The 70,136-nt window shown below is 37.5% G+C and overlaps 7 protein-coding genes across 10 annotated transcripts in view; 3 read left to right on the forward strand and 4 right to left on the reverse strand.

Annotated features, from left to right (window-relative positions):
- Positions 1–23,136: 23,136 nt before the first annotated feature.
- LOC110697976 (serine/threonine-protein phosphatase 7 long form homolog) lies at positions 23,137–24,471 on the reverse strand. The gene is made up of 3 exons (XM_021875372.1): positions 24,304–24,471; positions 23,785–24,219; positions 23,137–23,700 (listed from the first exon to the last, which is right to left on the reverse strand). Exons 1-3 carry the CDS (start codon positions 24,385–24,387, stop codon positions 23,566–23,568), a joined length of 654 nt encoding a protein of 217 aa, XP_021731064.1. The 5' UTR covers positions 24,388–24,471; the 3' UTR covers positions 23,137–23,565.
- A 146-nt stretch (positions 24,472–24,617) lies between these two features.
- On the reverse strand, positions 24,618–27,373 carry LOC110697978 (serine/threonine-protein phosphatase 7 long form homolog). Of its 2 annotated transcripts, XM_021875374.1 has the most exons (3): positions 26,824–27,373; positions 25,413–25,510; positions 24,618–25,334 (listed from the first exon to the last, which is right to left on the reverse strand). In XM_021875374.1, the coding sequence occupies exons 2-3, from the start codon at positions 25,503–25,505 to the stop codon at positions 24,651–24,653; spliced, it is 777 nt and encodes a 258-aa protein (XP_021731066.1). In that variant the 5' UTR covers positions 25,506–25,510; positions 26,824–27,373; the 3' UTR covers positions 24,618–24,650. The 2 variants fall into 2 exon arrangements, with proteins under 2 accessions (XP_021731066.1, XP_021731065.1); XM_021875373.1 differs by lacking the exon at positions 26,824–27,373 and having other exon boundaries at positions 25,413–25,736.
- A 45-nt stretch (positions 27,374–27,418) lies between these two features.
- On the forward strand, positions 27,419–49,373 carry LOC110697979 (serine/threonine-protein kinase STY8-like). Its single transcript, XM_021875375.1, has 17 exons — positions 27,419–27,769; positions 27,887–27,998; positions 37,231–37,331; positions 37,439–37,564; positions 37,681–37,735; positions 37,949–38,059; positions 38,680–38,730; positions 39,222–39,382; positions 39,465–39,572; positions 45,436–45,509; positions 46,174–46,348; position 46,767; positions 47,377–47,472; positions 48,402–48,482; positions 48,660–48,713; positions 48,800–48,934; positions 49,033–49,373. Exons 1-17 carry the CDS (start codon positions 27,567–27,569, stop codon positions 49,060–49,062), a joined length of 1,674 nt encoding a protein of 557 aa, XP_021731067.1. The 5' UTR covers positions 27,419–27,566; the 3' UTR covers positions 49,063–49,373.
- Positions 49,374–49,796: 423 nt separating this feature from the next.
- Positions 49,797–53,814, forward strand: LOC110697980 (zinc finger BED domain-containing protein RICESLEEPER 3-like). Of its 2 annotated transcripts, none has more exons than XM_021875377.1 (5): positions 49,797–49,898; positions 49,942–50,072; positions 51,291–51,993; positions 52,184–52,365; positions 53,542–53,814. In XM_021875377.1, the coding sequence occupies exons 1-5, from the start codon at positions 49,807–49,809 to the stop codon at positions 53,649–53,651; spliced, it is 1,218 nt and encodes a 405-aa protein (XP_021731069.1). In that variant the 5' UTR covers positions 49,797–49,806; the 3' UTR covers positions 53,652–53,814. The 2 variants fall into 2 exon arrangements, with proteins under 2 accessions (XP_021731069.1, XP_021731070.1); XM_021875378.1 differs by adding an exon at positions 50,527–50,590 and having other exon boundaries at positions 49,813–50,072.
- A 1,631-nt stretch (positions 53,815–55,445) lies between these two features.
- Positions 55,446–57,679, reverse strand: LOC110698185 (protein IQ-DOMAIN 31-like). The gene is made up of 2 exons (XM_021875586.1): positions 56,228–57,679; positions 55,446–55,733 (listed from the first exon to the last, which is right to left on the reverse strand). Exons 1-2 carry the CDS (start codon positions 56,843–56,845, stop codon positions 55,554–55,556), a joined length of 798 nt encoding a protein of 265 aa, XP_021731278.1. The 5' UTR covers positions 56,846–57,679; the 3' UTR covers positions 55,446–55,553.
- A 3,722-nt stretch (positions 57,680–61,401) lies between these two features.
- LOC110697982 (thiosulfate sulfurtransferase 16, chloroplastic-like) lies at positions 61,402–65,128 on the forward strand. 2 transcript variants are annotated; one of them, XM_021875380.1, is made up of 6 exons: positions 61,412–61,889; positions 63,194–63,307; positions 63,454–63,527; positions 63,970–64,040; positions 64,166–64,219; positions 64,818–65,128. In XM_021875380.1, the coding sequence occupies exons 1-6, from the start codon at positions 61,708–61,710 to the stop codon at positions 64,902–64,904; spliced, it is 582 nt and encodes a 193-aa protein (XP_021731072.1). In that variant the 5' UTR covers positions 61,412–61,707; the 3' UTR covers positions 64,905–65,128. The 2 variants fall into 2 exon arrangements, with proteins under 2 accessions (XP_021731073.1, XP_021731072.1); XM_021875381.1 differs by lacking the exon at positions 63,194–63,307 and having other exon boundaries at positions 61,402–61,889.
- Positions 65,129–65,317: 189 nt separating this feature from the next.
- The window catches only part of LOC110697981 (bifunctional nuclease 2-like), a 7,263-nt gene continuing 2,444 nt past the window's right edge, over positions 65,318–70,136 (reverse strand). The window contains exons 4-9 of the mRNA XM_021875379.1: positions 70,091–70,136; positions 67,701–67,766; positions 67,544–67,615; positions 66,066–66,175; positions 65,856–65,947; positions 65,318–65,758 (exon numbers count right to left, since the gene is read on the reverse strand). The exon at positions 70,091–70,136 is cut by the window's right edge and continues 11 nt beyond it. Coding sequence (XP_021731071.1) covers positions 65,661–65,758; positions 65,856–65,947; positions 66,066–66,175; positions 67,544–67,615; positions 67,701–67,766; positions 70,091–70,136 — 484 coding nt within the window. The 3' untranslated portion in view covers positions 65,318–65,660. The remainder of the gene's footprint in view (positions 65,759–65,855; positions 65,948–66,065; positions 66,176–67,543; positions 67,616–67,700; positions 67,767–70,090) is intronic.

Raw genomic sequence — 70,136 nt, forward strand, 5'->3', positions numbered from 1 at the left:
AATAAGGATGACGATGAATCTTACCTTATAGTTCACGAAGAAACATTAAGATACATAGGAAATGGGCTATACACTGTATGCACACTTGTCCGGAAGGACAAGTGGGAGAATGAAAGGAATGGTGTCCTTCCAACAAGTGTATTCTTCCGATAAAGGGTTCAGAATTATTACAGAGTTAATTCTTCAGTAAGATCAAGTGATCGGAATGCCTAGGTGGTGGCCGCTTCCGATCAGTAATATCAAGGTACAATTGATATTACGGCTTAATCTTAACTGAACCCTTCGGGTCGAACCCAATCGAATCACCGATCCGAGACGACGAATTAATCCGAAAGGATTTAATGAGTCGACAGAGTTTTACGAATACAGACGTCGGATATCGAGCCTAGGGCGTCGAGACCGAGCGTCGCAAAATCACAAAGTGACAAGTATGAACATAGCCCTAGCACCACACTGGCCTAGCCATGTGGGTTTCTAGGCTAGTCGATGCCCTAGCATCATGCCTAGGCGCCATCGCAGCCCTAGCATGATGCGTAGGCGCTATCGCAGCCCTAGCATCATGCCTTGGCGCTATCGCAGCCCTAGCATCATGCCTAGGCACTATCGATAACCATCGCAAGCACTAGGCGCACCAGGGGCACAAGGCAGCCCATCGCAGCATAGCAGCGTGCTTGCCTGGATGCCTGGGTGCGCATGGCAGGGCCACACACGCACCAAGCTCAGCCATCGCAGTGCTAGGGACTGGCGCATGTGCATGTGTGTGTGTGCCTCGCACCAAGCACATCCATAGCAGTGCTAGGCACTGGTGTGTGTGCTAGTGCGAGGGTGCCTGGCAGCATCGCCCAGCACGCATGCTAGGCTCTTGCTTGCGTAGGCTCGCTGGCTGGGCTAGCAATGCATGCGAGGCTTGTGCATATGGTGCGAGGCATGTGCGTGTGCGAGAGGTGAAACGGGGATGCGTGTGGTGCGTGGGATGTGCACTGCTAGCAAGTGCGTGGGCTGTTAGGGCCAGCACCACCCTAGGCGCTAGCACAAAGCACCAGCACCAGCATCGCACAGCACTAGCACGCACTGGCTAGCTGGGATGCTAGGCAGCAGCACTACGTAATAGCTAGCCTGGTTGTGCGTGCGCATGTGTGTGTGTGTGCGATAGCCAGGCAGCAGCGCCCAGCACAAGGCGTGGCTCGCTAGCAGCACGCAAGTGCTGGGTTGGGTGATGCGTGCCAGCTGGCTGGGTGATGCGTGCCAGCTGGGCAGACTAGGCTGGCTATGCTAGCTGGCCAGCACATCATGCTTGAGGCGGTTTGAAGGAGTGGGGACCAAAGGGCTTGGAGCATGCCTTGGGGAGCAAGGCAATGGTCCCCCCCCCAAGGTTCATGGTCCTCACCTAACCCTCTCTCTCCCCTTGACACTTGTTGCATTGTGGTTGATTTAATTATTAATTTATTTTGGAAATAAATTAATTATCAAAATTATTCATTCTCCCACCATTGGTTGGGAAATGAAGTTCAAGGGTGCATTTCCCTATAGATACCAAAGGCATGGGTATTGGGAAATACACAACCTTGAGTGGAATTAAAAAGGCAACTCTTGTAATTAGAGTAAACCTTTTATTCGTAAAACTCATAGTTTTGTTTGTCCGGGTCTTGACTAACCTTCAAGACTTGGGACGCTCGGGTCTGGTCGAGGGTACGATCTGTCGGAGATCTCGTAGTTTTGGGATTTTGAAGTAAGAGCTCTTCGGGAGCGAAGCACGCAAAAAAGGTATAATTCTTGTTCTTAGTCTTGCTTAATTATGTTTATTATGCTTGTTAATTGCTTTAATTAAGGGACGGGTCTTGGGGGGTTTCCTTCCGCGTAGTGTCGGGTCACTACAAAACCCTACATGAAAATTTTGGCCTTGCCCTCTTCATGGCAGTTAGAAAGTTAAAGCCCTATTTTTTAGCGCATCCAGTCGTGGTATACACAGACCAGCCAATCAAGCGGCCCCTGACTACCATGGAGTTGTCAGGCCGAATGATAAAATGGGCGATAAAAATACAGAGCCTTGAAATTACATACGAGCCCAGAAAAGTAGTGAAGGGGCAAGCATTTGCTGACTTCATAGTAGAAATGACTAGGCCTTCTGATTACATAATTCCAAACCAAGTCTGGAAGGTCTATGTGGACGGGAGCTCCACTATGAATGGTTATGGAGTGGGTATCATATGTCAGTCGCTCGAAGGCGACAGGTATGAGTATGCTCTACGATTCAACTTCCAAGCCTCAAACAACGAGTCAGAGTATGCAGCTTTGCTGGCCAGCATCCGCATGTGCAAGGCGGCTGGGGCAAGGAAGATAGCCGCCTGCTCAGACTCGCAATTGATAGTAAGTCAATACAATGGTGATTATGAAGCCACCCATCCGGCCATGATTAAATATTTACAGGCGGTAAGACAGGCAGCCGGGTCTCTTAAAGAATTTCATTTAACTCAAGTACCCAGGTCCGAGAATAACCAAGTGGACGCCCTCTCTAAACTGGCATCCTCGGCCTTCTATGACACCCCAAGGACCGTTTTATGAGAAGTTATGGAGAAGCGAAGCATTGAGGAAGAACCTATTGGAATCCTTGATAGAAACTCAACCTGGATGGACCCTATCAGGACCTATTTAACAACCGGTACCCTGCCGAGTGATCGCTCCCAGACGGCCTTACTAAAAAAACGAGCGTCCAGTTTTGAAATGTGCAAGGGAGAACTCTTTAAGAAGGCTATCTTCAACCCCTGTTAAAATGTGTCACTCCAGAAAGAGGACGTGAGGTCCTAGAGGATCTACATTCAAGGTTCTACGCTTCTCACATAGGCGGCAGGTCGCTGGCTCAAAGAGCGAGGCGACAGGGTTACTTTTGGCCTACCTTGGAAACATACGCCATGGAGATGGTGAAAAAATGTGACAAGTGCCAAAGGTTTGGCAAGTTAATCATCGTCCGGCCACTAACCTCACGGCCATCCATAGTCCTATACCATTTGCTAAGTGGGGCATGGATATTCTAGGGCCTTACATTCTTGCAACAGGCGGTAGGAGGTACATTTTGGTAGCAGTCGACTAATTCACTAAGTGGGTGGAGGCAGAATCAGTTAAGGGTATCAAGACCAAGGACGTCATCTCCTTCATATGGAAGAATGTCATCACTCGATTTAGGGTACCCATGTCTATGGTTTTTGATAATGGTCCCCAATTTAAGACGCCTGTTCTCAAAAACTGGCTGGAAGACCAAGGTATCTCTTACTGCTTTGCATCAGTCGGTCAACCACAAGCAAACGGCCAAGTGGAAGCTTTTAATAAAATCATCTCAGATGGTATCAAAAAGAAGATTGAACGAGCAGGTGGCCTATGGGAAGACGAACTACCGCATGTTCTCTGGGCCATCAGGACGACTGAAAAAGGGGCGAGTGGAGAAACTTCAATCCTCCTAACTTATGGGGCAGATGCTGTTCTACCAATTGAACACTTCGAGCCGACTCTTCACATAATGTTGTATGACGAAGAAGCAAATTGGGAGTCCATGCGCCTGGCATTGGATTCACTCCAAGAACGTAGGGGCAATGCAGCCCTACGCCATGAAATCTACCGCCTGAGGATGACAACGGCATATAACAAAAGGGTACACAGGCGTCCACTCAAAGTGGGGGACTTTGTACTACGAAAGATGGAAGCGGTCGGTAGGGCCAATGAGTTGGGCAAATTAACTCCCAGTTGGGAGAGTCCCTACCGAATCTTTGAAGAGGTTAGGGACGGCACCTACCGCCTGGAAACACCAGACGGCCAACCCCTACCTAGAACTTGGAATGTTGATAATTTAAAGAAGTATTGTTTTCGAATAATGTAATTGCCGAGAGCAACTAATAAAACTTGAAAATTTGTTTCATTTATATTATAAATAAATAGAGAGGCATGCCGACTGGACAAACAATCGGCTACTCTCCGTTTTCTTCACTTTGTACTGTTTCAGAGGGGCATGCCGCCTGTAATTTTACAGTCGGCTACTCTCCTATACTTAGTGCCTTTGTTCACCATGAACTAAACCAGGCCTATGGCCGGATGATCAGCTCAGGCGCCCTGCCAACTGATCCTCTTAAAATTAAACTAATACGACCTATCCCAGCATCATATCAGGCGTCCGGCGACATCCCTCCGGATGAGATTCGTCGCAGAGAGCAGCTCCCTTTTGGGTGGAATAATGCTCTATAAACTAAACACACGGCCCCTAAACGACTATCCCCAAGGACAACCACGTAGCCGTTACAACTGAGACAAGAATAACTCTACCACTAACCGAGCCAGAGGTAGCAGTTAACATTCAAGTCAGATGACCGCCTGTATTACTTGGGATAAATACAGGGGGTACCACTTGAGTTAATAGCCAACAAACATTGGCAAATCAAGGGGATCAGCAAGCCTCCGCCGCCTGGTACCTCTACTTCTTAAGCTAGGGTGACGGAGACTAAGTAAACTCAAATGTTAACTCATAGTCACTCTCTCAAACTTAGTATGGAACCTAAAAGGTATGAGTAGTCTGCCTGTTTTTTAGCAAAAAGAGGTACTCAAACCACTATTCCTACTAGGTTACCAACCTTTGAGTTAGTATCCAAGCAAAACTTGGCGAATCAAGGGGACCAGCCGGCATACGCCGCCTGGTTACCCTACTACTCAAGCAAAAGTGTGGATCCAAATAGATCGATAGTCGACTGTTTTTTGGTAGACAGGGGCTCAAGAACACTATTCCTACTTAATCAAACAGGCGGCCTGACAACAAGCAGTCTATTCCCTTCAAACTTGCAAAAATTAAGAGACCTAATGTATTTGCTAAAAAAAACGTTGGGGTCCGACTGGTTTCATGGCCGACTAGTTGCCAATCTGGAACAAAGACAACAAGTCGCCCAGGGGCATATATGCAGTCGTCACCGTGAGTAGTCGGCACCTTATATACCTCGCTTACTCGCAAAGTTTTCAAAATTTTTGGCATTCCAAGAAATAGAGTACAAGCTAAAACAGTTGGTTTGGCATTCAAGCATATAAGCATAAACAAGATTCAGTGATCAAAGACGACCAAAAAGTGGTCGCCAGCTTCATAATAAAACAGCCGGCCATGAAGATCAGCAAAATATTCATAACCCCGACCCCATGGTCGGGTAAGGAAAATTCACAAACAAATGGCACACAGGCCGGAGGAAAGTTGGAAAAATAAAAAGCTTTAAACATTGGGAGGGGCTTTGGAGTTAACTGCCGCCTGATCAAGCTCAATTACGGGTGTCGGATCCTTCAAGGCATCCTCTTTGTTTGACTCGTTTTCAGGGGCAGGATCCTTAGGAGCATCCGCCTCTGTTGGCTGGTCAACCATCTCCTTATCCTCGCCTTAGCTGGAGCTGGCCGCCTCCTCCTCCTCCTCTCTTTCATCCTCGTCTGCCGCCTGTTGCATGATTCTTCTATTGTACTCTTCAGTACAGGTGGTAAACTTGGAATCCCATTCGGCATAGTTAGCTTTTGGGAAGAGGGTCGACCAGGTCATCTTCATAATATTGGCCGAGTCCTCCATCATGGCCTGAGCTAAAGCCATCTTCTCAGTCTCAGCCTTGGCCTTGAGCTCCTCAGTGATGGCCGCCTCCTAATTTTCTAGGCGCTCCTTAACCTTGTCCAAAGACTTTTGGAGACTCTCAGCCTTATGGGCAATGTTCTTAAGTGGCTGCAACTCGTCCCGGGGACTTTTGACCGTCTTTTCCAGCTGTTGGTTCTTTTTATTGGCCACCTCCAACTTGTCTTTGATCTCCGAAGTGGCAGCCGCCTGATAATAAAGAATATCAGTTGTCAAAATTTCATTTTGGGCAATCTGAAACATTGCCTTGTCAAAGTCAGAGGCGGCCATGGCTTTGGAAGCTTTTACCTCTTTGTTTTTGGCACTAATCCGCCTACGGAGGCCGTGTACACGAAGCATGGTCTGAAAAAGAGCACCAGGCGTAAGATTTGCAAAAACAGGCGGCAGGAAAAGTCATTCAACATTACAAAAATACTAAGTATACCTAGGAGAGGAGACCCATGATTCCGTCGAGGTCAAGGGTGTCGACTCCCTTGACCGCATCCCTCTCCTCTAGAGGGATGGCCTTCACCATAGACTTGGCCATTTGGACTAAGTCTGGTTCTTGATGGCCACCTGTATTCAAAAGCAATACGTTAGAACAAAGAAAAAGGAATATTAAAGAAAAATAGAACAAGGATCGAGAGAGCTGGTTATACCTCTTGGAGGCCGGCTGTTCTTTGGGACTAGTGTTTGTTTTCCCCCACTTTGTGGGGTGCGTGGCTATTTTTTAGCCGCCTGCTTCCTAGCAGAGCCAGGCGTACTCCCAGCTGTCGCTTTCCGAACCTTAGAGTCCGGCTGCTGGGAGGAAGAGGGTTTGGACGAGCCCGTCTGCAAAAGTATAGAAAGTTAATACTGGCAGAAAGAGGATTCCAGAGAAAAAATTAGAAAGATCAAAGCTCACCTTGGGCGTCTCCTTGGCAGGTGAATCAGATGATAGTCGCTTGAGGCTCATGATAGAGGACCGAAGAAGAGCGACCGCCTTCTTTGATGCAGAGATGTGGTCCATAGCTTCGGCTGAAAATAGGCAACAAAGAGTTAGTAAAACTTGAAAAAAAAACTAATCAAATGCTGCATATACAGGCATAAAAGGTCAGTTACCTCTAGAGGTCTGACTGCTCGGGCCACAGGCGGCCAAAAAATATTCATCATATAGCCATTGGAATTTGGGAATGCAGTTCAAAGGCACCTGCTCCCGTAAACCAGTAGTAGAGTTGGCCCTAATCTCTACTTTGAAGAGTCCTCGGTCAAGGATCTCTTCCCTTGCCTGACGAGGATCAGGCGGCATGCTAGGGCCGCCTGCAAGAAGAGGCGGATCCCTATTCCACCTTTTGTACCGTTTGTTCAGAAGTTTGTCGGGACTGGAGATGAGAAAGAAAGTGTTTCTCCAATCTTTCCACTTATTTTCCTTTCCCCTAGTCATCAAGTAGCCATTGTGGCTTGTTATTTGGTACCAGCCGGTACCGCTTGCTTTGGGGGTCCGGCTTAGATAGTTCATATGGGTGAACGCCTCAAAATTGGGGTCCACCCCATGCATTTCGCATCCGGCTACATAGCCAAGGATGTTGAACCAAGAGTTCGGAGCTAACTGCTAAAGCCCCACCTCGTACCACTAGTAGAAAAAATGAAAAAGGCACCCCCCTTTTCGCACTGGTTCTTAAAAACCGGTGGAAAAATAATGGGCCTGATTTTAGATAATTACTTTTCGCACCGGTTCCTTATAAATCTGTGCCAAAAGCTTAGTTTTCAAACCGGTTCAACACAAACCGGTGGGAAAGCCTTTTTAGAACCGGTTCGAACCGGTGCCCAATTAAAAATAAAAAAACCGCCTTTTATATCTTCTTCTTCCTTCTCTTCGTTTAATTATTTTGCATTCCCCTAATCCCCTGCTTTCCCAATTGCTGTTCTTCTCACCTCCTATACGACCCTAACTGCAACTTCATCAATTATTCTTCCTCTCTCGTTCTTGCCTACATACGACCCTCACCATTGCTCTCCTTCGCTGTCCTCCATTGAAGCGCATTCTGGGTTTCTCACCTCTATTGCCGCGCAACTCTTCTCTTTCTCTCCATAACTCTCCTCCATTAAAGCGCATTCTGTCGAGCTTTCTTACCTCCATTGAAGCGCATTCTGAGCTTTCCAATTGCATTGTAGCAGCTTCGAGGTATTATTTATTTCGTGGTCTGGATAATCTATTGAATAATTTCGCAATCTATGGTTAGTCGTTGATTTAGGGTTCACTGTTCTTTGTGGTTTGCTTTAATTTCAGTTCTTTAATTTCGAGTTGTGCATATTCAACAATATAGTTCATTGTTGTAGGGTTTTATGTTCTTTAAAAATTGAAGGCTTAAATGTCCTACCAACTAACAACAAAACGGAAAACAAATTTACACACAACATCAACCCAGAAAAAGATATGACATAAACATAATCAAGTAATAAAAGTAGGTCGTAACAGTTGAGAAAATGAAACCTGTTTCCATAGAAATCTGCGAGAAGTTGCAAAAGCAATGGTAACAGCAGGGTTAAAATGGGCACCAGAAATATGTCCAACTGAATAAACCATTACCATAACTACTAATCCCCATGTTATTGCAATTCCTGGTAATGTTACCACTTTTTCATCGTCTAAATTTACTGTTACCGCCGCACATCCTGCGAATATTATGAAGTATGTTCCTAACACTTCTGCTATCATCTGTAGTAATCAACACATTTTTATTACATCAGCATATATGTCAGTTATATTGCCATTTATGAAAAATAATGGATTTTATTATATGATCAAGTTAAATATGGTACGCAATTTCATTTTGACCCAAATAGTATGATAATCAAAATGGTTACTATTCAACAAAACCCAAACAAATTTGTCTCCATTCTTTATTAATCCCCTTTCCTACAATTCTTGGTATTTCTAAGGCCATGTCCAAATTACATTTTCTGCTAAGATATTTTACAAGTGAAGATGGTGCGTAAAAAATGTTACATTTTGGGTAATAAATAGCTAACAATCGGAAGAAAGGTAGCCATAAGGAAATTCTAGTGGTACCCTTCAAATTCACTTTATTTTATCTTATAATACTTGCTGACATTATTTAAGAGAATATGAAGAATAGTCCACCTTCCAGAAACAAGCAGGACTTTATCACTACTATCTGTTCTTATGATCGATTATAAGAGCATCATAGAACCCTAAGAGAACCTAGCTACACATGCTAATTTCTTTACACATATATAAATATGTACATAAAGTGATAAATCCCTATTCCCCCACTAAAAAAGGTCATGTTCTCCACCTCATTTTTTGGGTGTTGCTTGCTCTGCCAAATAATCTCAAAAGTATCTTATAATGTGGTCTTGGCTGTGATTCTCTTACTTTGCCTGCATTTGATATTGCTTTTTTCCGCTGCCTTACCCCTTGAAAAGGGAGAACGATAGTAGGGTGGAATATAGCCAAATCAGGTTTCTTGACTTGAAATGTGTTTCTTAAGGAGTCGTTGTTTTATGGACATGATATATAACTATTTAGTTCCTGCTACTTCTGCGCGTGCTGCTGTTGTTTGTGCTGCTAGTTAATGTTGTTGTCGCTAGCTGCTGCTGTTGTTTGTGCTGCTAGTTTATTTCCCTTCCATTTTCTAGAACTCACAACTCGGTTCTTTTTTTTTTTTTTGTGTTTTGTGTTTTGTGTGTGTGTGTGTGTGTGTATCTCTTAGTGGCTTCTCATTTATTATAAATCTTCATATTATTACATATATGGGGTGTTTGAACATATTCAACAGTGTCAATAGAGAAATGAGGTTCTCAAAATTTTACCTTTTAGCCATATATATTGCTAGATGAAAGCCAGAAGCACTTTTAAAAGTTGAAGCGCAAATTTGCTTTACTGTTTTTAATTTTTTTTTTTCTTTTTTAGCTCAATGTTTTTTAAATGATTCTTTTTGACATGCTTCGACATAAACAGCCCTGTTGATTATTGCCAGAATGTGTTGGGTGCTGATTAGAGACCATGAGAACATGTTTAGTATTGCTTTAGGGAAACAGAAGAATTTGTAGTGGGTTATGCCTTGTGGTCAAGTTTTTTCTTGGACATTTGTGCTTGAAATACTCTTTTAGAGTTTTAGGCCAGTAAGGCATAAGCTTGATAGTGCTGGTTAGTTAAGGGTAAATATTCAATGGGCACTGGTTAGTTAAGGGTAAATATTTGTACATATGAACCTCGAAGGTTTCTTTGTTCAATTTATTAATATTATGTTTGTGTGAATTTCAATCAGTGTCTTACCGTCTTTGAGGAGATGAGCCCTCTCTCTCTGCATGGTAGTATTATTTCTGAATTTTCTTACTGACAATTACAGGGAAACTTATCCGGACAGAGACAGGGACCCTATCTTCTAGTATTGGAAACTTGACTCGACTTCGCTCAATGTAAGTTCCTTGTTATTGGTTAAGGACAAATATATAATTAGGCAATAATATTGACAGTTATGCCTCTCACTTGATTGAAGAATGAGGAGCTGTTGTTTATGAGTTGTTTTACTTCATGAATGCTTCTGTACTTTCTGTTTTGGATTAGTATTGTGATTATTTACATTTTCTGAAATTTTTGGTACATTAACTGAGACCAGCCCCTTCACGAGAATAAGTAGATTTTAATGAACCAACAGTCTTTACCATAAGACAGTAGTTCTGCATGTGATTAAGTAGATTTTCCGTTACCAAATACTCAACCTTATAAAAGTGTTAAGTAGTTTGTAATAGATAGAAGACAAAAAATTTGGGGATATGTTTTAATAATAATTTATTGCAAATAAATCTTCAAATTCAGCATAAAATCCAAGGCCTTCTAGTGGCTGGACACTCTCAACAACATGATTCTTATGTTTGGTGAGATTGAAGAAGTAAGTACATTCATGATTCTTATGTTTGCAATTTAATTCACTCTGTATATTTCTACTCTCTTTTTTCCTTAATAAAATGGTGAGGATGAAGAGGTAATTATAGGGTCAGGGAAAAAGTGCAGGGTGGGGGAAAGTGCAGGGATGGGGCAGATGTAACAATACAACCCGGTTCAAAACCGGTGGGAAAGGGGGGGTTTGAACCGGTGGGGAATTCGTATTTTCGCCTAGTGTTTCCGGGATCCAAAAGGTATTTTCTTTTGAAAAAGATACTGTGAGAAAATTGTGGTTTGAATATTTATTACTTAAATCTCTTCCATTATAGATTCGTCTGTTTAAGTTGCAATGGCTATGACTATTTAGCACTGATTTTGAATTAGATCAAGTCAAAAGTTATATGTATCTGTTATAAATTATAGATTACTTACAGCATTTTTAAAAAATTGTTGTTTAATTCTTTCTCAGACATAGGGTAAGTGTACAACTATATGCCTATATGTGCTTGCTTCACTCTTTATAGTTTATATAGATTAGTGACATTACTCTATTAGTCCATGTAGTTGCTAGATAAGCAAGAACATGAAATCTGATTATAGTATATAGTACTTCAAATTCATTTGTGATCTTGTTTCTTTACTTTTGGTGGAATGTGATGAACTCGTTAACAATAATATTGTATATCACAGGAAAAAGAGGCTCGGAGAGAAGAAAAGTACCGTTTTATTTGTAAATGCTCATTCTTGGAGATCTACAATGAACAAATCCTTGATCTTTTAAACCCTCCCTCAACGAACTTACAGGTAAGGATCATGTGAATTTCAAGCTATGAAATCACTTTTGTTATCAATTTTTATTTTTTTGTATCTCATATATAGAGCCGTAATGAGCATTGTAGCAGTGAGGTCATAAACTTGTTTCTCTTTTGTTGTGCTTATCAGTAGGACTGAGGATCGAGTCTCTGGGTTGATGATTATTAGTATAAATTGTCATGTTTTATTGTCCAGTAGCTTCCTTTCAAAGCTTATGCTCCTCATTTATCAGATAATAGAAGACTTGAAGATGGGATCGAGTCTCTGGGATAATGATTTTTTCTCCCGACATGGTGGCGGTGGCTGGTAACTGATTATCATTTTTAAGGGCATTTACTGTAGTATATTTGTGTGCACATCTGTACACCATTGCCTACAGCTATTATCTTAAGTTGCAATTATAAATGTTACACCATATTTAAGCTTTAACTGGACAATTAGCAATTTTCTTATGGCATTGTGGATGAAATAACGTTGTGTACTTGAAATGCCCCCATCAGAAACACGAGCACACCTTTTAAGAGGGTGAAGAAAAGGAGTAGAATGCGGGCTATTTTCTGGTCTGTGATGTGTGCATGCCTATTTTCTAGGTGGGTGCATATGTAGGAACAACTGAACCACCATGTTTATTAATGCTATTTAAAAATAATTTGGGCTTCACATATACATTATTAAAAGGGACCATTATATTCAAATTGGTCATTTAACATAAACCGGGTAGCTTGGACCATGGATGATAATTAAGTTTTTATTTTCCCTCCTTGAAAATACGTATGAGCCTCTTGTGTGCGCTCCAATATTGATGTGTAATTATATATGCTTTCACATGTCAAGCTTTGTGAGAAATCATAATATTTAAAATGGTTCATCGAAGACACACCTTGCCTAGCCTAGGAAGTGGAGAAGGTGATCAAAATTATTGCTTTGGTTTTTATTTGATCTGTTTTTGCCTTCTGCTGATCTCCTCTTATAGTTTAATAGCTTAGATCACCTTTAAGCAATAGTAGTGGCGGTTTTTTAACAGAAATTTAATTTATAGCATGATATGATGCACATTCTGGCTGCTTACATCATTTTTTTGTTACCAGGTTATTGGGCGTCCCATTTATTGTCACGGAGTAGAATTCTGTGGCATCCTATGCTGGAATTATAAGCAGATTCAAGCATGAATTAGAGGAATCTATTTTTTTTTTTAGTTTTTTAAAGTGTAATATTACAAGTTATTGAAGAAAATATATGTGTTTTATGTATATTATGATTATATTTAAGTATTTGGTACAATTTAAGTGAAAAAAATGCAAAAAAAAAAAAAAAAAAAAAAAAATTATTATTTTTGGCACCGGTTTTGGTAAAAAACCGATGCTAAAAGTTTTTTTATATAATTTTTGTACCCACTTTTCGCACCGGTTCAAAGCAAGAACCGGTGCTAAAAGTTTGGTTTTCGCACCGGTTCTCACCCAGAACCGGTGCGAAATGTATGGGGTTTTAGCTCCCCCCAAATCCCCACCGGTTCAAAACTGGTGCTAAATGGGGGGTTTGAACCGGTGGGGATTATGTATTTTCGCCTAGTGTACTCGTCGAGGATTTGTTGAACTACTGGATGCAAGGGAAATCGGAGTCCAGCCTTAATGGCCGCCTCATAGCAGCCAAAGCAGGCGTCCCTGTAACTAGACCCTGCGGGCCAGACGACTGTATCTTCAGCATCCGGCACAAATAAATTAAAGTTCGGACCCATCACATGGTCCATTAGAAAGGTCCCTATTCGCTCCTTCATGGCCTTGATTCGACCTTTTGGGACGTGACAGTAATAAGGGGTGTTCAATTCCCTATGGGAGGCGGATGGTTCTAACCAGTCGACCCCTTTTTCGACTGAATGGGATAGTCTCGCCTCATGTAAGCGAAAATGCCTTTCCTCCGAACTTGGAGAAAGACGGCTTGAAGAGCTGGATTTAGACTCACTATCGGAAGAGTCCGACTCCCCTCTCCCTGAGGGGGCCGACCCCTCTTCTTCAGAAGGGGCCGACTGCTGACCATCTAGGTCAACAAAAAAATTCGAAGGGGCCACCTTAACCCCCTCCTCAGAGCCCCCCGTGACAGAGTCACCTGGGGTACCAGCAGTATCAGGCGTCCGGTCCGATAGCTCACTAACTTGGACCCGGAATGAAGAGCCATCAGAGTTTTCAATCCTCTTTGTTCTTTTGGTTCTTGCCATACTGTCCTGCATAGATACAAAGACAGTTGGATTCCGGGACTTGCGCAAAGATTGAAGTACCGCAGGGCAGTCGGCACCCCTAGTCCTAGACTCAGCCGTCCCCGGTGACCGGCTGATTGCTAACCTAGGCCGTGTCGGATGCTTTTGGGGTCTCATTTTCAAAAAAAAAAAAAAAAAAAAAAAAAAAAAAAAAAAAAAAGAAAGGACAAACAAACAAACGGTTACCTGAAACTTAAGTTCTGAGAAGAAGCTTGGTCGAACAGGCGTCTAGTAAAGCAGGCGGTTGGTAAAATCAGTCGTCCAGAAAATCAGAGCTCAAGTTCAGGGGTCCGAGAGTTCTCTTGCAAAGTTCGCAAAATGTGAACAAAAGACTTGGTCAACATGCCCTTATATAGGGTAAAATGAGAATGCGAAGGGTCACTTCCAAATTTGAATTAAGGCGAGAAAAACTCTCGGCCTATCACAGGCCGACACCTGTAGCAGGTCGTCACCTGTTGCAGGCCGACACCTGTCACAGGTGACAGGTGACCAGTCACGTGCCACCTGTGAGGGGCAAATGATTAGGGGATTTTCCCTCGCCCAATCATTGTCTGCCACGTGGCCCATTCAGGTCCTGCCATGTGTCTGCTACATGGACCAACAAGGACTCAACACGTGTCAAGCAACAATCAGTCCAGCATGGACCAATCGCGCCACGCCACGTGGCCTTCCATCTGTCGATCAGGAAAACGGCCACCAAGGCCCGGTTTCCGAGAAAGGCCCAATCAGCCCTAGGTTAATCTAAACCTAATATTGGGCACGCATCCCGAGGCTATAAATACAGTAATTAAGCCTCCATTTAAGACTATTCAGAAATAATTACTCTCACCTAGAGAAACCTAAACACCTGTGCTTTCGGATTGCTAGACCTGACTTAGCAATTAATTGCACTTCCTGATCACTCCTCCCCTAGAGGAACTAGATCACCTTTTACTTTCCGCACATTTTCACTCCACATGCATACAAGTACTAACTTGATCATCGGAGGCGGAGCTCCCACCACCCGGAATCCCGGAGTCTCCGTTGTTTTGCAGGTACATGCGCAAGGATACCAGTCTCGGAATTGTAACTCTCCCGCAGGACATCAGAAAACCCCGAAACAGTTCCCATTTTTTACAACAAACAACATATTACATTTGAGGGATTTTCATTCCATTCTATTTCATTCCCTTTGTTCATTGCATTTCTATTACCCCGTACAAACCAAACGGCCCCTAATTCCTTAGGCTCGTTCCAAACAATTTCTCTTGTCCAACATACTTACATAATTCTTAGAAAAATATACTTTTATATTTTTGTCTTCATGTGCTTCAGTGTTCCTCTCGAAACTTCTCTTTGCTTGTTCCCTAAAAAACATGGCCAATGTTCCCTCTCAGGTACTGCTGTTTATTCCTTTTAAAAAACTGCTTCTCATTCTTCTTAGGAACTGCACATAAATTCCAACCAAACATTTGTACGTTTAGACTTCTTTTCTTTGGTGTTCCTCCTTATTCGGAACTCAAGAACCATTCGTAAAAAAAAAAATCATCTTTGACAATGACCTAAACATTACTAAAAAAAATCTTCATGCTTTCATGACTTATTCATGCACATCTCAATAAACATATTATTTAGATAATCATCATTTGTTCACAATCATCAAAACCTTACAAAAGTTGTTATTGTTGTTAATTTGCTTCGTTCATTTTTGTTTTACTCAATTAATTTTCATTTTGGTTAGTGTTTTGTACTTTTTTGTTCAATTTCTTTTACTTTCTTCTACATTGATCATAACCCCTAACCTACCTTATCTCTATTATTTATATATTTCACAATAATTACATATTTTCACACACTTTTTTTACGTTTAATTTTATCTTAGCTTATTAAATAAGTACCTGTATCCCCACCTTTTTTTTTATTTTTTTTATTTTTAGGAAAACGGTTAGGCTAGCTTATTATTGCAAATCAAATTCCACTAAAGTCATTAGATTTTGTGGGAACGAGTTCATACAACTTAACTCCGAACTACCCTGGATATCCCATTTTGCAACAAGATGAGCCTCGTATTGCCTACCCTTTTAACTTGTGAAATAACAAAAATCAAAATCATGAACAAAAGAGCCTTTTTTTATACTTTATCTTATTTCATCTTACACATCCCCACTTACTTTTTTTCAAAATTTTCTTATATTATTTATCACAATAACTGACTACAACATAAAAGAACAGAGGGAGTGGTAGTTATTATTATTTTATTTTTTTTTATTTTTTTTGGACAATGGGAGTGGTAATTATTACAGATTAACAATGGCAAAAATATTTCCACATGTTTATAAATTAACGATTTTTTTTGTACTTTTCACTATAACGAAACATCGAAGGCTTAATACATAAAAGTAGATTAACTCAACTTGTTACTATTCTAATTAGCCGAATAGCTTTTAATGTCTCACAATAATAAGTTATTATAACCGGACTGGATGAAGACTTGCTACATACTTCGTCATTACTTATTATAAACCAGACTGGACGAAGGCTTGCTACATACTTCGTCATTGCATTCGTTGGTGAAGACAATAAATCTATCCGTGGGACTAAACTAGAATTTAGATATGTATTGGCATAAATGGCTATTTCGTAGGAATAAACTACTACAACCACCTCTTCACAATATACAACATATTTCATATTGTATCGATGCCATATCATCTTTACGTTGGCCCAATTACTGTCACTAATAATTTAATAAGTCAAGTATTATTATTTTATTAATACAATTAGTCTATCTATTAAGCTAATGAGATCTTTTAACACCAACCACATATTTATATTTGAGAAAAAGGAACCAATTGCACATACCATTAAAAAATTATTTTAGCAAAGTAAAGACAAGAAATTTATCCACTTTTTCAATGGATATTATAATAAGCTTTGATGTCATGATCCATGATTCAAAAGTGAATATGTTAATGTATAATTAGGTAAAACTAATTGCCGCTTAACATGGATTAGGAATCCATGAAGTGTTATGAAGGGTAAATTATATCTTCATTAGTGTCATATTGTCACGGTTATGTTTATTGCTTTGTGTATGACCTTTGTGACACCTGACAAGTTATAAGATTGGCTTTTGTGATTCTATGGAATCTGCTTCAACTTTCCACATTTGTTGAATGTATAAAGTAGATCTTCGTATATACAAAGGGCTTCACTTTTTTTCCCACATTTGAAAAAGCATTAGTAGTAATGAGGTCTTGATCTAGTGGTAAATAACTTTAGATTTATATTGTATATACAATAGGTCTTAAGTTTAAATTTACACTCTCATTTGTAAATATGTGTACAATAGGTCGTAATAATATGAGATTATAACTCGTTTATTAAGCATTTTAATTTTAAACGAGTTAGAAATACAACATTAACAACAAAATCAAACTTTTACAGTACATGACTTTAGTGAAATACTTTATATAAAATATTTAAAGAAAATAAAAGGGAAATTAGTTTCAATAATCCGAACTTTGGTTGGTTTATTTTTAATAATCTTAATTTTCGATTATTTTCGATTATTATGGAATAATCCTAACTTTGGGTGCATTTTTTTCTAAGAGTCCCAGTGATTGGTTACCAGATGAGAAGGTAAATTTTTATTTTTTTATTTTTAATAAAATGCTAAGTGTCACGAGTCAATTGATTATAAAAAAAAGCAAAAAAAAAAAAAAAAAAAAAACCCACCATCCCCCACCCTCCCCTTCCCCTACTAGATAGCCCAACCCCCTCTCCTTCCACCGCCGGAAAACCGCAGCCCCCACCTGAAATCCCCAAGCTTCCACCCACTTCCTCCCCCGTCCTCAGCTCGAAACCTCCCCCTCCCTTCCCTTGCCCTGTAAAACGCTCCTCCGGCCTCACCTTCCCCCACCCCCGAAACCGCCCCCCTTTTTTCCCCCACTCCCGGAACCGTCCGGGGATAGATTTCTTGGTTACATTTACCGTTTTTTACTGAGCTTATTTTTTTTTTTTACTGATCCTCTATTATATTTCTTCTTTACAGTTATTGTTTTTCTTTTTAATGAACTGAAATTATTGTTATTGAAAATTAATATTTTAAGGTGAATAAAACAGGGCATACCTATATATTATAAAATTCCCTATATAATCCCTATTCAATACTTTCTTTGTATTTTATTAATTACTCCACTTTCCTTTTGTATCCGTATTTTATTACTTACTCCATTTCCTTTTTTTGAATACTTTTAACAGTCAAAAGTTTTTGCTTGCCTCGGGTGTATTGTAAATTTAGGGGGTGTTTGGTATCAAATTAGTAAATGTAAGGGAATGGAAACAAATTAGGAGGGGAAGGGTAATATATAGTGTTACCCTTACTAGTTGTTTGGCATTACTAAGGAAACGTAAACGATTACAACCAATCTGTTTCCTCTTGTTTGGCATAAATAACTTGGAAACAAATAACTTTCCTTATATTTTTTGTTGTCTTTGCTAACTTTTGCTACACATTATGCAATGTAGAGCACCACTAATTACCATAATATGTCAAATACTAGATATAGGCAAAGTCACATAAATTATTGATTGCAAAAGCATTGAAATTCTTGAATTCCAAAATTAAAAAAAATAATAAAAAAAAGTATTCAAAATCTGTTGAAACATTAACTCCATAACAACTTAGGAAAAAACTTTCTAATTCTTCTTAAATAGATCAATCGCATATTGTTTCTTCATATTAGTTGGAGCTTGATAGAAGATGCAGAACTTATGTTCTTCCGCCATGAGAATTGTAGCAACCTCTAAAGCCTTGGATGGAGATATGCCATCTAACTTCATCACCTCGTCCAAAACCTTGTTCACTTTTTCATCCATCCTTTGCTCCGTTTTAGACCATGCACTAGCCATAGTCCCGAGACTAACATTGATATTTTCAAATATCTTCCCAAAATTGTTGGATACATCATGGAGGGAGGCCACCAAATCATCATCATTATTCCTACACAAACTCTTCAAATATACCTTGTTCTTTCCTTTCACTTTAGTCTCCTTCGCCTTTATAGAGCGTTTTCCGGATTGAGTAGTAGAATCACTTGCAGAAGAATGAATTGTAAAAGCCTTCACTTTTGCCATTTTTGAAGGAGTTATATGATCATCCTCTATCTTCATGGGGCGTTTTCCGGATTGACTTGTAGAAGAATAAGTGTCCGAATGAGTAGAATTCACATCATCATCTTCATCACTCTCGACATTCAATGGTTGCTTATCAATCTCTTGATCCATATCTTATATGGCATCAACGAATGACTCACTTACATCTCCGGTAGCTTTGTTTTTTGCATATATTTCTACTATAGTTTCATAATGAACAACGAATGTAACTCCAAACAACCCCTTAGCTTTCATATGAGTCTGCCATATAAGAGAGAATACAATAAGATTAATTCACAAGATTAATGCATAACTCTGTATGCAGCAACTGACTATATATGATTCTGACTATATCCTCTCTCATCAACTTAATAGCATCATATCAAACTCTATATACATATCTTTATACAAAGCAATAAGAACAATTCAATCTGAACAACAAATAACTATTTTAGAGTTATGTTCATAAATAACTGACATATGTTGTTTGAAAAATAGAAAATTGGAGAATTCAGATTACTACAAATCTAAGCACCAAGCTTAAGACAGCACAAAGGACCCACAAACTGACTGAGCTTTGTGTAGCAAAACTGGGATTTAAAAAAGAACAAAGAAAATAGAAGCATAAGATAGAAAAGTAAACTATTGTATTAGCTTTAAAAGTCAAAATAAAAGGAGTGAAGCACATGTAAGTCATAAAGTTAGGCAGAATTGTACTGAAAAATTCCTATAACTAGCAGCCATTAACATGCAATATGGTTTGATTTTTCAGTTGCTATTTTGGTGAGGATATGATACAGACCATACATGCAACTAGGAGAGGTTTTTAAGCTAAGAGCTAAACTGTAATAATAAGCATAAAATGACTAAAAGTAGCAGACTCAGATTCACAAAAAACTAAGACTTTATTAAGCTAGACATCAACTAAATGAAATGTATTGTACACCAGCTGAACACCAAAGCTATTGAAATATTGTCCAATAGTCCTATTCTTCTATAGTGAGCCAACGTGTATAAAAACATGGCTACGATATCTTGAAGCGACATGTTTTTTGTTCCACTCAAACCCCAATGTCTCTAACCATCTCACAAATTGAAAGTTCTTCTATTAACGCGAAGCTCACTCTTGCATTTCACATCACTCTCTCTATAAATCCCTCTCAAAACTAACATTCGTAGCAACTTTTTGTTTCTTTTTCTTTCTTTCAATTGAACACCCTTTATTGTAACAACACACATCATATGCCACATCCAATACATCATCAAAATAATAATAACCATTGAAATAACTAGTTGTATTTTATGGAATGCATAAGTCGTGGCATTGTAGAAACCTTGAAAAAGCAGTCCAAAAAATATACAATAGTATCAATATACACTATCATAAACATTAGTGACTAGAAAATAATTTCAAAAAAAACAACCACATGATCCTAACACAAGCAATGGCTAAATAACACAAGACATAGCATTAATAAAAGTGCTACTTTGCTACATGACTTTCTGGTCAGATTGTTAGCAATTCTAGCAAAACAAAGCACATAATGCTTAACACAAGCAATAATTGGCAGGTCTTCTTGGAAAAAGTTACAAATCATCACAACAAAATAATGGCTGCTGTAGCAGAGTATTTGGATTCGAAATACAGGTAACTAATCTGGTCGTGTTGCTCTTATAAGCAAATAAACCAAAATCATATGGAAAAATTTGAAGGAAAACACATAATAAACAATAAATTACATGCAATAATAGCAATATATACCATCTAATTAGCAGAATATCGAAATTGATATCAACCACCCTAGAAATTGATATCATACTAACCCTAGAAATTAAACGAGAGAAATGACAGATAATTATAAAATCGAAATTATGGAAATTAAATAGCAATCCATGTATTTCGAGATATAAAATCAAAATACAAACAATCAAAATGAAAAATATACATATTCAACACATAATCAAAATCTAGGGTTTTTTTTAAACAAAAAAATGAGAGATAACAAACCTGAGATTGTGGATTCTTAGTGATTTGAAGTAGATAATTGAAAAAAGTGAGCGAAATTTGGAGAATTGTTGTTTTCTTAAGAGAATTATCAGGAAAATTGTAGAAAAAATTTGGGAATTCTGATGATGTCGAAGGAGAGGAGAGAGGAGAGAGAATAGTTTGGTTTTTAGTGTTAGAGCCAAGTAACGTTAATTGTTTCCCCAAGATTTACCTAGGAAACAAAGAGGTGGAAAAAATTACCACAAGGTAACGTAATTTGTTTCTTTACTCGTGAACCAATAGGGTAACGGTAAGCTGATTTCATTTCCACCTCTTCCAAAAACCCATACCAAACACCCCCTATGTACATCCGGTTATTTTGAATTTCAAAAGTTACTCATATAATCACAAAAGTTGCCCTTAGTCCCATAAAAGTTACCCTTATTACCCAATATTCTTACAAGCTAAGAGACGCACGCAATGCCTGCGCTGCATGCGCAATATAAATAATCTATCAAACTCAATTCTCTGTTTTTTCCATAATATTATCTCCTTAATTCTAATTAAAAAATATTAACGGGTTTAAAAATTATTGATAAAATATAATAAAAAAATATTTTATTAAAAAAATATATTGATGATGTCATGTAGGCTAAATAATAAAATTTGACTTCCCTCAAAAAAAATTTAAAAAAGAAAAGATGGAAGGTTTTTTTTTTTAACCAAGATGGTAGTTTTTTTATTTAAAAAAAAAAAGAAAAAACATGTGAGGGTTATTTTGGGAAAGTGAAATTTATCATCCAAAACCCCCTCTCACTTTATATATAGGATAGGATAGGATAGGATAAAATTACCCTTAAATCATCAAAAGTTACCTATATTATACAGTTACTTTTATTATCACAAAATTACCTTTAAACTATCAAAAGTTACCCGTATTTTTTTTTTTCCTTTTACTTCCCGCCACACATTAAATAAATGTACACATGATTTTTATTAAAAAAACATTTGTTTTTAACAATATTTAACTACTTTCCTCCCCCCCTAGTGATCCCAACATATCATATTTTAATATTGTTTATATTCTCTTGACTCCTCACTTATTCTCACTTTTGTTTTTTTAAATCTTTCATTCTTCAACCAACCCCACTTCTATCATAAAATAATATACTTTCTACAATTCCTCTTAAAACTCCGCATCCGGAGAAATTGAGCAAGTAATAAAATACGAACGAAGTAGTTTTCTTAAAATATACGAAGTACTTCCTTTGTTTTCTTTTAAATGCAATACACCATTTTGACACGCTTTTTTAGGAGTTGATTAGAGTAAGCGAGCGACTTTATCAAAATAATTTGAAAACCAAGATTAGAGAAAGATTAGGTACTATGTCTATAAATTATTTTGATTAATTTGTCCGTTTAAATTGATTATTCTCTTTTTTAAATTGTGTGTCAAGAAGGTGTGTTGCATTTAAAACAGAGAACATACAGAGTATTATACAATATGCAATGTATCATAATTAATACGAAACGGAGAAAATACCAATTAAAACACGAGTAAAGCCTATGAAACACTGTCCGACAGTCGACACGAACACGAATTCAACCTCATGTAACTTGACCACGAACAAATATGAAATATGAAAATATCCCTTAGATAAAGCCAAGACGAGAGAGATTATAATTACAAACATAATGAAATGAAAGTTGAACAGGCCATGTCAACGTAATTGTGGGACGTTTTTCCAAAGTGAGCCAATTTTGACAAATATTAACCAAAATGGTTGTGTGGCAAAAGTATTTACCAAACTAAGCTTCCAGGCTAAAACGCTGTCTCGGTCAGCGTTTTATGCCTGGGTTTTTTTTAAAAAAAAAATCAACCTAAAAACGCTGTCTGGGACAGCGTCTTTGTTGTTGACCTTTTTTTTTAAAAAAAAATTTGTAATTGCCTTTTATTTATAAAAATGTTTTTAAAAAACAAAAACAGTTATACCAAAGACGCTGTCCCAGACAGCGCTTTATGTACAAACTTCCTTGTACCTAAAACGTTGTCTCAGACAGTGTCTTATTTTCAACCTAAAACGCTGTCTGGGACAGCGTTTCTCTGCTGGTGTGCAAAACAGCAGCAGAATCAGCCTTTTGCCACTGATCTGCCACTTTCTTCTGCCCCCACCCACCACCCCCTGCCATGATTCTTGCCACCACAATCCACCAACAACCCCCACCATCGACCACCATCTGCCACCACTTTTGACCTCCAACAACACTTCAACCAGCTCCACCACCAACCCCAACCATTCAACAATCGTCGATAACCACCCACCACAACCAACAACACTAAAACCACCATGAACAACCACATTAACCACCACGGGCCATCCTTTCTTCCCCATTTTCGACTATGGATTCCAAATGTCTGTTGTTTAATGTACATTAGCCCCGAAGGATCTATTTTGACTGACATAAATCCGATTTGGATAAATAAGCAAACAAAACTTCAAAACACAAACAGATTCATTCAACCAGCATGTCTTATATTGATAATGCAATCGTTATATACAGCATTCCAGGAAAAAGGACAAAACAATGATACAATACGTTCACTACTCATCAATTTGGTGTAACCCTTCCCTAGCCTCACTGTCGTCCCTTCGTCTTGGACGACGCCGAGTGTAATGGTGAATGGTGGTGAATGGGTTCCTGCGCAGGGGGGGAGTGAGCTGGCTGGACGATGCGTCCTCCTGGGTTCTGAAGGGTGCAGAACTGTGGAAGATGTACTCCTCTTCCTCTGTGTGCGACGTAGGATCACCTCCACTGCTACTCTGGCCGGGGTCGAACCGCAAATGGATGGAGTGACCATCATCACCGTCCCGCTGTTAGATGAGATGACCGTGACCATGTCTGCGTAAGGAAGTCGCGGACATAACTCGCATCCGCTGGACCTGGGCTCTGGTGGGTCCGTCTGTAAGGGCGAGGGACAGTGCATCATACATCGCCACCATATCCGCCGCCTGTAGTAATCATCGATCAGTCAAGTACATGATATTTAAAAAAGTTAAAAAATGAGGATGATAAGTATAGTAAAAGAAACTCACATATCCGCTAATGACGTCATGTGCCGGGTGGTAATGGGTGGACGGTGGTGTGTAGTTGGGGTTGATGAAACGACGTGTGATAAGCCTGTACCACACCATGTACGGATCGTCATGATCCATAACGCCCTGCATGGGATAACCCTGAACGACATGACCCAACCGCTGCTCCCATAGCTGAAGATACTGCCAATGCTCCAGTGCCCAGTTTGTCTCCGTCTTTCCCCGACGGTCAATGTCGTGAAGGCGCACGACAGTGTCACAGTTCTGGGGAATAGGCTGCTGCAGTCCGAACTGTCGCATGACGCGGTCAGGTAGGTGACTCTCCACAACCTCGAAACAGATCAGGGGGACCCGGGCACGCCACTCTCCCTGATGCTCCAGTAGATGTGCAGGCATGACATCTACCAACTCCGGTACATACGGATCCCATGTGATCTGCAATAACACATCCTAAATAAGTTAGTCCACAATCATTATACACAGTACCTAAATGATTACAAATGTCTTCAGAGTTTGTACCTGATCCTCAGTGAGTCGATCAAGGGTGTCTCGGTAGTATGGGAGACCCGTCGCCGCATGTGCTTGTGTGAGTCTGGGGACCATCCACCCGGGGCAACAAATTTGGTAAGTATGTTTACAAAATGAAATCGTATATGGGGAAAAAAAATGACAATTGTTACAAACCTGCAACCGTAAGCCTCATCAGCTGCAGGGCGAGGCGGAGCGATGTACGGCTCATACTTGTCATCCTGGTGCTGCTGCCCCGGACGATGTACAGCAGGCCTACCTGGTCTTCCTACGTGGATGTGCTCCCAAGCCCATAACTTCAATAGCAAAACACAAAACTATGTTAAATATGACATTACTCATTGCATAATTCGCTTGTGATAATATACGTAGTATACCTGAAGCACAAACAGAGGTCCTCCAATCTCGAGCGCACCACTCCGTGAGGCTCTGCAAAGTTGGCGATACAACACCGCCAAAGAGGCACTACCCCAGCTGTATCCACGGATATGCTCCCAGTCGTGGTCTAACAGCTGTAGGTAAATAAGCTGCAAGTGGCTCCCGCTCTTGTTGCCGAACACCACGCCGGATATGAGGAAGAACAAGTACGCTCGAGCGTATCTCTGTACTGTGGCGTCATCGGCGTCCGCAGGCAAGCCCTGGAAAGTATCTCGTAACCAGATCGTCCTCAAGGCGGAGCCCCTAACATCGTTGGGACCCGGCTGCACCCCGAGAACCCGCACAACCAATCCAACGGGATCGACTAGAAATGATCCCGTCACCGCAGTCCCCTGTACTGGAAGGCGCGTCAGTATTGCCACGTCCCACAATGTCACAGTCGCCTCCCCAACTGGTAGGTGGAAGGAGTGCGTCTCCTGCCTCCATCTCTCCACTAACGTCGTGACAAGGTGTCGGTCGATCTCCCTGAATCCCAAGCGATGTACACCGCCAAAGCCAGCGTACGTCACGTACTCAAGGCAGCGATCATGGACAACCCAGGGGGTCCTGTAGTGCCTGCACTGTAGTGGCTTCGCTACGTCACCCTGAAAACATAGGAGCATTTATAAGTAACAAAAGATAGTACATCAAAGAATCCAAAAACGTTAAAGATGAATCATTACCGTCAGGTTCCATACGTCGACGCTCCGATGGGTGTCCTGTAGTGTCAGGACAGAAGGGTCAACAGGTCCGGGTGTCCTATCCCGTACGTCCATGATATCTGTTCATTGAAAACGTTACACACCAAACACTAACACAATATATTGAATACTAATTTCGATTGAAAGGCATAAACAGGAAATCTCGAACATCCAACGTACAAAATAAAATTCATCGAATTGAACACAATAACACATAATTCCCCCTCTCCGTTCTCGTCCTCATCATCCATTTCCGCATACACATCATACACCGACAATTCATTATTCACAACATCATCAAAATGATTTGTCTCTTCTCGAAACGGTGAACCATCATCACCTTGCATAGGAGAGTAGCTATGCAATTGCATCGGCGAAGATGCCACGGTGTTCGATGACGACGGAGCAGGCTGGCCGAACACTGTCACGCGTCCCCCTGCATGTACTGGTGAAGCTATACGAGAACTAAAAGGCAAGTGAAATTGGTCGTCCTGCATCATTCGAGTGAAAGAACCCATCCCATATGCATTCGATGGAATGTGGTTTGCGGGCTCTTGGAAGGACGCGGTGTTGTAATCAGAGACATATGTAGCTTGCTGTTCTGCCCGAGTACTTTGTTGGGTACATATAGGCACTGTTTCTACATATATCTCATTGGGAAAACCCTTCATTCCTACCATGCTCCTCAAACCTTTCAGATGTCTGTTCGTAGAGACAGGTAACACTTGCACCCCATGACCAGTATCACACCTCATTTTAAGGTTCGGTTCAACAGTCATAGGGTTTGAACCAATACAACTGTGAACCTCATTCATCAGATCAGTCACAGTCATGTTCGGTTCAAGTGTTATAAGGTCCATATTCCCTCCACTGTACTCCACATTTGATCCATTACACAAAATTTCACCTCCCCATCGACATAACAACGCTACATTTTGTCCAGCCATATTCTACATAACAACCAAAACACATTTTACGTAAAGCCGTTAAATCATCCCTAAATCACCACAATCAAACAAAAATTTTTTACATACTCTACAAATTAACTACTAAGAACCCCTAAATCACCATTATTACACAACAATGTAGGTAATTACAATTGTTCAAAACCTAATAATTATCAACCATTGTCAACAATTTTCAACAAAACCAACAACAACAATTCAACATTATCCAAACTATTATCAACACTAACAATATCAACACTACCATTATCAACACTAACAATTCAACAATTACCAACACTAATAATTCAACAATACCAACACTAACAATTCAACATTTTTAACACTAACAACTCAACCTCATCAACATTTTAACCCAATTCCAAAAAAATTAGAAATCGCCAACATAAACCCTAGAATTTAAAACACAAAGAAAGTTGAATGAATACCTATTTCAGGGTGAGGGGAGTGTATAGTGGGCTACACGGAGGGCGACGGTGGAGGTGACGGCAGGCGACGGTGGAGGTGGCGGCGCCGGGGGCGGTCTACACGGAGGAGCACAACTATGAGAGAGAGGGGGATTAAGTTAGAGTTTGGGAAAGAAGGGGTTTGAGAATGAAGGAGGAGGAAATGAAATGAAATACGCTGTGGAGGGAAAAAAAAAAACGACAGAAACGCTGTCTGAGACAGCGTTTATAGTTCTCAGAGTTAAACGCAAAAAAGGTCAACAACAAAGACGCTGTCCCAGACAGCGTTTTTAGGTTGATTTTTTTTTAAAAAAAACCCAGGCATAAAACGCTGACCGATACAGCGTTTTAGCCTGGAAGCTTAGTTTGGTAAATACTTTTACCACGCAATCATTTTGGTTAATATTTGCCAAAATTAGCTCACTTTGAAAAAACGTCGAATTCTATCCATGCCACGAAGGATGGGACCCATTCTTCGGTCACCCCTCTCGCAAACGACATCTCCCACTTTCTCTCTCCTCCCCCACATAGTATCATCCCCTCACCTTCACCTACTCTAGATTCCCCTCTCTCCTCTTCCCAGATTCTCCCCTCTCTAATTCCAGAATCATCCACCTTTCCAATTCCAGTATTTATTAATCAGTTTATTCTCAGTGTTTGTTACACTGATTTTAGCTGATTAATTTTAAGAATTTGAATTTTTCTAAGAATTTGAAGCTTCGTTAATGGCGATTGATGATGATACTGAGAGTTGTAGTAATAGACCGCTTCATTTTTCGCCGAAAACGCGGAGAAATCATCAGTATTTGAAGCTGGAAGTGTTTAATGATGTTCTTCGTAGGCTTCAAGATTCTGATTGTTGTGATGCTAAACTTCCTGGGTTTGACGATCAGCTTTGGGCTCACTTCAATCGTCTTCCTGCTAGGTAAACTTTCTTCATTTGTTCGATTTTAGGTTTGTTTAATTAGTGTAATTCTCATAATTTCTTCGATTTCTAGGTTTTGGTAGTTTTTTTTTTTTTTTTGGTGTAATTTATTGAATATTTTGGTGTGGAAGTGAATGTGGAGAGAGCGGAAGATGTTTTGACGCATTTGAGATTGTTGCGTCAAGCGGAAGAGCCTCCTAATATACTTGCTTACGACGTCCGTGTTGTACAGGTGAAAAGAATTTTACAACTGTTGGTTGAATTGACTTTTATATGGAACTTTTTTCAAAGTTAGAACAGTGGTCATGACTTTATTCCTAATTCAATACAAACTATTTAATCTTTAGGATTCCGGTGCCAAATTCGAGTATGCGTTTAGGATAGTATCGTGATTTTATCCCTAGTCCATTTTTACTCGGTTTTCGTTTTTTTTTAATTCCTATCGATGGTAGCTAGAAGTATTGGTGTGATTTTGGTGCCAAATTCAATATTGGTTTATTTATTTTTAGAAAAATGTTAAATTCTAGATGGGCTATAGGTTCAAATTAACCCTTGATTGAATTGAAGCTTGATTTGATTGTCAAATCTCGGTTTTTTGGGCTAGAAAGTTCATTGTGCCAGATTAGCTGCAGCCAGAATTGATGGATGCCTGGATAAAACAAAGTACCTAAGGTATTGGTTGTAGGGAATTTGTGTTGTGGTGTGGGTGGCCATAATCATATTGGTTAATAAGAAAGGGTCATTTTAGAATATTATCCATTTATAGGTTTCTGTTTCATGATGTTTGTTGGGAATTAGTGATTCTTGATTGCCTATTGATTCTGAGGACAAGTAATTTATTTAGAACATCCTGTTTGTAGCAGTGATAAAGACATTTAGTGGATATTGCATTATTGCTACAGATACCATTTTTTTTCCTTATAATTGATGGATTAATTTTGATTTGTGATAAGACGATAACGTTACATCAAATGGGGGTTAGAATTTCCATTGATTTTATTTTTTGGAGTTTGAAAATGAGGAATCCAACATCTCTTGTAGATAGCTGAATTTTGGGCCTATGCAGTCAAGGAATAGAATATTGATGAGCTGAAGTGTGCCATTCAGTCTGTGTTCAGTGTGCATGTTTGCTTTTCGGAATATACTCGTCAATTGTATGCTTGTTGTTAACTATGTTATTTCATATTTCCTGCCATTACAAGTCTTTTGCAAGGATAGAGAAATAATTTGCCAGTAGTGCAGAAAAGTTTTAAAATTGAGTGTGAAAGTTTGTTGCTTTGGATATGTTCTAAAACGGGGACGGGTACGAGAATAGGAAACGGCAAAATCAAATTTCCCAAAAATGGGTACGGCATGGATTATGACAAAAATATAAAATTAATACATTTGGCACTAAAAATCACCCCTTTAATCAATACTCCGCTTTCCAAATCCGGCTCATTAAAAGAGTTCACAAACTCTAAAAATCCTACATCCTCCACGAAATCAAAGGCATCTCCATTAGGGATGGTAGTGGGTCTCAGTGGCGGACCCAGGAATTTCTGACCGGTGAGTCACAAACTCACAATCGATAACCAAATATGTAAAAAAAAAAATTTACCAAAATTCCCAAAAAAAATTATTTACAAAGATCATCCAAATAGAAAATTGACAAGATTACAATACTAACTAACATTTAACAAGCTTAAAATTGACCAGACTAAAATTAACAAACTAATAATTCCAACCACTATCTATTATTAAACGCTTAAACTTGAATACTGACATATAATTAACACATTAATTTCTTAGGTTAATCTTTTCTTTTAATTTCTTCCATATATATGTACATAGTACAACATTACTAAGCATGAATGGCTTACTTTTTAAGGAAAACAAAGGAACATGGTTAGTACTAAATTGGGTTTAATCAATGATAACAAGGTATACTGACATCAAGTAAGACTCTTTTTATTGCACTAAGTCTACGCAAGTTGTGGACAAAAAACAAAAAGCTGAAAAGGACTTGAGATATAGAAACATCATCTTTTCTTTCTTTCATTTTCGACAACCACACTAGTACACTACCTTCAGAGATCACCTTTTCTTTTTAACAATTGTTTGTTGAAGGTGGGATAGAATGAATTTCAATTTTCAAGATTTAAGTGCTTTGATTTGATTATTAAAGTGTTGGAAAATTTGGGCCCTATTTGACTCACCAGGCACAAGGCCAAGTCCGCCCCTTGGTGGGTCTAGGACCCTACCCAGACCCTTTCTGACCCTACCCTAAAATACAGGTATGGATCTTATTTTGGTATGGATCTGGGTGGTTAGGGTAAGGGTCCGGGTATAATGTTTTAAGACCCTACCACGGAGCCTTAAGACCTATACCCTAACCAGGCCCCCGTACATAGAATTGCACAATATATAATTTGTTTATCTATCATTCTAATATTTTTTATTTAAATGTTTTACGATATGTAAAGTTAATCGGTCATGTTCTTATCTATTAGTTTATTTGTACACTAAAAAATAGACAATTAAAATTTAGGGAAAAAAAAGTAGGTGAAGGATCGAAATTGGACCCTACCCAGACTAGACCTATAGGGCCCGGGTAAAGGTCTAAAAATTTTGGTCCTTAAGGGTCTGAGTAGGTTATGTGATCCGGATATTGATGAGAATTTCGAGAGTTTGTTAAATCTTTACAAGGAAAACCTAAACTTGAACATTAACTCATTAGAAGCTACAAATTAGCGGTTCTTGGACGGTTCAAGCAAAGGAACTTGGTGTCTAGTACAAGCTCAAGTTCCGGATCACTCTACTTACTCTACTTAGTGGTTTTTAATTAGTTTTTGCTTGCAAGGTTTTACCTTCCTCTTAAAAGTGTTTTTCTTGGTTTAAGCACTTAAGATTAATTTTATTTTTTCAGGAATTATAGACTAAGTAGAACTAGAATTAGTTTCTTAATCTAAGTAGAATTAGTTTTCCTATTTTATTTGGGTTACTTGGGGCTAAAGGCTAGGGACTTGTCCTAGTCCTATTAGACTTAGAATTAGTTAGTTTTTAGTATATAAATAGTTGTAATTTCATAACTTTTAGATATAGAATTTTTTAGATTATTAAATCAAAGTATTTGTTTGTTTTGCAACCAAAACATTTGTTTCTTGAAGCTGGTGATTAAGTTCTTTAAGCTTTGTTTTAGTTGATTAATTAAGGGGTGGCGTGACCTTTAACTTACTTAATCTGCCTGTCTTCTTGTTTAATTCTTGGTGGACGAATCCTATAGAGAATTAGGCTTGAATTATCCTTGTGTGTGTTTAAACCTCCTAAGCATACGCATCATCTTGGTATTAGAGCACAGGTTCGGTAAAACATAAACTGGAAACGTTATACTTGGAATTTTTTAGTGATTCTTTTTTGCGTTGGACTCAAAAAATGTCCAGCTACCACGTCCTAAAATTTTGTAATTTTTGGATAAGTAACGAGTTCTACACAGCCTTGATTTGCAGTTGAGAAACCGGTTTTGTTTTGCTTCATCATTCATCCAAGATTCGATCTTTTAATCAAGATTTTTGTATAAACTAATTGTGTTTGTGTAGAAATTATGAGTGACGAAGAGAGACCAGTCCTTCCAAGGAATTTAACCTTAGAATAAGCACAAAACCTTCGAAGAGATCGACAGATAACCGAATTGGCATGAAGGTTGGATGAGGTACTAAGGAGACTTGATGTTCATGACAAATCTTCTTTAAAGAAGGGTAGTTCCGACTCTAATCTAGACTAAGTGATGAGGGGAGTTCAAGAAGGAAAAAACCTAGAAAACCGAGGAAAGACAACTTATCAAGTGATGAATCTCCGAGACCTAGAAGGAGAGATAAGTGCAAGGATGATGATAAGAGCTTGAGATTATATCTTTCAGATTTCCATGGTCCTCTAATTGAACCCGAAAAGTATCTTGAGTGGGTAAGGAGAGTCGAAACCCTATTTAATTTCAAGATGCAAGGTGGTCGAATGCAAGTTGGTTAGCTATGCAAGCTTGTGGTATGATAACTTGAAAAAGAAAAGGAAAAGAGAAGGTAGGGATAGGATTCGAACATGGAGTCAACTTAAGAAGCACATGAAGAAGAAATTTGTTCCCGAAGACTATGTGCAAGATCTCTACATAAAGATGCAGACTTTCCAGCAAGGTACATAGGTACATCTAGTGTTGAATCTTTTATTCCTGAATTTGAAAGATTTGATATGCTTTGTGATTTAGATGAAAGGTAAGAGCATAAAGTAGCTAGGTTTATTGCTGGATTGAAATGAAGATATTGCAGAAAAGATTGAGATACAACCATATTGGAACTATGATGATGTGTGTAAGGTTGCCATTTGAATTGAAAAGAAATTAAAAGGGAAGAAGGAGTTGGACACCAAGTGGGGTTCTAAGACTTTTGAAAAGCCGAATTTCAGTAAGTTTAATTCTAGCAATTCGTCTACTTCCAAGCAAGATAAACCGAAGTTCGAACCTAACCAGAAGCTTGAAGGTGAGGAAAGAGGAAGTGTTTCCAGCGTGGGAGCTATGGTCACATATCAAGCACTTGTCCTTAAAAAAGAGTGATGACTGCATATGAGTGGGAACAAGAGCAAGTGTTGTGTGAGAAAGCTCGTGACTATGAGGCAGATGAAGAGCAAGAAAACGATGAAGAAGAGGAGGAACATGTGAGTGAAGTAGAGCCCGATACACATGGTAAAAGCTTGGTTTTGAGAATAGCACTATACTCCCAAACCGTACCTATAGAGAACAATCAAAGAGAGAAAATTTTTCTTACAAGGTGCAAAGTGAAAGAGAGATTGTGTGACATGATCATTGATCCAGAGAGTCGCCTAATGTGGTGCCTACTACTCTAATTGATAAATTAAAGCATCCTATAATTGAGCATCCTCAAACCATACAAGCTTCATTGGCTAAGCAACACTAGTGATGTGGAGGTAACAAAACAAGCCTTGATTTCTTTTTCTATTGGCAAATTTAATGATCAAGTGCTTTGTGATGTTTGTCCTATGGATGCATGCCACTTATGGCTAGGAAGACCTTGGCAATTTGATAGATTTGTGAAGTATGATGGTAGAACTAATGTGTATGTTGTTAAAAAGGGAGAAAAAGACAAGCCAATTGCTTTGAAACCCTTAATTTCAAATCTACCAAAGGTCACTTCTAATTCGAAAGGCTTGCTGATGATTAATGAGAAAGAATTTGATAAAGCAGTGGCGCAAGAAGGTTGTTTTTATGTGTTGGTTTCAAAGGAAATTAAAGAAGAAATTAAGGTGCAAACACCTTCGGTTTTGGAGCCTATTTTGCATGAGTTCGATGATGTGTTTCCGGATGAATAACGACCTGGTTTGCCTCCAATTCGTGGTATTGAACATCAAATTGATTTAATTCCGAGAGCTCCTTTACCAAACAAAGCTGCTTAAGAAGTAATCCTAAAGAGACTAAGGAGATGCAAAGGCAAATTGAAGAACTCATAGTGAGGAATTATGTGCGCGGGAGTATGAGTCCTTGTGCGGTGCCTACATTACTTGTTCCTAAGAAAGATGGGAGTTAGCGCATGTGCATAGATAGTAGAAGTGTGAACAACAACACAATCAAATATAGATTTCCTATTCCAAGGCTAGATGATCTACTTAATGAGCTACATGGTTCGAAAATATTTTCTAAAATTGATCTCATGAGTGGTTATCATCAAATTCGAATGAGAGAAGGGGATGAATGAAAAACTGCATTCAAGACTAAGTTTGGGTTGTATGAATGGTTGGTGATGCCTTTTGGCCTTTTTAATGCCCCTAGTACTTTCATGAGGTTAATGCATGAAGTTCTCAAACCTTTCCTTGGTAAGTGTGTTGTGGTTTACTTAGATGATATTCTGGTTTACTCTAAAAATATGCATGATCATCTTAACCATCTAGGAAGTGTGTTTGAAGTTCTAAGAAAGCAAAGGTTATATGCAAAGCTAGAAAAATGCTACTTTCTTGTACCAAGTATGACTTTTCTAGGGTACATAGTATCAAAAGATGGTGTTTCTATTGATCCATCTAAGGTAAAAGCAATTAAATCATGGCCGGTTCCTAAGAATGCTTCGGAGGTACGTTCTTTTCATGGTTTAGCTTCTTTCTATAGAAGATTTGTGAAAAAGTTTTTTAGTATTGTTGCACCCATGACTGAACGTTTGAAGAAAGAAAGAGTTAAATTTGAGTGGAGTAAAGAGGCGCAACATGCCTTTGATGTAATCAAGAAGAAATTGTGTGAAGCTCCCATTTTAGCTCTACCTGACTTTGCTAGTCCATTTGAGGTGGAAGCTGATGCAAGTGGAGTAAGAATTGGTGCGGTTCTAATTCAAAGGAAGAGACCTATTGCTTACTTTAGTGAAAAATTGAATGGTGCTAGTTTGAATTACTCTACTTATGACAAAGAATTTTATGCAATTGTTCGTGTTTTAGATTATTGGAGTCATTATATGCGTCCTAATCATTTTGTGCTTCATTCGGATCATGAGTCTTTAAAGTACATACATAGACAACAAAAATAGAATCTAAGACATGCTAAGTGGGTGGAATTTCTACAATCAATTAATTTTTCTTCTAAGTACAACGAGGGGAAGGCTAATATTGTTGCAAATGCATTGTCAAGAAGGTATTCTTTACTTGGTGTTTTGAATTTTCGATTACTTGGTTTTGATTTGATTAAAGAGTATTATGCAAGTGATAAAAGAATTTGCACCTATACTTGAGAATTGTGCAAAGGGGGTTGTAGGTTCCCTATGTGACTCCAGATGGGTTCCTTTTCAAGGGGAATTGATTGTGTGTTCCCGGGTGTTCTATTCATGAGTTGATTGTGAGAGAAGCTCATGGTGGAGGAATTGTAGGGCATTTTGGTAACAATAAAACTCTTAGTATTCTACAAGAGAATTTTTATTGGCCTAAGATGCAAGGGGATATTCAATTTGTGATTGCAAGGTGTGCTTCGTGTGATTTTCCCTGGGAGGATGTCTCCATGGATTTTATAGTTGGATTGCCTCAAACTCAAAAAGGTAAAGATGCTATCATGGTGGTAGTTGATAGACCCTCTAAAATGGCTCATTTTGTTGCTTGTCTCAAAACTGATGATGCATTGCATATAGCTGATCTTTATTTTAGAGACATTGTTCGGTTGCATGGTATGCCTAAAACAATTGTGAGTGATAGGGATGTTAAATTCATGAGTTTCTTTTGGAAGTCCTTGTGGAAGTTAGTTGGAACTAAGCTTTTATTTAGCACTTCTTATCATCCTCAGATGGGCAAACGGAACTTCGGGAGTATTGTTGCGTGGATTGGTAAGTAAAACTCAAAAGGATTGGGATGTTAAACTTGCTCGTGCTGAGTTTGCTTATAATCGTTCTCCTACTTATGCTACTAATCATTCACCTTTTGAGATTGTGTATGGTACGAATCCAAGGCTACCTTTGGATTTAATTCCTTTTCCTAAGGGCGAATTGGTGAATCATGATGCTAAGACCAAAGTTCAAGTGATGCTAAAGTTACATGCTCAAGTCCATGCTAGAATTGAGAAGATAAATTCAATGTACAAAGAGAGAGCAAATCGACATAGAAAACCACAAGATTTGGTGTGGTTGCATATAAGGAAAGAAAGGTTTCCAAGCAAGAGAAAGAATAAGATCATGCCTTGAAGTGAAGGTAGGTCCTTTCAAGATTATTGAGAAAGTGAATGATAATGCTTTCAAGCTCGATCTTCGTGGTGACTATGGTGTAAGTGCTACATTTAATATGGGAGATTTGGCTCGTTATGTTCCTGATGATGAAATTTGAGATTTGAGGACATCCGGATATTGATGAGAATTTCGAGAGTTTGTTAAATCTTTACAAGGAAAACCTAAACTTAAACTTGAACATTAACTCATTAGAAGCTACAAATTGGCGGTTCTTAGACGGTTCAAGCAAAGGAACTTGGTGTCTGTTCTAGATCACTCTACTTACTCTACTTAGTGGTTAGTTTTTGCTTGCAAATTTTTACCTTTCACTTGAAAGGGTTTTTCTTGGTTTAAGCACTTAGGATTAATTTTATTTATTTAGGAATTATAGACTAAGTAGAATTAGAATTAGTTTCCTAATCTAAGTAGAATTAGTTTTCCTATTCTATTTAGGTTACTTGGGGCTAAAGGCTAGGGACTTGTCCTAGTCCTATTAGACTTAGAATTAGTTAGTTTTTAGTCTATAAATAGTTGTAATTTCATAACTTTTAGATATAGAATTTTTTAGATTATTAAATCAAAGTATTTGTTTGTTTTGCAACCAAAACATTCGTTTCTTGAAGCTGGTGATTAAGTTCTTTAAGCTTTGTTTAAGTTGATTAATTAAGGGGTGGTGTGACCTTTAACTTACTTAATCTGCTTGTCTTCTTGTTTAATTCTTGGTGGACGTATCCTACAGAGAATTAGGCTTGAATTATCCTTGTGTGTGTTTAAACCTCCTAAGCATACACATCAGTATGGGATTAAAAATAAATTCCGGATCCGGGTTTAAGTATTACTAGACCCTACCCATTGCCATCCCTGATCTCCACCAATAGCTCACATCAATGTCTTCTCATTCGTATATTGTTCAATATTTCTTAAAGTTCGATGTAAACCAAATCTTATGCATCGCTAGGATGTAAAAGTCAAAGGATTATGGCGGAGAAGCTCGCCGGAGAAAAGGAGTAGAAATGGTGTAGAAAAGATATAGGAATGAGTGAGAGATTGAGAGAGGAGAAGAGGATAGAGAACTTAAGAGAGTTGGCGGAGTGTGCCGGAGAAGCATGTGGAGAAGACCGCCGGAGATGGAAGTATGATAAAACTGTAGAGCCACATGTGTTGGACTTTGGAAAAAGAAACTTAAGAGTGGAAACCTAACTAATATTTTTGTCCCGTTTTTTTTAAAGGGGTACTTATATTTTTGCCAAAACGTCCCTGAAATGTACCCAAAACAAGCGTTGACCATACCCAAATTCGTTTATGTACCCATTTTATTATGATTTGAGGACGTACCCAAGGAGTACCCACATCTTACCTGTACCCAAAACGTATCCGATATTGATATGGGTTTTTTTAGAAGTACCTGCGCTTCTAAAGACCACCAATTGTTCGGTGGCTTTAGGGGCTCGTGTGCTTCCAATTGAAGGATCAGAGGATTTTTTTTGTAATGATTCCTTGACTTATGTAAATATTTAGGATGTGTACCGTTGACCTGACACTTATCTTACTAAACTTATTAGACCTTATTATAACTTTTTTTAGTGGTAAATTGAATTTGGTTAGCCCTTATTAACCCTTCGCAGAACTTATTTATCCTGATGGTATCTTACCCAAACTTATTTTTCTTGAAATAAGTGGATACGTGATGAACAATTTTTTAAAGCCATAAATTGCATCTTGATGCATTCTTATTTGATCGTTCAAATTATACAGGTCAATCTCACTACAAATGGACATTTTGGTGATTCTTTCGATTCACATTCTTCCATGGATGAAGGTAGTCATGGTTCTGTCAAGAACTCTGTTGGTCTGGGGTATTGCTCTTTGTGACCATCTTGAACTCCGGCTTTAGCTCCTGATTTTTTTTATTTGGTAAACCTACTCATTTGACTAATGCTACATTTTGTGGTAATGGTGGTAGACTCTCACTCAGCCTGCACCCACCACCTACATTCAGTTCATTGCAAAGTCTCGAGACTCATGGTGTAAGATATGATGTCGAGGATAAAGATAGCTTTGTAAATGCTACCATCTCGCAGTCCACAAGGTAATATGTGTAACGTGTTCTGATAATAACATAGTCCTTATCAGAATATTTATGCCTTAGTCTCACAATATTTCTTCACATTTTACTTACTGCTACTCCATATTAATATTGTTCAGGGCAATGCATGAAATCACCTTTTCTACAACTGACAAACCAAAACTCCTTAATCAGGTAGTTTAATATTTTCAGCTGTGTTTTCAGGGGTGATTTTCATTGCAGCTACTGTATTTTCACGTTGCAATGTTCAACATATGAAGTTTTTAATTGTGCAATAAGCCTCAATGACATATTTTGGAATTTTAATAATCAATTTGGCTTCGTAATACGGGTACATGTTCGTCGTTTTATTAAAAAAGTCAACCTTGTTGTTTTTCTGTCCTACAGCTGACTTCCTTATTATCTGAGATGAGCCTGAACATTCAAGAGGCCCATGCCTTTTCCACAGTTGATGGCTACTCTTTAGATGTTTTTGTGGTTGATGGTTGGCCGCATGAGGTATGATCAGTAGAGTTGCAAGACACTTTTTTTTTTACCATGCATCTTTTAAGCCACAGCGTGGTTTTTACTCTTATGTCTGCATTAAGTACTATGGGGATCGTAGTTATATTTTGCGATTTGGAACGTATCCAGATTTTGTTTATCTTTCAATATACCATTTATATCTCATTTCTTCTTTGGGTCTTATTTTCCAATATTAGGTAAGTCCTTGAGCAGCAAGCCAGCAATTAGTTCCTCATCTTCATGGTTGTTGTGTGTTGTACTTTTTTTTTTTTTTTATTCCCTGCTGTCTGAGACTCTGAATTTAAATTTGGTTATAGTATGACTTTCAAAAGTGAGAAGATATGTAATGAGATTGAACTGACCTTGCTTTTTAGATAGGTATTGAACTTGGGTCCTTGTGTTTTTACTGCATGTCCTTTCTATAATTCAACATTTGCACAAGTTTTTGTCAACGCACCTTTAAGATATCCAAGTATATGAAATGTTAGGATCTGAATAAATCATATTGGGAGGTGGTCGTAGCCATTGCAATGACCTGTTTCTGTCAATTTTTTTTTCCTCTTAATTGGCTAGCTTCAGTATGCCGTTTTGAACATTTGTTTTTATAATATCAGGAAACTGAGCAGCTTAGAAGTTTACTGGGCAATGAAATACAAAAAATGAAGGTAAATCCTGGGTGGTGTTAAACATCTGCCTTGCCTTTTAATTGCATTGTCTGGATGCCATATAGTGAACATTGTTTTACTACTTGGACATGATCATTATGCGACTTTGCAGGTTTCTGCATTTTACTAGCTTTGTCAGCTTAATATTGTTGTGGTTTAAAGATTGAAATATTGGCATGTAAAATGTTAAGCTAAATGATGGAGGTGGTAGAGATTGAGTCAGGTTAAGGATATTGTTAGTGTAGGGCCTGCTTGGTGACATTTTCATATTCTAGCTTATAGTTTTGTAATAACAGAAAACTGATTTTCATTTTGGTTTTTGAAATTCACACAAGTCCATTTTGCTTATATGCAATGGTGATAGGTCTTGAAGCGTATATCAACTTTCTGAGATTGAGAGTTCCTGTTTGGAAAGTGCATGTGTGGGATTTTTTTAAAGCTTCTTCATCTCAGCATCACAGTGCTAATGTAGAGCCTTTTTGTTTCTGAAGGATCCCCTTTCGTCGGAAGCTGTTAGTGACCATCATCATGAAACAGTTCAATATGGTCCTAGAAACATAAAGGGAACGACAAGCAAAATTGATGAAGCTGAAATTGATCAGAGCCTTCTAAAAGTAGGATACAAAGTGGGATCTGGCTCACACGGTGATTTGTAGGTTTTCTTGTCACAAAATCTTAAAGCAGTGCTATGATTGGCGTAAACTCTGTATGATTGAATTAGTTGGACTTTTCAGGTACAAAGGGACATACTGTGATCAGGTAGTTGCAATCAAGGTTCTAAAGTCTGGGCATATTAATACAGATGTGGTTAAAGACTTCTTCCAAGAAGTTAAAATAATGAGGTAGTAGTCTCTGTTTTTTGGAAAAAATTTAATGGGTATGTCACTGTTATTGTCTGAAATATGTTCACATGTTACCCTATGATTCTCTTCAAGTTCTGTGTCATGCTTCTACTTTAACTTTATTGTTAGGTTTGCTCTAGAAACGCTTCTTTAGTTCTTTGACTATTAGTTTATTTATTTATTATATTTTTTTGAGAGGATTTTGTGTAAATTTTATTTATTTATACTAAGTCATTTGAAATTTCCATAATGCTCCTAGTCAAAATTTTATTTTCTTGAACACACTCAATTTAACTTCCAAACTTAAAGAGAGGAGGCATGTGTTGGTCTATCTATTTGAGGACTTAGTATCTCTGTGTGGATTTGTGAGACTTGCTGTGCACGTTACCAATTTACAATGTCAGTGTCTTCTGATGTGGTTGGTGATGCTTTCCATAGACGACAAGAGAGGAAAATGTTAGAAAGCAAGAGAAAATAGAGCTAATATTTTGATCAACTATATGTAAAGTGTTTAACATTGTCAATATTGGAATTGGAGTGAATAAGACTCTTAGCTCATGACGTTTTGTCTATAGTAGTGGTTACCATGCGAACTAATATAATTTTCTCAGTCAAATGAAATATTGAAAAAACTCAAGAGTACTGTACCGAATATCCCCTATTAATACTCTTTGTGTGCGTGTTCCACTCCCTTTTATTTTACTCTTTGGCAAACAAGTATTACTATCTTACCCCACAATATTTATCCCTTCTTTCTCACTCTCTCTTACTTCATCCACATTTTTCTTACACCCACCCACCTATTTTCTTCATCTCTCTTACAATTTCCCCTTTTTCTTACACTCACCTATAAACAAGATTTTGCAATATGTGGGTAGGACCAAAAATAAAAATAAAAAAGAGGGGGAATATTTTTTTGCTATAGTTTTGCTGTCTATTCCGCTAAGCCTCTGACCCCCCTCTCTCCACCCTGCCTAAAAGCTTTCTTAGTCTTGTGTTTGTCTTTATCTATGTAGTTTTAAAGCTTTTTCTGCAAAACCCTTTTTTTGGCTAAGTTGTGCTTACTGGATTTGCTGTAGAGTAGTCGTTAGAATGTGGAACAAGTATTTTGATGAGTACAATAAACAAAACTATCTGGTTCCTAGTCAACTGCCATGTTTGAAGGTAAACCGTCTGAATAGTCAACTGCTTTACTTAAAATTTTATGTAAAAATATGGAGCTCGAACCTAAATATCATGTTGGAGCTTGCTTTGTTAATCACAAATGTCCAAGCTCGAATAATAGTGTTTTATAAGCACAATAAAATACTAATGTTATTTGGCTCTATAATACTCTTTTTTCCATATGATTCTTATTTATTGCAACACTTGCCTTTTTCCATATGCCATCCTTTTTTTTTTTTTTTTTTTTGTACTTATGATGCTTTTTAACATCAATTCTGAACACTTTCTCTCTCCCTCTCTTCAATAATTCCCAACCACTTTTTCTTTCTCTATCTCCCAACCCACATGCACATATGTGCTTGCAATCATGAGTTTTTAAAGGATCTAAAACTTCCTTAATTCCCTTGGAAAAACCCAAATTGGCTTTTAATAAAAGGACGGAGGAAAAACTACTTAGGGGCCATTTGGTTTGCACAGGGTAAATAGAATGGAATGAACAAAGGGAAAGAAAGAGAATGGAATGAAAATCCCTCAAATTTACTATGTTGTTTGTTTTTTAAAAAAAAAAAAGAGAAACAAGCCATCAGTCCCACCACCACACAACAACCTATCTCCTTCACTTCCCACCTTTTCCAGCCACCCCCACCATTCGCCGCACCTCTCCTATCACTCGCCACGCTTCGCCGCCTCTCCCCCTCCCCTGTAAAACTCTCCCCTCCCCCGAAAAAACTTCCCCCGGCCCCGTAAAACCCTAGAAACCCCTCCCTCACCCTGTAAAACCGTTGCCCACCCCTCTGGGTTTCTAGCGTTTTACGGGGGAGGTTTTTTGGGGGAAGGGAGAATTTTGCGGGGGCGGGGGGGGGGGGGGGGAGGGGGGCAGCGAAGCGCAACGAGGGGAACGACAGTGCGATGGCTGGGTTTTTCGGTGATGTGAGTAGCTAGGAGGGTGGTGGTGTGGTGGCGGCTAGGGAATGGGAATGGAAATACCTTGTGGGGGGGGGGGAATTAACTTGGAAGGATTTGAGGGAATGGAGAGGGTAAAGGGAATGGGAAAAAAGCCTACTAAACAATTACAAAGGGAATCAGGTAGTTGTTTTCCTTTCCCTTTAATGAATACCCCCAAGGTCCCAACCAAACGACTCCTTAATGTTTTGAGATGTTTATTTTTTATGTTTTAGATTGTGGTAATTATTTATTCTAATTAAGTTTTATTTGTTATTATGTGTATGTAAAAATTTGTCATGCTATATCACGACGCTTGAACATGTTGGTTAAGAGGGAGATAAACACTTCTCGTTTTCAGTCTCGTATTCAGGAGGCAACCTTCATGTTGACAAAATGAGTTATGGGTTGCAGCCCCATTCTCGGAAGGTTGGACGGATCTCCAGGGTATCCCTATTTAGGTCTCCGATATTTTTAGGTGATTTGCAGAAGTATTTACTGCGTTTGTATACTTGACGGGACAACAGTATCATACGTCGGGTTATATGTACTCGAGTGATCTATGTCCTCATCAGATCACTATGTCCTCATCGTCCGATGCACCATGTCCCCTCGAGTACAAATGACCCGGCGAATGATATTGCTGTCCCGTCAAGTATACTGGTGGAACTGGGTGCAAATCACCTCACAATATTGGAGAACACCTAACAGGAGTACCTTAGAGACTCGACCAACCCATCCTAGACCCCAAAACGAACTCCGTAACCCGGACTAATCCTGTCAACATTGGGGGCTGGTCCCTCCTAACTGACCGCGTTCAAGCATTGTGATAGAGCATGACGTGCATCCGAACCCAAAATCTTAGTATTTTACACACACATAATAACAAATACAAATTTAAATAATCTAAAGCATAAAAAACAAATTTCTTAAAACATTACGTAAATAATAATAATCACAGTAAAGAAGAACAATAACAATAACAACGATACTACGTATTAATTATAATAAATCCAATAATAATAGCAATAACAACATTTGAACATAACAGTAACAATTATATTAATGAAATCCTTTTTTTTCTGCAAAAAAATATTAATATAATGTAATAATGATTCATTTAATCATATCAAAACATAAATTCACAACGCAAATTTCCTTAAAAAAAAAAAAAGAAGGAAGAAAGAGGGGGGGGGAACGCCTAGGGGTTCCAGGCAACGCCCAGGACAACCGAATCTGCCTAGGGTTTCAAAGGTCCAATTTAGTGATTTACAAGTTATTGTTATGGCAAGGCCTTAGGGTTCATGAATCATGTTAGTACATTTAAGATAGATGTATTCCTAGGAGAGTTTGGAAGAATAAACTTTTGGTAAATTCTTAATAGTACACTCCTATCTGTGACTTTTATGCTTGGTTCACATTTTTTTCTTTTAATTTACATGCATTACCACTGTACTTTAGACTTAATAGCTGCCGTGGCCAAGCTTTTAATACACGCTAGTGTGGATAATTTCTGGTTTGATTTTTGATTTATTTAAAAAAATGTAAGCAAGTCACCTCCCTCACTGCAAGGAAGGATCTGCCTCCCTTTCCCCCTCCCCTTATACCTTTCAAATCCCCTGACTTGGGCTTCATGATTTTCAAAATTAAAATCGACTCCAATCAACACATAAGAAAGAGAGAGGATTTGAGAAGCAGAGGAAACAATGGCAGCGGCTGCAGCTAAGTGGCGGTGCATTGGAGAAACGGTTGCGAAGGCGTTTTAGATGACGGAAGAGGCAGCTGGAAATCTGAGGAGCTGAGAATAGAGAAAAGGCGGGTGAGAGGATGAAATTTATTGGCTTTCTGTGAATTTTGGGGTTTAATGGCGATTTGGGGTTGCGTTTATAGCCATTTTTACTCTTTATTGTCAACAAGACTGTGGCCAAGGTAGCCATTTATGTAGAGAAGATGTATTGGGCTTCATGATCTTCAAAGTTAACATCTACTTGAAAATTTTCTTTCATCAACACATTAGAAATGGCAGTAGCTGCAGCTCAGCGGCGGTGCAGCAGATGGCAAATTTACAGGCAGTGCAGTGGAACAACAGTTGCGAAAGAGTATTCAATGACTAAAAAGGCGGCTGGAAATCTGAGGAGTTGAGAAGAGAGAAAAGGAGAATGAGTATGAGATCTCTTGGCTTTCTGCGAATTTTGGGGTTTAATGGTGGTTTGGGGTTACGTTTGTAGTGATTTCACTTTTGTTAACAAGACTATGATCAAAGTAGCCATTGATATAGAGTAGTTATTTTGTATAACCAAGACTGTTATTCAAGCTCTGCCATGTAAAGTCACCTCTTCCCCGAATTTTTTAGTACATAGTTGTATCTTTCAGAAAATCATTTGTCCACTCCCAGTTAAAACAGAGCCAGTTGAAGTAATTAGGGTAATGACGTTCCTGGTGAAGCAGTCAATCAAATACCAAACCATTGTTTGTGGGATCTTTGCGTACTACATATATGGTTAGGAAGTATTGAGAAGATTAGATTCAGCATCTTTGGGATTTAGGGAAAACAGAGGAATTGGAAAGTTTAAGGAGTGAAAGGGGAGAAAAATACAAGTGCTTTAAGCTTACTAAATTTTATTTGACTTTTAATTCACTGTAGGTAGTCAGAAGCTAAATAATACCATGCATAATCAATATAAAAATTGCTTTCCACACAGAAAAGTCAGTAGCACTATATAAATTTTCACCGAATTTCTGGTTCTGAAAGAGAAGTTTTGATTTGTAAATCAAGATTTTGGCTTAGTAACAGTAATTGGGATGTAATATTTTGGTCTTCAAGTGCCAGACTATCTTTTCGAGAATCAGAACTCATCTGTTCTCTTCTCTCTGTTGTTTCCTGGATCCATGATCTAGATCTACAATTCCTTACCATCTTGCCATGTCACGGATCTGCCGAAGAGAAATATATCTCTCTGATAATCGCTCTCTCCTCCACCCCTTTTCCTGGAGCATGGAAAGGTTATTTGCATATTTAATGGAGGTATATCAGACCCCAAATATGAATCTAGGTGGTAACAGTTCATTCTTCTTTAGGACCTAACATGTGTTTGTTGTTCAAGCGTATGTGAATAATCTTATCAATTATCATTTCTACGTTCTTCCCTTCGCTAGTTCTCTAATCACTAAAACAAATAGTCAAAGTGATTTGTATCTGTCAGTTCCTTTGGTCTTCTGGTACACAGAGTGAAACAAGAGTCAGTCAATCAATCAATCAATCAAAGCCTTAATCCCGTAAGTGGGGTCGACTACATGAACCAAAATTGATTATTCCGTGTAGTCATCCACAAAAATCTTCCTCCTCCATCCCTTACGATCCAATGCTTCATCCTCATGCCCAAACCAATGCAGTCGGTTTTCCCTTAGTTTGTCTGCAATGCTTGCCACACCTGCTTTCTTGCGAACCTTTGGTCTTCTGGTACACTGAATGAAACAAGAGTACCTGAATAAATTATTTCCCATTGGAAATCAGCCTTGAGTCATGTGTTATTCTATATATTCTACCTTAAGCCAATATGTCTGTAGATTTTCTATCCTCATGGAACTTTCTAGAAAGGAGTGGGGGTCAAGCCTTACATGCTTAAGCCGTGTATGTAATTTAAGTGAGCTGGGGTTAATGTGGGAGAAGGGTTGTTGTAAAACTTGCTGATCTTCAATTAAGGAGAACAAGGGACTTTCATTAACATGTTATTTATAACTATTGTTCATTTTGTAGGAAACTTCACCACAAGAATGTTGTGCAATTTATAGGTGCTTGTACAAAACCTCCGAACCTATTCCTCGTGACTGGTAATGTCCTGTGAAAATATTCATCTGTTATGTTGAATTGCTCAAGTATTTTCTCAAGTCCTAGTACCATTGACATTCTATATTCTAAAGCTATCTTCATTGTGCTGTGTTAAGTACTGAATGTATTGAAGAAATTGCATTCAACTTAAACTTGATTTTATACTCTAAAATCGTGAATGGGAAATGCTTTACTCATTTTGTTAGCTAGTCTATAATTGTTATAAGATGATGTATAGACGTTTATTTTTGTATAGTCCTTGGTGCAATTATTATCTTCACCTTTAAGATTGCCACTTCAGATTGCTTCCTTACTCTTGGCGTTCTGTTCTAGGGGTTGCAAATTGTTATACAGATACGTACAGGTCTAGTCTTCTCTTTCAGTAAAAGGTTCTCAGAGAACTAAAATTGTAATACAGATACATACAGGTCTCTTATCTAGCCAACAATGTATGGTAGAGGTGTCTGTGTCTGTTTTCTTGAGTGTTTGTGGTACACATGCTATTTACCAAGTGTAAGATTGGCATTCCAAAGTTGATCAGTATTTTGACATTCTTATTCTTCTTGATGTTGCTTTGAATCTTAAGTAGGAGGGTAATTGAAGGCTGATTCTTTTTCTTAAGCGTGTTTTTTCTCTGATTGATCTTTCACCCCTCCCTTTTTTCAGAATTCATGCCAAAAGGGAATTTATACGATTTCATGCATAAGAGAAAGGGTGTGTTCAAACTACAATCACTACTCAGGGCAGCTATTGATGTTTCCATGGGAATGGAGTACCTCCACAAGAATAATATTGTACACAGAGACCTTAAAACTGCCAATCTGCTTATGGAGAAGATGGGGTAAGACATCTTACCTTTGCAATCACATGATCTGTGAAAACATTTTGCAGAGGAGTTGTAGGGATAGGTAAGGGAGCAGAATGGAATTATGTGACTATGTCTGATTTATATTAACAATTAATTTCCGTTGGCAAAGACACTCTTATCTTGGAGAATCAGTAGAAATTCATATGAACTATTTCCTGGGTTTTTTTTTTTTTTTGAAATAGTATTTCTTGTGGGAGTATAATGATAAAACTTCAGGTATTAGTGCAATATAGAATCAGGAATTTGTGCTTAGCATCAATTACACTACTTTTGTGGCACAATGGCCCTCAATAATATTTATAATGTTTAAAAATTTTATTCCAAATATACTTTGGTAGTCTGGTGAGTATTCTTGCCAACGATGGACTGTTGTATCATTATGTACAAGTAGTGTGGGAGTTGGGGATTTAGGATATGATATTGAGACTTTCTTGCATGCCAAATGGTAACACTTCTTACTTTCTTACATCTAGTATGACTAGGAATATCTAGGTGGCCATTAGTATTGGTCATTTTTAGGAAGGAGAAGGGGTGTCGTGAGTGCTATGAAGCTCTTCTAGGCGGCAAGGATAAAGTGGAATTGAATTTTTTGAGGCTGTATGTGAATATTTTTCTCTTATGTGAGAATATTTTTATTATTAAAGCTGCTTTGGGGCTGTTTATCCAGTTGTATGAACGGTAGTGATTAGAGCATGGAAAAATTTTCTTGTCTGCTGTGCCTTAGTTTTGGTTCCCTAGCTCCTATGCATCAACTCCTGACATGGCAACAATATTCGTAAGATTTCAGTTCTATGATCTGGAGTGTTGTCAACATTATCTGTTTTTTCTAAATTTGGTGAACCAATCAGCTTCTTGAATTCTGTTGTAGTTCTCAGTTTCTATTTTATTAGATTGTTGCATCCTTTGCTCTGTACTTCTCGAGTCCTCAAAGATAATTATAAGTATTTACTCTATGGGGCTTCTTGATCTAAGTTATCCCTAAATAACATTGCTTCCTGAAGGTTGCTAAGATTGCTGACTTTGGAGTTGCTAAAGTACAAACACAATCGGGAGTCATGACAGCTGAAACAGGAACTTATAGGTGGATGGCCCCAGAGGTAATTATGATCCCATAATCTTCATATATTTGCGTCATATTACTTAAACTTCAGATATAAGCAAAGGGAATGAGATCAGGTTGTAAATTGTAAAAGAAATTTTTTAAAGAAAAAAAGCAAATGAGAAGAAGCAAATGGCGTGATAGAGAAATTTGTTTTGATTGAAATTCGGTATCCACTCTGATTGCTGTGTTATAGAAAAGGGATGATTGCTAGAACATAATTGAATCAATGGATATTACCGGTTCAGAAAAACTGAGCAATTAAGTTTACTTTATCTGTCTTTTTGCTTTTATCTTTTTGGATATTTCCCATGCCTATCTATTACGGAGAACTTTGACTGGAGTTGGCTGGATACCTATTGCAATGGTATGGGAATTACATTTTGTGTTCTATGTGACAAAACTTTATACTGTCAGTCCAAGTCACTGCTGTCCAACCACTGTTTAGTATGATTATTTGCTGCTTCAGACAGATGCTGTTGTATCTAAGTCCCAAATAAACATGACAGGTGTACATTAAATAATCAAATTTCTCATTATCCCTGTGAAAGGAAGGTTGTGCTTGCCTTGGGCTAGAAATGTTGCTCCACTGGTTGTTCTGTGGTGGTGAATTGATTTGCTTGTAATACTTCTTAATAATCTTCCCAGGTTTTACTTCTCCTCTATCCACTAAAAACCTCAATTTTCAATTGAAAAAGCAGCAAAGATTGAAAGTTATTCACAGGAACATATCATTTTGTTTTGCCCTTTCTTAACATATTTGATTTTACACCAAAGGCTTTAGTTGTTCAGTCATAATACTAGGTTTTTTTTTTTTAAAATCTCTGGCTGGCTGGCAGGCTGGCTTCAACTTTTTTTCTTCTTTTGACATTACTTATGAATGACTTTTCTGGCTTATATTGCTCCAACTGGTTTTATGTTTTCTAGGTTATTGGACATCAGCCCTATGACCATAAAGCAGATGTCTTTAGTTTTGGGATAGTAATCTGGGAGCTTCTTACTGGCGAAGTAAGTCTCTTTCTTCTAAATCCTTTTTTTTGTTGTTTCACCCCTGCTTCCCCTTTCTGCTCCAATGCAACCCCATTTGGCCTCCAAATGTACCATTGCCGGACATCTTTTTTATATAGCATGAACTCATCTTAGTACCAAATTTAGCAGTAACTTTCTTATGATCTTATTTACCAGCTTCCGTACTCTTCCTTGACCCCATTGCAAGCTGCAATTGGAGTAGTCCAAAAGGTGATAATATTCTCCATTCTGATCAGCACTGGCAACTAGTGTAACCTGTCTAATCTGATAATCACTATATTAAACCTGATTATTAGGGGCTGCGACCTGCTATTCCAAAGCATGTTCATTCGAACCTAGCTGATCTGCTGGAGAGATGTTGGCACCTGGATCCTACACTAAGACCCAATTTCTCGGAAGTTACTGGGGTCCTGCAGCAAATGGCCAAAGAGGTAGGCACTAGCGGTTTTATAGGGTTTGGATGACCACATTTCTTCTCTATTACAGAGTACTATTTTAGTCTTGTTGAGATGGTTTTCTGTCAACACAGGTTGTAGAAGTTGATAGTTGCCAAAATTAATCTTCTGCCAAAAAAATGCTTCTTATCAAGTGTGCTCTTTGGTAACGGTGCAGATCTCTCCCACAAGATTGTATAATATTTTTATTAGATTGTATAATATCTTGCGTGACTAACAAATGGAATGGATCCTACTGAAACTGACTAACAACTTGCATGGCAGAGAGAGAGAGAGAGATGCTATTTGTAGAAATATATATGTCGACAAACATGTAGGCTATATATACACATATTCTGATTGTGTGAATATCCACTTGTATCTAAGACTAAAGAATGTTAATTGAATGGACTGCTGAAAATTTTGGATTTGGACATTTGAGTTTGTCTGAACTTTTTTTTTTTTGTATGTCCAGTCGAGTTACTCTAGTCCAAATTTAAAAAAAACTTCTCAAATCCGAATAATCTCTAGGGATGTCACTGGGGCGGGTCTAGTAGGAGACCCGCCCCATCCCCGCCCCGATGGGGCGGGGATGGGTCTAGCTTTGGCGGGTCGCGGGGCGGGGATGGGTCTAAAATCCATACCCGCCATGGGTGATGGGGCGGGGATGGTTGTTATGTAATACCCGCCCCGCCCAGACCCGCCCCATACCCGCCCCGCCCCGCCCCGCCTGACCCACCCCGTACCCGCCCCGCCCCGCCTGACCCACTCCATACCCGACCCATACCCGCTTTATACCCACCCCATACCCGCATAAGACCCGACTGCATAATACGATTAAAAAAAAAAAAAAAAAAAAACTACACCTAATGAAATCTAACCCAATAACCCACTTACCCAATACCCACCCTCATTCAGTCATTCACAAAACAAAAACCCTAGCCTCTCACTGCCTCACTCTCTCCTCTCACAGACTCACAGTCTCACAGCTCACTGCGCTGAATCTCTTCCTCAAGCCTCAAACCCCTCTCTTCGATCCTTCTTCTTCAACCTCGTGGTCCTCGTCTGCAATCAAATCTCTTCGATCCTTCTTCTTCAACCTCGATCTTGCAAGGCTGCAACTCATTCAATTTAGGTAAACGTTTTCGCATTATTATCTTTGAATTTTCTTAATTCAATATGTTCAATTAAGAATTTCTTAATTGGGTTTTCGATTGAAAGTATGTGATTCGTCTTTTATTTATGATTTGTTCGATTGCGGTTTTCAATATTTCATTTGATTGAGCTAGGGTTTCGTGTTATATTTGTATGATACTTTCAATCTAATGCAATGTAGTTGATTACTGTTATTTTTTGTATGATAATGTATGAATATGATGACCTCTAAATTTTTTAGTTTATTAGGGTTTTAATCTAGAATTTTCATTACTTGTTTTTTTATATTTAATTTCACAAAATAGATATAATAAAGTCGAAATATGTATAGATTGTAATTAGTTTTTCTCATTAATTTCAGACTTATAAGTTTATGTTTATTATTTTAGCTTATGTGTGATAACTAAATTCGGATTATGTTGGAGCAATTTCAGACTAATTTCAGACTCATTGGGGGAAGTTGGAGCAATTTCTATTGAGAATTGTTAAATAACCCAGGTAAGAATTTTCTTCAAATTTTGTTGTATTCTTTGTTATTGAGATTGTATAAAAGCGTGAGAAATGAATTTCAAACTATTATCATAGTATCATACTATTGTTGTTATACTGTAATTTAAGTAGTACTCAATATTGATGAAATTGATCACAATGTATGCAAATTGAGTTGGGGTAATGAAAATGTGGATGGATAATCAGGTGCTGATTTTGGTGGTTAAGAAAGTGGGTGTGTATAGATAGAGTGGAAGAACAGGTTGGATCTTTAATGTCGTAAGCTGACAGCTTTTAAGAATGAAGACTTTGAGACACCAAATTGTACAACTACTGTACTATATTTTGATGTCCTTGTGTTTGTGTTTGTTGTCTCCCTCTTTCTTACAAAATGAGAGTACTAAATTTGGTGATGCTGTTGCTGGCAGCCAGTATGTAGTGGTTAGTGACTTAGTGTGATAGGTGGTTAACTGGTTATGCAGCAGCAACAATATATTAACATAGCAGTTACAGTATGACATTATGCATTGATAGGCCTTTCAACATGATATCTTCCGATAGCTGTGCTAGAAGCATGATCTGCCTTTGCTGCTGTGCATTGCTAATTTGCTATTATTAATTTATTATTGCTGTTTCTGAGATGTCAAATGTGTTCAATACTGTAGTCAATATGTCTAGTGCATTAATTGTCTTTATTTAATTTTTACAGGGGAGAATTTGTCTGAGATGTCAAATAACGCTAGTGTTCCCACTTCCGCTAGTAATACTCCAATTGCAATAGATGATGATGAAAGTCCTCTAGAGACTAATTCCGATCCTTCTCTCCTACCAATTACTAGTAGGCATACTTCGGCAGTGTGGTCTGATTTTAAGAGAAAGAGAGTTGGGGATGTGATAAAAGCTGAGTGCAACCATTGCTCCAAGCTACTTGCTGGTGGGTCAAAAGCAGGAACTACTCATTTGAAAGATCATATAAAAATATGTCCAAAGAGAGTATGTCAAGATCTTCGACAAACAAGAATGTTTGGTACAAAAAAAAACTTGAATGATAAGAATGACACGATGACATTGGCTCCTTACGAATTCCACCAAGAAGATGGAAGAAGAGACTTGGCAGAGATGATTATTTTGCATGAGTATCCAATTAGCATGGTTGAGCATATTGGTTTTAGAAAATATAGCAACACACTCCAACCTGGATTTAAAGTGCCGTCTCGCAACACAACTAGAAAAGATATTATGAAAAGATATGAGCTTGAGAAGGAGAATGTTGCAACCTTGTTGAGGAAAGCAAAGGGTAAGATTGCCTTAACTACTGACATGTGGACAGCTGACAACCAGAGAAAAGGTTATATGGCGGTCACCTCACATTTTATTGATAATACATGGAAGTTGCAAAGTCGGATCATAAGGTATTGTTTTCTGGTTACTTATAACTTGTTTATTTTTTTTTGGTTGTCTTTGTATTGCTATAGTTTTTTGTGTGAATTTTAAAATCATAAGAATTATAAGTTGTGATGATGGATGATAATAATGAGCCCATATATCCACAATAGTATTGAATAGACAAATAATATATGTTATTTTCATTGGTTTTGGTAGGTTTTTATATGTCCCCGCCCCTCATACTGCTGAGGTTCTTGCTGATGCTTTGAAAGAAAGCATTCAATCATGGAATCTTGATCTTAGGTTGTCTTCTATAACCGTGGATAATTGTTCAACTAATGATGCAATGATGGAAATTTTGAAAGGAGTGTTTCCATATGGCTCACTTTTATTGCGAGGTGATTTTTTTCATATGCGTTGTTGTGCTCACATATTAAATTTGATTGTTCAAGATGGTTTAAGTGCTGTGGTATCAAATGGTGTTCAAAGAATTAGGGATAGTGTTGTGTTTTGGACTGCTTCTGATAAGAGAGTACAAAGGTTTGAACAAGTGGCTAAGCAAATAACTCCTGAGTGTAGTAGAAAGTTAGCACTTGATTGCAAAACCCGGTGGAATTCTACTTATGAAATGCTTTCTATTGCTACTAGTTATAAAGAAGTGTTTGTTGTTTTAAGTGCTCGTAATAATTTATATAAGAATCCACCGACCCCTGAAGATTGGGAAAAAGTTGAGAAAATATGTGAACATTTGGAAGTGTTTAGTAAAACTACCCTTAGTTTTTCAGGAACAAATTACCCTACGGCCAATCTTTATTTTCCTAAAATTTGTGCTTTGAGAATTGCTATTTCTGGTTGGCTTTTATCTCCTCATGATTATGTAAGGAAAATGGCCGACATTATGTTACAAAAATATAACAAGTATTGGGCTAGTGTGAATGGCTTAATGGGAGTGGCAACAATACTAGATCCTAGATACAAAATGGCTCTTATTCGCTTTTATTTTGCAAAAATTTTTGATGAGCATGACTTTGAAATTGAGGTTCGTAGAATTAGTGATCTTCTACGAAGATTGGTTGATGAATATGGGTCTAAGATGGGTAAAACTCAAGGTAGTAGCAACCAACAAGATTTTGATTTGGGTAGTAGTAGCAAATCCAATGAAGAGACCTTTATGCAAGAATTTGCTGAATTTTTACAACAAGATAAGGACTCAAGTCATGATATATCAGATTTGGATAAGTATTTAGATGCTGCTAATGTGCCTCTAGTCCAAGATTTTGATATTCTTAACTGGTGGAAGACAAATGGAGGCACATATCCCATTCTTCAGCAAATAGCACGAGATATATTGAGCATTCCTGTTTCTACTGTTGCATCAGAGTCCGCATTTAGCACAAGTGGTCGGGTTCTTAATCCTTATCGTAGTCGGCTTTTACCGGAAGCTGTAGAAGCTTTGATGTGTACTCAAAATTGGATATGGGCTGCTTCTAAAAGTAAATAGCTAAAATAAAATTTTATTTAATTAATAATATTATTTATTTATTTATTTTAATTAATTCACATTGTATTTGCAGATTGTGGAGAATTTAAGGATGATGAATATGCTAAATTAGTGGGAGAATTAGAGGAAGGATTTGAAACATGTGATATCGATTCTGGAACAAGTGGACTTTGCACCGAATAATTCAAGGCCTAATGAATTTCTTGTTATGTATTTGAATATTTGTAGACTTGTAGTTATTTTTAATATTTGGACTTTGGACAATTTGGAGTTATTTTTTTTTTTTTTAAAATGGTTATTTTTAAAATGGTTGATCTTGCAGTGGTTTTTGTTGGATTTGAGTTAATGGGATTTGTATGCACTGCTACTTTTTCATTAGTCTACTATGAAGTCTGCAGGGTTTCAGTTGACACTTGAAACTTGAAAGACAGTTGCTTTTCTCAATACTAAGTTGGCGGGTATGGGGCGGGGAATTGGCGGGGATGGGGCGGGGGTTTGGCGGGTATGGGGTGGGGGTTTGGCGGGTATGGGGCGGGGACGGGGATGGGGCGGGGGTGGTTTTAGAGTTGGACCCGCCGGGGCGGGGACGGGGATTATTTTCAGACCCGACATGGGGATGGGGATGGGGATGGGGATGAAAATGTGAGGCGGGGATGGGGATGGGAATGCCAAAATCCGCCCCGCCCCGCCCCGTTGACACCCCTAATAATCTCCAATCTGAACCAAAATTCTAAACATCATTTTTTTATCTGACAGTTTTTTTTTTTTTTTTTTTTTTTTTTTTTTTTAACTTGACATGTAACATGTGCCCACAAAATTTTCAAATGTTTGACAAAAAAAAACTAAAATTATTAGTCTAAAATTCATAATAATACTAGTTTTACTGGAAGTATCCCCAAAAAATTTAAAGGTTGTCATTGTTAAACTGAAATTATCTTGCTTTGAGCTGTTTAGCTCATTTGCATATAAATGCCCCTAAATATGATATTGAAAAGAGTGTCAAAAAAGAAAAGTGCGAAATTAGTTTTTACAAAAAGATTAATGAGCAACAACACATCATGTAAATAGGTTGGGTTAGTTCTATCTTGATTATTGAAGACCCATGTTATTTGCTAAAAAAAATTCCTTCACTTTCCTCAGAAATTATTGGAAGTTCGAAGCCAATCAGGTACTTAAATTCAAAGAAAAATATTGACAAATAAACGACTTCTTGATCAATTTATGAATTTGGACTTATTTATGCAAAAATGGCCCAATCCATGTAGAGAGCAGATCAACCCTTGCTAAGAAAAACAAACACAAATATGTATGTTATGCACGTTGTTGCTCATGTACGAGCCCATAAGATTAAAAACTATATTGTAGCAAATTGGAATTGCAGGATCATTTTCCTGCGCGTACAACTTCAAGGACTACATGGGCAATCGTCAGGCCTGCACGAGCTCTTGGTTTGCACTCTCAGGGAGTCAGGGCTTTTCGCTCTATCTGTTTGTGCGGTTTTGCGATTAAGTACAATGTGGCTTATCTAGATGAGTTGGATTGTTTAATTATCTTAAATTGTATATTGCCTCGATTATTTTAGGGTCACTATAGATTAAACACAAGAGAGGTTTGTGAGGAGCATTTAAATTCTACACATTTCATGCTTGTATTTTTGATTCATTCATCATTGATACTACTCAGCGCCAAGGAGGGCTTTTCTAGTTTTCGGCTCAATTATTAACCTCTTCTAATTATACTTTTGAAGTTTATTTAAATGTTGTTTTAGTCGCTCTTTAGTAAAACCAAACATCTTAGCATGTTAATTTGTTCCCATACTTTGACGAGAAATCGACATGAGAATTTTTCTAGATTAGAAGATTTAAACTACAACAAACATGTTATAAAGAATTGAAATATTAGTTGTTACTATATACTAGTATATGCAAGTATGTCAAAATTAAGAATAGTCATATGACTCATATCAAACATGTTACCCACTAATTTAGATGGGTAAAAGAACATTGTACATTGAAATTCGAATATATTGGTTCTGCATTTAACTGAAACATAAATTAGTCGATAGTAGAACAGTTGAATAGATTATTAAGCTTCAACTGCATCACTGGGTCTACTAAGGAGCTGCCTGGCTCGAATACGATCCTGTAGACGGACCATAGTGTTCATACAATGCAGTGCAATACGAGCCTGCCTTCTCACACAGACCCCACGAACCACAGCTTGTAGCTTGACAAGGCTTTTCAATGCTCTAATTGCCCTCCTTGCCTGTGTGCATGCAAGCCACACCAAAAATGGATAAATAAATATGTACATTGTTTCATAAATAACAACTTTCATGGAAGATTTTGATGAAATAGTGTTAAAAAATCAATAGGTTAGAATTTAGAAAGAGGAAATGCAAACTAAATTGTGCATTTATGAGTTATGACACTCTCTTTATCTCTCCATAAGCATTGTCAACTCCAAAAGTTTTTGAATCATATGAAGTACTCCGTATTATTTAGTGAGTCTGGCATATTTTAAAATGACTCAACCCAATAACTAATGATTATTATAGTGATCGAACCAATTATTAGATTGAATGTTAAGCCAACAATTAGCTAGGTTAAATATAAGACAAAATATAACAAAAAACCTAAAGGAAAAGTATCCAAACATTTATCATGAGATGATTGAATTAGAAATATTTTTTTGGTGAACACGAGGGGCGAGGCCTCAATTAAATTAGATATATGATTGAATGGAATGTATAGTATTACCAAATGACCCCTGAAAAGAGATTGAATGTGGACAGCAGCCATCTCTTCCCTTAACTTCATGATCTCTGAACCATCTCTACTCTCCTCCTCTTCCTGCTCCTCTGTTGTCGTCGTCTCCTCCTCTTCCTGCTCCTCTGTCGTCGTCGTCTCCTCCTCCTTACTCGCTTGATCGTGAGGAGGTGGAGCAGCCGAGTCAATGGAGGTGACATCCTCCTCTTTCACGGAGCTAATCTCCTTAATGACTGTAGCACAACTAGTCCTATTATCATCTTCATTCCCAGTAATACTTGTGTTATTATGAATGATAATGATATTCTTGTTTCTTCCTTTGTGACCAGGGAATTTAGGCCTTAATATCTTCTTCCTTACTGAGGAAATCCACTTACTACTACTACGACGAATTCCCACCCTATTGGCACCACCACTAGCCCCTCCAACAGCGCCTGCACCACCTGTGCCACCAACAGATTTTCGTTTCCTAAGACTAGGGAACCTCTTCTTAATATCAAGTTTTTTGATGCTTTTGATGCTTCTACTCACCTTCATACCCCTAAATTTGTTTGAGGACATACTCGTTACCCTCATTTTTTTGGGTACCTTTAGCTTTTTTATGTTCATGATTAAAAAAAAAAAAAAAAAAAGTTTAGGGATGGCAAAAGATGAAGAACGCTAATTAAGATTAGTTTAGGAAAATAAGGAAGAAATGGGGTTATGTTTAAATGATGAAGGAGAAAGTGTAATGAAATGTATTTTTGAGGGAGCCAAATAGCCAATGTTGTTAGTGCGTTGCATGTTTATGTTCGTTATTGGTTTATTTGGTAGAAGGACGTGGTGGGATGTTTGGTGTTCTTTTTTTTTTTTTTTTATTGGGAAGGAGTATGACATGATTATTTGATGAGTTTGAAAGATTCAATAATTAAGGATTTAAGGTGGTAATTAAAGGTTGGTGGCCTATTTTGGAATGAGCCCAAGCTTAATGTAGCTATCAAATGGTAGTTTGTATTTGGGCCGACAAGAATGGACCTAGGCCATATTGTTTGGGCCGAGACAGTTCCTGTTGGGGACCTTGCTGTGGTGCGTTTATTGTTTTCTTTTTTTTTTTTTTTGACACGTAGTTGGCTAGTTGATGACAAGAGCTCTCATACTTTGCTCAAGGTTTTCGTTTATTTGGGTCGCCAATTGCTCCAAATCATGGCGAGTGACTTGCGAACGGACATTCACTTCAATATAAGGAAGTATTTACTACCTCCGTTACTTTTTAATTGCAATAAAGAAATTTCTTTTGTAAGATATAAAAAATTCTTTTATTGAAACTAAAAAATAGCGAAGGTAGTATTATTTATTTAAGTGCATGTTCTGACAAGAAGATAGATGGAAACCACTATTGTTTGTTTGTTTCATGAGGTTGGCAGTGGCGCTTAGTATTCACCATGGCCTTTTATTGTCCATCTCCACACACGGTGCCACCTAATTCTTGAACAAAAATCTCTTAAAGATAAGAGGGGTATATTGGGAATAATCTGATCTTAGCGTCCTAGCTAGAGTAGCTGAAAATTGTCCTATCCAAAGTGTTTGAAAGTTTGCAAAAGGGAAAGAGTATGTTGCTCTGGAAATGCCCTTCTGATGGTCAAATCAAAAATGTACTTTCTAGAAAGAGAAACCGAGAGAGTATAAAACCATAAAAATATAGCATGTCCTAATTATTGGTCTTGTATTTATGATCATACGTCAATGTGATAAAAGGAAAAATTGCCTGAAATAAATCTACTTTTGGGGTGTCCGCCCAAAATAATCCCACATTTGGGTTATTTTTAAATAATCCAACCTTTATACCCAATCCGCTCAAAATGGTCCTAAGTGACCTGTAAACGGTTGAGTAGGTAATTTTTTTTTTATTTATTAAGTTTAATATATACGGGTCACACGTGATTGGTCAAAAAATAAGTTTTAATTTTAATTTTGTTTTAAGAAATGATAATTAGTAATTAACATTAACTAATTTTTTTTAATTTTTTTATTAAAAAAAATATTAAAATGCAAACCAGACCCTAGCCCCACCACGACCCCAGCCATCTCCCTACTCCTACCACCGCCCAGATGAGGCCCAGAGCAACCATCCCCATCGCGACTAGACCCCAGCTCCCCGGCGTCGTTCGCCGACCCTCCCTTACCCTCTTTCGTCGCCACTAAACCACCATAATCATTACCAGAATCAAGGTGTGGGAAGGGGAGAAGGGCCGAAATCGAGGTGTTTGAAGGGAATAAGGGCCGAAATTGGGACGTGGGGAAGGGGAGGGGGCTGGGATCGAGACGGAAAAGGGATTTTCGAGGGTGTGGGATGGTTTTATGGCTCGTCGGAGCTTTGCTTGGGCTTTCCTAAAAACTGCCTAGGTTTTCGTGAGGGAGAGGGTTGGTGGTTCAGGGGAGGGGGAGGGGGGTCCAGCACTGTGGTTGGGAGCTAGTTGGCCAGAGCCGCGAAGCAGGGGATCGGGTTCAAGCGGCAGTGACGGTGGCTTGGGCAGCTGGTGAGTGGTGGGTGGTTTTTTAATTTTATTTTTTCTTTACAAAAATATTACTTTTTTAAAAATTTTATTTTATTTTTATTTTTTTTACCAATCATTGGCCGCTACATGCCAGGTAACTTGTTATAACATGTTACATGACCGGTTGGGACCATTTTGAGCGGATTAGGCATAAAGGTCGGATTATTTAAAAATAACCCAAATATGGGATTATTTTGAGCGGACGCCCCAAAGGTAGGATTATTCTGGACAATTTTTCCATGACAAAATTGTACTTCTTTGGTAAATCGGGGGTAAATTAGTAACCCTATCATTAAGGGCTAATTTACGAATAATGGACTTGATTTTAGTAGACTTGAGTCACTTGATCCTTAAAAAGGATATTTTCATCATTTTACTTGTAATTATGCCAAGGCTTTGGCCAGGCCCAAACAAGTCCAAATTAATTCAGATAAAATAAAATGAATGCAGATTTAACAAGATAAATCTAGATAAATTTAGATAAAATACTCCCTTTGTTTTTATTTAGGAAAAATTGCCCAAAATAATCCCACCTTTGGGGCGTCCGCCCAAAATATTCCCACCTTTGGGTTATTTTTAAATAATCTGACCTTTTTACCCAATCCGCTCAAAATGGTCCCAACTGGTCATGTAACCTATTATAACAAATTACCTAACGTGTGGTGTTCTGTGATTGGTAAAAAGAAAATAAAATCAAATAAAATTTTAAAAAAAGTTAGAATTTTTAAGAGAAAAAATAATTAAAAAAGAATAAAAAAAACACCCCACCACTGCCGCCTAAGCCCAATCCCATGCCCCGCGGCTTCGGCCACCCAGCCCTCAACCACAGCGCCGACATCGGCGTCGCGACAGACCCCTTCCCTTGAAAACTCGTTTCCCGTCCCGATCCCGGCCCCCTCCCCGTCCCCCTCCCCGTCCCCCCTCCCTTTTCCGGTACGCCGACCTTCCCTGTCCTCCATTCTTGTGGGGATGGTGGTGGTTGCAATTGTTTGCGAATTGGTGAAAGTTGTTGGCCGAAATTTGTTGCGGTGAGGAATGGAACGAAGGTGCGAGCTAGTCAGGGGATGAGCTAGTGAAACGGGAGAAGATGGAGTGGTGTTGTTGTGGTTGTTGTTGGCGGATGTAACTGCGGTGGTGCGGCTGTGAGGGACTAGTGGTGAGGATGTTGCGGGTGATTAAGGAGTTGATTGGTGGTGAGTGGAGACAACAACAGTGGTGCAGGGGACTATCGTCGATCCGCGCGGTGGTTTCTGAGTGGCGGTAGTTTCGGGTCTAGGTAGGGTGGTGGTTCTGGGGTCTGGGTTTAGGTGGTGGTGGTTTTTTTTATTTTATTTGATTTTACCTTTTTTTTGTTAAATTTTTTTTTTTAATTTTGGACAAATGAAATTGTGACACGTGTAAATTAAACTTAATAAAAAAAAAGATTACCTTTTTAACCGGTTACTGGTCACCCAGTACCATTTTGAGCGGATTTGGTATAAAGGTCGGATTATTTAAAAATAACCCAAAAGTAGGATTATTTTTAGCAGACGCCCCAAAGGTGGGATTATTCCGGACAATTTTTCCTTTTATTCCCCATTTTGACTAGATACTAATCACGTGCACCACTTCAACCAATATTTGTATTTTGTACACAAGAGCCTATAAAGTAATATGAGCACATGTTAAAATCCTCTCAGTCTGTAATTTTCAAATATCAAATTTTTATAGTTATTCTTTCTCCCTTCGTGTTTAAACAAAAGAAACGTTTCTCTTTTTCGTATGCCAATGCAATACTTTGACTGGTAATATCTTTAATTATCAATAAGTAAAAATTAAAACAAAGTGAATATTAATAAACTACTCATTTGGACGACTTCAACAAGTACCTACAAGACTATATTTATTTTTATGTATAAATCATAAACATTGGTCAAATTGAATTAGATAAATAGTACAAAAAGTCAAAACGTTTCATTCTTCAAACACGGAGGGAGTATTAATGATCTTGGTGATCAATTGTGCATCGACTAATATGCTAATCAAATAGGGACACTTTAAAAATGAAGGGTGTAATTTCAAATACAATCAGATGAACTAAATAGAGTCAGTGAATCAATGCAAAGATGGATTAACCCTTAGCGCATAGCTGCTATTTGTTAACAAACAAATAGAATGGAAAAATGTACCACTACATACATAATAGGTGACAGGTGGTAAGTATTTTAGGGGAAAATATTTAAGCTATAGGATGACAAAAAGTACCATTACATACATAATAGTAACAAAAAATACTATTAAGACAACTTATACTTTAATGGTATATTATACATGCATAATGGTACATTATAATGTACCACTGTAGAGTCATCTTTTTTCATTTTTAATTTCAAAATTTGTCAAATTTACATTTCTGTCATCCTATATGCATATGCATTGTAAATGCATACCAGTTGTGCGCTGAGGTGAAGTCGCAAAGATGATTGTTTGGTGAATGAGGTGACAGATGCTTAAGGTAGGCCAACAAAGGGACAGAGTAATTGATTCATATAAACGCAAAACAATGTAAGGGTGATGTGGAACCTCCTCCTAGATTTTATCTTTAAGACACTCTTACATTCACATACGTAACATCGTTCATGTCAAAATTATTTTTCTTTTCTCTGTTTTTATATAAAACCAAAGTTTATCCCTAAACTACAAATATCCAAAACCCCACTCCAGACAATTGCGTGGCACTGATTCATTTTTATTTTTCTGCTCATCTTTTACAAATCAATTATTTTCTATATTTATTTTAATTTTTACGTTATTATTATTCTATTCTAAGCTCTTAAATACTCCCTTCCTCAAAAAAAAAAAATTAAAAAAAGAAAAACTCTTAAATACTCCCAGTTTTTCTATCTAATATTTATTTACTTGACAAAAATTGAACAAACTTCAAATTAGAATTAAGAAATGGCAGCATCAATTTCATCATCTTCCTCTATAACTCAACAAACACTTCTACGATATCACAATTTAAGTGACCACCTCATCAATGGTGTTTCATTTACACCTTCTGTATCTGTTAAGAAGGTTTCTTTGTTCCCGATACGGTGCCGTTTCAACATCCCCTACAGAAATTATTCCGGTTACAGGTATATTAAATGTTTTTCATCATTTATAATCTTGCTTCTAATTATAGTTCACTACTTAAGCATTTTCTTGATTATTTTATCACTGTTATTTTATTAATTCTTATACGTGGATAGTCATATGGTATGACTACTTTACATATATTCAACATAACACAATTGATCAATTATGGATTTTATAATAGGGTTAAAATGATGAACAAATAAGATTACCTTGATAGGTGAGGTTACTCAATGAGAAAAAATGCTGTTACATTTATACACAAGTGCATTTATTTTTTCAATAGTTAAAACAAAAAAATGGTTTACTCAAATAGACAAATGGGGTTATCTTTTTATAGTAGTTTAGTATATGAGTCTCGATTGTTATTCATTCAATCATTTGAATTAATTCATCCATCTTTTTACATTATTTCTTTTAATTTATACACTTTTTTTTTTATACATGCCCTAGAAACAAGAGTCTATGTAATAAGTAAGTTAAATTTTTAAAAACGAAAGGAGTATCACACATTCACATAATAAATTACAGTCTTACAAAGTATCACATAATAAAATAAAAGGTTTATTTAATTACTCTAATAACAAAGAGATTTATTATTATTATTATTATTATTATTATTATTATTATTATTATTATTATTATTATAGAATTTAATATATATTGTGGTATAAACTCGTAGAGATTCAATCCAAACTAATACAAAGTATCTCAATAATTATCAAAGACCAAATAAGTTAATTGCATCCACATAATGAAGGCATTTATCGTTCATTTTAGATTTAATTTAATTTAATTTGGCTCACAAGGGACTGAGGGAGTCTTTGTCCCATTAACGAATTGATTTAATCCCTTAAACTAATACGTTTGTGACCTGGGCATGACCCGGGTGTTATTTTGAGGTTTTTTTTTTTTAAAGAGCTTAAAAACTTGTTTATTTATTTATTTTTTCCAATAAATTACAATAATATAATGACATCAATAAATTTCTTTGTATCATTTTTGCTTTTACGAGCATTTTACATTCTAATATGTATTTATATATTTTTGTGGATAAATAGAACATGATTTATTTTTTGACTAAGATGATAATATTCATGGTTTTCAACTTGTCATTTAATGAGCCTTGACATAAACAGAGGTTGTTGAATGATGCTAGTTCAATGCAAGAATAATGGGTACACGTGACACATCGACATTTTTAGAACACTTTTTGATATATAACAAATAAATAAAAGTATAGATAGATTAGGTTAATTTCTACTTGAAATGCAAAAAATTGATAAACCGATGATGAATTACATAGTTCAAGGAGAGCTGGAACGACTAGCAATGTGGAGGTTACTGCAATTCCAACATCTGTACCAGTTCGTGTCGCTCGTGAGCTTCTTCTAGCTGGCCACAGCTACTTGGACGTCCGGTAAAATCTCCCTTTTTGTGGAAATACATACTGTACTTTGTATTAGGCTACTATTTACGGAGTAGCAGATTTAATTTTTGTTTCTAAACCCTTTGCCTATCATCAAAAGTAATTTTTTGATTTGTGCCTGGGGATAAAATTTGCAGGACTCCGGAAGAGTTCACTGCTGGGCATGTACCCGGGGCTGTAAACATCCCTTACATGTTACGAATTGGTTCAGGTTTGATTCACTTGGCTTGTTTATCTACCAATGTACTCCGTAATTAGATTGTTAGCATTACTTGTTATACATTGATATTTAATAAATTCAGCAGTTAGCAAAGTAGCTTAGTTCATTTTGAAAGCTAAAATTTAATGAGAAATTTGGTTTAAGCCAACTTTTTAATAATATTTGTAAGGCCAACTTTAACCATATAAAAAACGCTCAAGACTCAGTAAAAAACTGGCAAGCTAAAATTCAATGAGAAAACTTGGTTTAAGCCAACTTTTCAATAGTAGTTGTAAGGCCAATTTTAACCATATGAAAAACGCTGAAGGCTGAGTAAAAAGTGGCGAAAACCAATAACCAAACAAGGTTTATGAACTTCGTGATTAATATTTGGATCATTCAAATTGGATATTGTCGTATTTCGCTGACTACTCTACCATTCCAACTGATGCAGGGATGACAAAGAACCCCAATTTTCTTGAACAAGTGTTATCACAATTCAGCAAAGATGATGAAATCCTTGTTGTATGTCTGATCCATATAAATTTAAACCTTTTGCTACACAATACGTTTGGAAACCATAAATAATTATATTACTGTCCATTTCTTCTTTTCCCAGTTAACAATGTTCCTTTGTTTATGTAAAACAGGGTTGTCAAAGTGGAAAGAGATCTCTTATGGCTGCAAATGATCTTCAATCTGCTGTAAGTATAGAAAATAACTTTTGATATAGTCCATATAGATGAATCATCTTTCTTAATTAAGCTGCACATTTTCTTGTACTTCCCATTAATATTGTAAAGTTAAGAAATTAGACGTATAGTTTACGACAACCCAATGTGATCATTTTCATGTTCATGAATCGATTTGGTTACCTGTCGTTAGTCATAAACTTTTTTGGGACTATTTTCCTTTAAAAATAAATAAATTTGGGTACTATTAATTATCTCTTAACCAAGAGAACCCATGAGAAGATTGCTTTCGAGTTTCATGAATAACTTCTTCTATTAAGAAAGACATGAACTGTTTTCTTGCACTTCGACACTATTGCATGTTAAATTGTTAATATGTTATTAATTAGTTCACAACTTCACATGAATTCTTAATTCGCCAACTAGATGATATCAGGTCTCTTTCATATTCATGATATAAGTTGATTAAAAGTTGTTGGTAATAAATTATATGTAGGTCTTGTTTCTGAAATCGCCTAAATTATCGCATTGAAAAATATTTAAGGGCATATTTGAAGGGGATTGTTGAGAGATTGTCGCAGCCTAATGACATTTCATTCTAAAAATACAGGGCTATACAGGCATCATTGACATCGCTGGTGGTTATTCTGCTTGGACTCAGAGTGAACTCCCAACAGAAACGGTTAGAAACGGTTAATAGTTATAGTGCACTTCTGAAAATTGTAATCCCTGTGTATATATTAAGTTGTACATTTCAGGTATCTTTCTGCAAGCCTTGAGCTAAGAATTTGGTCATAATACTCATAATGTCCATGGCATTTGCCTTCTGTTTCTTGTTTCGTTTAATGTAAAAAGCCAATTGACATATTACTCATCTTGGCTTAGCAATGAAGAAAATAAAATGGTCTGACAAACTTCAAACTTGGTGTGCTTTTTTTTTTTTTCTTTCTTTCTTTCTTGTTTTTTTTTTAATTTTTTTTTTTTAATGTTCTATATATCAGTTCATAGTATTGCAGCACAGAGTTGCTCACGGTGAGGAAATGATCATCGTGACACTGCATAAAGCCATGTCGTATATTTCAATTTGTAGGCTAGCCATTAAGATTCATCAATAAAATCCTACTTTTGGCAAACCATTCACTATAGACTGGAATACAGTTTCCATTAACAGCAGCACACCACCTGTAAAATTCTGATTCTTATAAGTTATAAAACACGATATATGAGGTTCAAAACGTCCTATATGCTTACTTGTGAACTATACAGTTAAAGAAAATTTACAGCTAAATAAGAAAACTAATTATAAAATGAACCTGTACAAATCCTAAGCACGCTGTTTCCTGTTAGCACAGCAACATCACAATTATTCAAGAATGTGATGCCTGTTATCTGTTGATTGCACCATAATCTGAATATATTGTTTTTCTGGTCAGTTTCTCCTTTAATGTTTCAATCAAGGCAAATCTGGGATTGGCAACTCGTGCCAATTTTTTGGTTGTGATGTTTGAATTCCAGAATTACAATGCTTTAACAGTTTGTCCCTCCACATTACTGCACATCATAATTCAGACAAAATAAAATGATTGAAAGTCGATAGCAATATTAGCCAAGTGAGATATGGTTGTTGCATTGTTAACCTACTGCATACCTGCGTCATTGTACCTTTCTTCTTGCGCTGCTAACTTCATATTCAGCACAAAATTAAATTCCTCAGCCAACAGATCTGGACCGTCCATGGGGCTGCATCAATGAAGTTGATTATTGGTTACAGAAATTTTATAATAAATATGCTAATGATAAATACATAACCTATCAAGGTCACTGAATCAAGAAGCTTTTTGAACAACCAGGTTAATACCTGTCCAATAAAACGTCATAGATAGGTTTTGTATCACGAATTCTGCCGGTCCCATAGCTAATCCTGATAGCATCCATGAGAACAATTTGCTTATCTACATATATTGGGGCCTGTGCAACATAATTTAATTATCAAAACAATAGTTGGACAGTACCAGAAACAGATTTTATAAAACATAAAAGTCAAGGAAACTACAAAGAATAAAAATAAATGAATCAACATCCAACAGAAGAATCCTGGATTCTGATTCATAAATTACGAAGAGCACCCAATTCAGAAACACATAAAGGTCTCCTCCAAACTTTCAAAGGGCACCAATTTGCAGTACAAAAGCAAAATAGCAACTAATACTTGAGAGCTGTGAAAGTAAAAATATCACTATATTTTAACACTTTTGGCTATTTTTGCAACAAATCAACTTCCCCTAACAAATTTCCAGAAAAAGTCCAGCAGAAAGCACCAATAACATCTAACTACATTATTAAACTCCAAAGGTGATAGAGTCACCATGACTTGGCAAATGACATGCAGTCGCGCCATGTAATGCGCACACAATCAATATTAGCTACTCACTAAAAAATGTTGGTATCAATGCTTTGAAGGCCTTGAACTCCTGACCTCGCATTCATAACTCCAATAATAATACTTATGACTATAAAACAGTTCTTTTTAAAAAAAAAAAATAAAATAAAAAATAAAATAAAATAAAAACAAGAAAAAGAAAAAAGAAGAAAAAATCCTTCCTATGACAATAATTTAATCCCCATACAATTATATTTTGGTAATAATTTGTCATTAACAATTTTTGCTTGATCTTTATTCCTTTATTTAAATCGTACATAGATTACACATAAAATTGGGATAAATAGGAACCTAAAAAAAAGAATAGGAGAATAAGGTTGCACTTTCTTTTAGCAAACCAAATGTGTTATGTTTTATATTTCAAAATATGTAACAGCTTTGCAACTCGATGTACAATGTATATTTTAAGAAATTTCTTATGATTGAAATACTGAAAATCAAGTAAAATATTCACTTGACTAATTGTTGGTTAACCAAACCATTCATATCTTGGTTGAAGCAAACTCCGGGAGCGGTATCCATTACCTCGGCAAAGCGGTAAGACAGAGGGCTGCTTTAAGCGGTATCAGCAGACTCCTCCCCTAGGAAGGTTGAAGAAACCATAAAAAGAAGTGATTGGCAACATACCTTTTACCATACAAGCTCAGGAACTTTAGCAGCAGAGAGGCTAACCAATTTTTATTCTCAAAATATATATAATTAAATTTATATTTTCCAGAAAAAAAAAAAAAAAAAAAAAAAAAAAAAAAAAAAAAATTGAAACTACATGTAATGACTCGGGCAGGGCCATTACCCGGGTCAATGACTAGTTATTTATAAAGGAATTGTAGCATAAAAAAATCTGACTCCACAGAATCACATCTCATTGATCTCAATCAATGCTGTAAAATATGTACCTTACATCTTTGGGCTAAGTTGATAGCATCTGATGGCCATGTATTGACACTGAAATTTTCCCCCTGTCCAACCTGCCATGAGCCATAGGTAACACAAACAATAACATTAATTGTGCGTAAGCTGTAAAACCAAATTTGTAAAAACAAAAAATCTTACTTTGCCAAAATATACTCTGGACAAGTAAGTGTCGACCGTCTTTTTGGTAATTTTCACCATCCTCACCTAACATTTGAGATGGAAGAATAGAATAAGAGATGACACAGTCAACAACAAACATCTATTCCAGTCTTACTGACATACTAAAAGTCTTCTACAAGGAATACAAGGAAAGTTTAAAATAAAGAACCCCATTATCAGCAGAATGGAAGATAATACAAAAGGGGCACTTATGTACACTGAAGACAGACAGACATAAAATTGATACATCTATGAGGGGGTACATATTAATATTTCAATAGATTCAGATCTCAAAGGCATACAAAGTGGGAAGCCAATTTGCTCCCAATTTTGGTGACTATAAACAGTGACGACAAGGACAGCACATATTAAGATGGAAAACAATAGAAGCTAAGAATACTGAAAGTCTCTTAAAACACCGATGTATTTTTTAAACAATAAAAAATGTGATGGATGAACATCAACTATAGTAATGAACTATTCAACACATCCAGTTGGGCTACAAAGGAGGATAAATGATTAAATGTACAACAGTACCATGAATGAATTTCTAAAGGATATTTGGAGAAAACTATAGTAGCAAGAATGACTTAAGCACTCACTAGAGGCATGTTAAGAAACAAGACCCCAACAGCCCAACTTTGATCTCATTAATCTCATCCAATGGAAGTCACATAGCTACTGATGTCAGCCAAAAGCACATATTAACTTTAAGATATGGCATTCATCATCACAAATCCAAACAACCTTTTCATTGTCCAGACTGATGACAGTTTTAAGTGAGATCAATTCAGATCGATTAAAGTGAAACACAATGATGAGAAAAGATTCAATACAAACAAAATTGTACTCCAGGCCTATGATTCCTTTATGACTACATACTTGGTAGTTGGTAAAAATTCCTTGGTCTAAGTAACTATTATTAAGTCCAATAAGTAGGAACTCTGAAAATCACTAAAACATATGGAGTAATAAACTGAAGAAGGGAACCTCCAAAATTCTAGCACACCAGACGATAATAACACACCCGTTCACTAAAGAAGGTTCCTGCCTATGGCAACGTGGAGCAGTTAAAGCTTATGCAGCATTATCCTTATGATTATAAGTTCATATTGACTGATAAAATGCATTATCCTTATGATAATAAGCGCATATCCAAAATGCATTGCAAGAACTGCTACTTGACAATACAGTCTACTAAGATATTAGACTTAGTCCGTTGATGCTGGAATACTTTTCATTGATTGATGGTGACTCTTTTAGTCATATCCAAAACGAAGACGAATCCAATAAGGTATGCTTATTTATATTTTTAGGAAAAAATGATGGAAATAATCTCAACTTTGAGCATTCCGCTCAAAATAATCCCTACTTTAAATTAACCGGGAATAATCCCAACTTTAACCAAAATTTCTCAAAATGCTCCCATTTACAGGTTACCGGCCAAACAGGTTAGAAATCTTAAAATTTTCCTTTTTTTTACCCCAATTTTCACACTCATCAGTCATCACCATCAATTATCATCACACTCATCAACATCAATTCATCATCACCAACTCTCATTCAATTCTCGCCGCCGCCGTCGCTGTTTCATGTCGTCGCCACCTGAGTCACCATAGCCGCTTCTCTTCTTTCTTTCTCTTCCTTAATTCTCTCTTTTTAAATAAAATTTTCTTGAGTTGATTGGTTGTGTTTGGGGTTTAATGGTTTATGTTGTAGTTTTGGGTGGGTTGTGGTTGGTGATGTAGGGGAGACGACGAGAGTTCGGGTCAGGAGGAGGGCAAGGAACGGAGGGGTCGCGACGGAGGGTGTGGAGAGGGGATTCGATGCACAGCCGCCGTTTGCAGTGGTGTGGGTTGGACCGATTGGTCATGGCAGAGGCGGTAGGGTTGTGGTGGTTTTAAGGTGGGACTGGACGATTGGTGGTGTGTGGTTATGGTCTGTAGTGGTGAAGCAAAACATCTAGAAGCTAAAATCCAAAAATCACATAATGTACTAATAAAAATATATTAAAACTTTTTTTTTTTTTTGAAACAAAATATATTAAAACTTTAATTATGATTGATTCTAATTTTATTAATTAAACATGTATCTAATAAACCTTTCATACAGGTTACCATCCATTGCTAGCAGGTTACGGACTATTTTGAACAAATTCACTGTAAGTTGGGATTATATCCAGTTAATTCAAAGTAGGGATTATTTTGAGCGGAACGCTTAAAGTTGGGATTATTTCCATCAATTTTTCCTATTTTTTATAACACAATGACCTTTAAGAAACTGCAGAAAGGGGGGGGGGGGGGAAGTATAAAAGTGGCTGCTGATTGAAGAACTTGGGATGTCTTAAGGTAATAAAGTTAACAATGTACCTCATCTTCAAGTCCAACCACAAGATTTCTCAAAAATTGGAACTGA

The sequence above is a fragment of the Chenopodium quinoa genome, unplaced genomic scaffold (assembly GCF_001683475.1).
Source record: "Chenopodium quinoa cultivar QQ74 unplaced genomic scaffold, ASM168347v1, whole genome shotgun sequence".
NCBI lineage: Eukaryota > Viridiplantae > Streptophyta > Magnoliopsida > Caryophyllales > Amaranthaceae > Chenopodium > Chenopodium quinoa.

Excerpts from the sequence above, each read along its gene's own strand:
- LOC110697976 (XM_021875372.1), bottom strand. The coding sequence starts at position 24,387 with ATGGTCCCCAGACTCACACAAGCACATGCGGCGACGGGTCTCCCATAC. Across the intron at positions 24,220-24,303 it reads ATCGACTCACTGAGGATCAG|ATCACATGGGATCCGTATGT; the intron begins GTACAAACTCTG and ends GTGTTATTGCAG. Across the intron at positions 23,701-23,784 it reads ATGACGTCATTAGCGGATAT|GCGGCGGATATGGTGGCGAT; the intron begins GTGAGTTTCTTT and ends TGATTACTACAG.
- LOC110697978 (XM_021875374.1), bottom strand. The coding sequence starts at position 25,505 with ATGGACGTACGGGATAGGACACCCGGACCTGTTGACCCTTCTGTCCTG. Across the intron at positions 25,335-25,412 it reads TCGACGTATGGAACCTGACG|GGTGACGTAGCGAAGCCACT; the intron begins GTAATGATTCAT and ends CTATGTTTTCAG.
- LOC110697979 (XM_021875375.1), top strand. The coding sequence starts at position 27,567 with ATGGCGATTGATGATGATACTGAGAGTTGTAGTAATAGACCGCTTCAT. Across the intron at positions 45,510-46,173 it reads GAACCTATTCCTCGTGACTG|AATTCATGCCAAAAGGGAAT; the intron begins GTAATGTCCTGT and ends CCCTTTTTTCAG. Across the intron at positions 48,935-49,032 it reads TGCAGCAAATGGCCAAAGAG|GTTGTAGAAGTTGATAGTTG; the intron begins GTAGGCACTAGC and ends CTGTCAACACAG.
- LOC110697980 (XM_021875377.1), top strand. The coding sequence starts at position 49,807 with ATGAAATCTAACCCAATAACCCACTTACCCAATACCCACCCTCATTCA. Across the intron at positions 49,899-49,941 it reads GCCTCTCACTGCCTCACTCT|CTCTTCCTCAAGCCTCAAAC; the intron begins CTCCTCTCACAG and ends ACTGCGCTGAAT. Across the intron at positions 51,994-52,183 it reads TTGCAAAGTCGGATCATAAG|GTTTTTATATGTCCCCGCCC; the intron begins GTATTGTTTTCT and ends TGGTTTTGGTAG.
- LOC110698185 (XM_021875586.1), bottom strand. The coding sequence starts at position 56,845 with ATGAACATAAAAAAGCTAAAGGTACCCAAAAAAATGAGGGTAACGAGT. Across the intron at positions 55,734-56,227 it reads CTCTTTTCAGGGGTCATTTG|GCAAGGAGGGCAATTAGAGC; the intron begins GTAATACTATAC and ends GCATGCACACAG.
- LOC110697982 (XM_021875380.1), top strand. The coding sequence starts at position 61,708 with ATGGCAGCATCAATTTCATCATCTTCCTCTATAACTCAACAAACACTT. Across the intron at positions 64,041-64,165 it reads AAGATGATGAAATCCTTGTT|GGTTGTCAAAGTGGAAAGAG; the intron begins GTATGTCTGATC and ends TATGTAAAACAG. Across the intron at positions 64,220-64,817 it reads CAAATGATCTTCAATCTGCT|GGCTATACAGGCATCATTGA; the intron begins GTAAGTATAGAA and ends CTAAAAATACAG.